This window comes from Phascolarctos cinereus, unplaced genomic scaffold (genome assembly GCF_003287225.1).
Source record: "Phascolarctos cinereus isolate Bilbo 61053 unplaced genomic scaffold, phaCin_HiC Scaffold_2;HRSCAF=192, whole genome shotgun sequence".
NCBI lineage: Eukaryota > Metazoa > Chordata > Mammalia > Diprotodontia > Phascolarctidae > Phascolarctos > Phascolarctos cinereus.
Window position 1 is genome coordinate 287728265 of NW_027555625.1, and position 72089 is coordinate 287800353.

Below are 72089 nucleotides of genomic sequence, written 5' to 3' on the forward strand. Positions count from 1 at the left end.
CCCAGAATTGCACATTTGGAACAGAGCACAGAGTCCATCTAGTCCAGGGTATCTTAATCTTCTTTGTGTCATGGACCCTTTGGCAGATTGGTGAAGCCTATGAACCCCCTTCTCAGAAGAATTTTTTTAAAAATGCATAAAATGAAACACATAGGATCACAAAGGAAATCCATTATATTGAAATATAGTTACCAAAATATTTTTTTTAAGTTCATGGACCCTCAAATTCAGAACTGCTGATGTATAATCCAGATCTTACCAAGAATTCCCTGTACTACATCTATAGGAAGATGTCCTGTGGCCTGCACCTGAAGACCCAAAGGAGGAGGAGCAGCCCATTCCACTTTTCAACTGCTCCAATTATTGGTGTTTACTTACTTCAAAGCGAAATCTGTGTTTCTGTAACTTCCACTCATTTCTCCAGGGCTAAGCAGAGCAAGTATTCTAAGGTAGCTATGTTATTTGTCCTAAATATTCTTGTCTTTAGACCAAAGGTTCCAAGTTCCTCTAACTTGAAACAGCTACATGGCATAGCTGATAATATACTGCTGGACTAGGAATTAGGAAGACTTGAGTTCGAATTCAACTTTAGATGCTTACTAGCTGTGTGACGCTGGATAGGTAACTTGAGCTCTGCCTCCATTTCCTCATCTGTCAAATGGTGATAATTGTAGTACCTATCTCCCAGAAGCATTGTGAGGGTCAGATGAGATACGTGTAAAGTGCTTAGCACAATGCCTGGCACAGAGTAGATTCTTAATAAATGTGTATTTCCTTCCTTCCTATCCTCACACAGCTGTCAAGTCTTCTGGACACTGGAAAGCTTATCAGTGCTTTCACTAAAATATGATGCACAGAAATGAACTTAATACTCCTTGATCCCTCTCCAGGCTGGGGCTGACTCATCCATACAGGACTCTCCCTGCTAGGCCATAGGAACCTCTCCACCCTGGAAGCTCCGTCTACTCATGTCTCACACTGGAAGTCCACTCCACCCTGGTGGACTCTCCCTTTGACTGGGTGATTCCTTCCACTTAAGGAGAAGGCCTAGGCCAAAAATGTCCTCATCCCACTCCAGCCTTCACTCTTCATCTTCACAGAACTCTTTTCATATATAGAGAGAGATATATAGATATATATGTAGATAAATATAGATAGATAGATATCTCACTATCACAACCCCTCCTTTACTCTTTGCAAACACTCTCCGTCTGTCTCTCTCTCGGTGGTCAGTCAATCGTCCTTCATTATTGGTCCTTTTTTTCCTCAACATAGTTTTAAAAAATCTAAGTTAGTTGTTGAGTTCCTTGTGTGTCCATATCAATATCTTTAGCTAGCCCACCCTTTTCCTCCTCAATAAAATTGTTTTCTATTTTTGTCTTCAGAATTTCATTCTGGAGAGTTTTCCATCCCTCCTGGGTTGATTTCCATTACAAAATTTTTAGGCCATAGGAGTCTAGCTATCCTTTCTATGAATGCTTTGAAATCCCATCTCCTAAAATCTATGGTAAATGTCAGACTATGACCAGTTTCTCTTCTCTACCAAAAAAACTAAGAGTGAGCAGTTATTTCTCCACAAATGTCCTTAGCTTCTACTTTAGCAACTGATCCCTCCTCATTAGCTAGAAGCAAGTCCACAAAAGAAATGTACTTCGCTTTCTCCACCTTTTGAGGAATGAAACCATTTTTAAAAGCCAAGAATTTATTAGCTGCTTTCATTTGGCAGACAGTGAGCTCCAGCAAATGTCCCCATAATTAGTATCCCCCATCACTATTATATCATGCCTCTGTGCTCAACATGTGGTATGTTTCCTGAACTCCTCATCTATTTCCTCCTTCTTTCCAGATGGTCCATAGTATACTCCCAAACCAATATTACTCCTGCTTTTCCCGCCATCAATCTTCAACTACATGCTCTCCACCATGTTTCCCCATCTCAGTTCCAATACTTCCTCACACGAGTATACAGTTTAATATACAATGTTATTCTGTAACCCTTTTTAAAAGTCTGTTTCTTTTGAATGTAGAATGCCCTTCCAAGAGCCCCATTCCAGCCACAAAGTCCATCCTACTTGGAATAGGCAGTTCTTGTGAGGGCAAATCCTCGCATTTGGCTTAGTTCATCTTGCTTATACTTTGTATATTGTCATCTGAGACAATGGGTATTATTACTCAACCTTTTCTTGAATTTCCATATATTTTTGTGTGTTTTGTACAAACACATTTTCCCTGATAGAATGTAAGCTCCTTGAAGGTGGGAACTAATTCCATTTTTTTCTTTTTATCATCAGTGCCTAGCACATAAGTAGGAATTTAATAAATACTTGTCAATTGAATGTCTCCTGTAATTACATGTATATGTATATGTGTATGTGTGTACATGCATACATACATATGTGTGTATGTATGTATGTATGTATGTATAGCTATTAACCCGATCGCTACGAAATCTCACTAGGCTCCTTCAATCTCTGTGCAGCCTGGTACCTTTGGCTGGCCCCATGTCAGGGAGAAGCAATGTTAGAGTCAGAATGGCAGAGTCCTAGACTTAGCTGTATTATCTTTCATAGAATTTAGAACTAGGAGATACCTTAGAGATCAGCTAGTCACACACCTTTCATTTTATATTGAAGGAAACTATGAGCCAAAATGGAGAAGTGACTTGCCCAAGTCTACCAAGTTTACCTATACAGGTAGGCAAAGCCAGGACCTGAACCCTATTTACAGGAAGCCAGATGGTACAAGGGATAGAGCTCTTGACCTGGAGTCAGGAAGACCCGAGTCCAAACCCAGCCTCAGATGTTTACTAGCTCTGTGACCCTAGCTCTGTGACCCTCTGCGAGTCACTTAACTTCTATCTGCCTCAGTTTCCTCATCTATAAAATAGCATCTAACTCTCAAATGTATGTGAGGATCGAATGAGATATGGTATTCATAGAAGTGTTTTGCAAACCTTAACGTGTTATATAAATGCTAGCTATGATTGTTTTTCCTCTGGTTCCAAATGCTGTCCTCTTCCCACACTAATATTCAACTAAAAAGGTCTTAATGAGTATTTACTATGTGCCCAATCCTTTTCCAAGGAGCCACAACCTCCTTCCTGAAGGCCACTACTTCTCTGGGCTAAGTTGCTTCCTCTATGAAATGGGGGTGGTTGGTGGTGGGCTAGATGCCCTCCCAGTTTCCACTAACTTTAAATCTGTGGGCTTTTTAGAGTAGAGCAGTGCCATCAGCTCCAAACACTAGAGCTTTGTGCACTGTGAGCATGGGTCCCTGTCCAGACTTTAAAACAGAATGGGGTACCGGAAGAATGATGGAGTCCTCAACACAAACAGGGAGGCAAGACTTCACCAGGATGAAATGCCCAGGAGCTACCATTTGCTGGGCTTATCAACTGTCCTACTCCAGGCAAAAGTCTGAAGCCTTCACCTGACTGCTCCTACTCCTGGTCTGAATCCAGCACTAAGGGACCCATAGAGCAGCAACACCAGAAATTCCAAAGTCAAGTGAAGTTCGGAAGACACACAAATGGCAAGGAAGAAAGAGTAGAGAATGGGGGAGGGTGAGAGAAGGGATACTTTACCAGGCATCCTTAGAGGAAATGTTGGCAAAGACTAAACTCAGTCTTAGTCTACCACTCATATTTGAAGTTAAATGCAATAGGCACTCATGGACCATAAAATCCAATTAAAAATCACTTTAACAATTAGGAGTTAAGAGAGAGAGAGAGAGAGAGAGAGAGAGAGAGAGACAGAGACAGAGAGACAGAGACAGAGACAGAGAGAGACAGAGAGATGCAGAGAGAGAGAAAGAGAGAGAGAGGGGGGAAGGAAGAAAAACTAAACATGTGATTTTATTGGTACAGGGAACTCTCAAGTAATAATAACAATAATAATAACAACCAGCATTTATATAGTACCTGCTATGTGGCAGACACTTTACAAATATCATCTCATTTGATCCTGACAACAGCCTCAGGAGGTAAATGCCATTTAATCTCACTCTCTCTCTCTCTCTCTCTCTCTCTCTCTCTCTCTCTCTCTCTCTCTCTCTCTCTCTCTCTCTCTCTTTTTATCTCTCTGTCTCTCATCTTTCTCTGTCTGCCTCTGCCTCTCCCTCTTTCTTTCTCATGATGATCTATTATCTAGGCAACTAAAGCTGTTTGAAAAGCAAGCTTCACAATTGCCAACACTGACCAAGAAAGAAGGAAGATAAGCCAGAGAAAAAAGTTATAGGATGAAAGTTAGCCCAATAGGCCCCTGGCCCCTGTTGATTCCTGTACTACAGATAATAGCTCAGGTGTTGATGACAAGTGGGAAGGAGTATTTGCCTCAAATTCAGGCTTTGGAGATTCATACCCCAGGATGCTACTTAAGCTCAGCAACTGGATTCATACACTGTAAGGACACCAAAGGAACTCAACAAGAGGGGTCAGTTTGCTCCTCATTATCCACGTGGTCAGGGTAGGCACCTGTGCTCTGGGCATTAAAGAAGAGAGCCAGTCTTTAGTATAACAGAAACCCTGTCCTACACACAGGTAGTAAGAATCAGTGAAGGAGGAAGGGGGACTGGGGCAACAACTCTTCTTGGGCCCATTTCTCCAGAGCTTATAGCACAAGAAGCTGAAGGTGGCCCTTAATAGGCCCTAACGGCTAAGAAAGTAGAAGGTAGAATATGGAGAGCACCAGTAAAGTGGGGAAAAAAGAGATGGACAGATCTCATTAGTTAATTCAGTTTCATCTTGTTTCTTCTTATCTCCAGGCTTGTATATTGTCAGCTTCTGTCTGCTAAATAATTTAAACCTTCCCCCAAAATAGGGACAGAGAGATTAGTTGGCAAAGGAAGTAGAGGGATGCATCTGTCGAAGTACAAGGTGAAATGAGGTTGGTATATCTCATTAGATAATTGGATTGCGTTTTCTGCTTTGTCTACTTATGTATATTAAATAAATTAAGCTTCACCCTCCAAGTGGGGACAGAAAGCCTGGAGTCAGAGGATCATGGAATTAGCACTAAAAGGCGCCTTCCAAAGGTCACCTAAATCTACTCTAATCCCTGCTCCCTTCATTTTACAGATAAGCAAAATGAAGCATGAAGAGGGCAAACAAGTTAGCCAAGGTCATACAAGGGATAAGTACCAGAGCCAGGATTCACTCAGGATATACATTTAGATGAGGCAGCTAGATGGTGCAGTGGATGGAGTGCTAGGCCTGGAGTCAGAAACTCACCTTCATAATCTCAAATCTGGCCTTGATACTTCCTAGCTGTGTGACCCTGGGCAAGTCACTTAACTCTGTTTGCCTCAGTTTCCTCATCTGTAAAATGAGCTGGAGAAGGAAATGGCAAACCTCTCCAGTATTGTGACCCAAATGGGGTTACAAAGAGTTGGACATGACTCAACAACAATAACATGGATTTAGAGGTGGGAAGGACTTTTGACATTATCTAACAATGTTTTCATACAGGACCCAGAGGCTGATAAGGAAATCCTGTGGACAAGTGGAGGAGAACTCTAGTCTGGAGTCATTTCACTTCACCAGGTGGCTTGCAAAAACTTTTCACACTTAATTCAAGGCCCTTGATTGGAGCTGATGGATTGAAAATGTGTTCTCACCTAGTTAAGGCAACATGGCTTAAAAGGATTGGAGTGCTCCTGATCCCACCCTTACACAGAGAAGTAGAGATCCTAATACAAGGCAGCAAGTTTAACCCCACACATGACATTGAGATTTGTTAGGGTGGGAGTCATCACTGAAAGCTTCTGAAAGGTTATAACTTATTCAAAAGGGACAGAATAAGTAAAATAAACATTTGTTATTATTTATAATATTATATTATTATAATAATTTATAATATATTACAATAATATATAATTATATTATAAATATATATTATTTATAGTCAATAAACATTTATTAAACACCTACTATGTGCCAGTCTTTGTGCTAAGTGCTAGGGATACAAAAATGGGCTGCCCTCAAGGAGCTCACAATCTAATGGAGGAGACAACACGCAAATGAATATATACAAAGCAAGCTATCAAAAGAAGGAAGGCACTAGAATTAAGAGGGGTTAGAGAAGACTTCCTGTAGAAGGTGGGATTTTAGTTGAGATGTAAAGGTTGCTGTTTTTATTGTTGTGTCCTTCCTCCTTGAAGAGGACCAATGACTTCATGAAGGTGATATCTTGACTGGTGAGTGAATTGGATACAAGTGGGGCAGAGCTTCACAAAGTCTTCAGCCTCATCATCATCGATGGCCCAGGATGCAGTGGGTAACCTTGGCCTTCCCAAATTAAAGTCTTTCCCAGATCTCAGTTTGTCTGAGGACATGCCCATTCAATGACTACAGGCTGAGTAAGAGTTGAGACAAAAGATGGCTCAATAGTTATTAGCGTTCTAAGCAATGATGGTGATAAGCATGTGACTCGGGGCGTTATTCGCTTTCTATACCTGATTTCAACTCAGTCCTCCTCAGAGGTCAGCCAGGGAGGTCAGTAGTTGGAGTGGAGGAGGGAGAGCATTGCAGCACAGGGGACAGCCAGAGAGAATGCCTGAAGCTAAGAGGCCTTTTCTCTGACTGACCGCAACTACCAGCTGCCAATCGCAGGTAAGATTTGAAAGAAATTCAATGTGTGTTCAAAGGAAAGCCTTACAAATTTGAAGCTGTCATTCCTATACTCCTTTTTTTGGAAGGAAATCAGAGGAACCTGAGCACAACCAGAATGTTGCTCATGGGCACAATTAGAGGGGTTAACATTAGCAAGGAGAAAAACCACCTTTCTCTCCCAGGCTGGAGCAAAGAAGGAAAGATTGGATAAAGTCGGGGAGGACTGTGACACTTAGAATACAGATAATAAGAGAGCTCACCATGGATGGCTTTAATTTTCATAGTAAAGTGGGAGATGACCCTGGACAAGTCACTTATGCTCAGTCTGCCTATTTCTTCATTTGTAAAATGGGCATATTAAAAGTAACTACCTCCCAGGATTATCATGAAAATAAAATGAGATAATATTTGTAAAGAGCTTTGCAAAACTTTAAAGTGCCCTATAAATGCTGTTTGTTATCATCATCTATTAAGATACATTGAGGGGAAGCTAGGTGGTGCAGTGGATAGAGCACTGGCCCTGGATTCAGGAGGACCTGAGTTCAAATCCAGCCTCAGACACATAACACTTACTAGCTGTATGACCCTGGGCAAGTCACTTAACCCCATTGTCTAACCTCCCCCCCCCAAAGAAAATGACAGTAGCACTGGTGGCTTGAGAAGAGATCAAAATGTCTGCAACAGCCAACTGGAACAGCTGGCAATCAGAAAAGAATAAAAGAAATGCCAAGTGGTATTGAGAGCCCATTTGAGATGAGATGAGATGAGATGAATTTTTAGTGGACTCAATCAGCACAGTTGTTGACTTCCTTCAGCTACTGAGGAGTTAGATTGGGGAATGAAGATGATGGGAACAACTTAAGATTGTAAGAGTGTCAAGAGCGAAAAGCAAAAGGAACAAGGGATTCAAGGCTAATCTGGCTAACTATAAGTAAAGAATCCAGAAAAGTAAGGGCAGAACATGGATAATAGAAAGGAAAAAAAAGGTAAGGATAGAGGGACTAGAGTTCATGGAGGAGGAAGAATAGGTTTTAGGAACACTAGGGCAGAGTCTTTTATGAAGCAGAGAGGGAGACAGAAATACAGGGCACTAGGTTCTGGGAGGGGAACTTTCAAGATAGTTGAGGCAGAACAGTTTTGGGGTAGAGTAAGGTCTGATGAATGACTGTGGCTGAGGTAGAATAGAAATGGTTCATAGGAACTAAGGAGACTGATCAACTGGGAGGCCAAGAATGTTCAAAGAGACATCATCAATATAATGATTGAAGTCTTCAAGTATGAGAACAGGAATTGGGATAAAAAGGACTGTGAGTCAGATATTGAAATCTTTGAGAAAAAGTAGAAGAGTAAACTGGAACAGGACTAGTAGATGACAGCAACAAAAATTCTATACTGTTCAAATAAGCGTCTACTGTGTGCCAGTCACTATGTGAGGACCTGAAGATGCAAAGAATAAATCAGCCAATCCCTGCCCTCAGTTGGCTCACATTCTACCAAAGGAACCAGAGATGGTCATATTAACTGAAGGAGCAAATCTCAGTAGAAGAGAGAATTATGAATAATGGAAGTAGACTGAAAAAAATGATAGTGGAGAACAAGGGGTACTGATGATTCCTTCTCCAGATCCAGAGTGTGTTAAGAGGAAGAAAATTGGGTGCAGGAGAAGGAGCAACCATTACTGGAAAAGGTAGTCAAGGTTGAATCATTACCTAGAAAAAGCTAATTTCCTGTAAGCAAAAGATGGAAAGAGGATAAGAGAAAGAGATATAAGTTGAAAAGGAGTTTATCAGCATTACTCAAGACATAGGAAGCACCTCTTTTCCACAAAGATTTCCAGCCCTTTGCAGAGCCAGCCTCAAGCAGACCCAGGTTCAGTCTTGGAATTTTGGCTTTTTAAAAAAGGAAACCATGACATTTTTCTCACTCCTATGCTTATTATACCTGGACCCCAAAGTTCTGGAGAAAAATCTCTTCAAGCTCAGGAATGGCTCATATCTATGGTCTCTCCAAAAGGGATTAGCAGGGCCCTTTTTAAAAGAAGTCACTCAGTGTACAAAATCATAGACATAAGGTAGAGGAAAATGATTTATTTCCTCTACCAAAAAAGAAATGCTTAAAATACAAGACTCATAAATATGCATGAATACATACTTAAAACATAAACTATAACTCATCACTTTTATTCTGCTCTCCTGGGAGGTAGGAAAGTCTCCCAGGAGACTTGTGGGTCTGCTGAACAGATTTCACTTTCCTCTCAGTCTGCACTGTCGGCAAATGTGCAAGTCAGATCTTCTGACTGATGATTCCCTCTACTGATCCAGTGTGTGTTTAGAGGAAGAAAGGGGAATGCAAAAGAAGGAGCAACTATTACTGGAAAACGTAGTCAAAAATATTGTTGTTGTTTGTTTTTCATCCTCGAAGAGTACCATGACATCAGGTTTGGTGATGCCATGACATGCAAGTGAATTGGATTTAAGTGAGGAGGGCTGTGCAATGTCCCCAGCTTCACTTTCTCCTTAAATCCAATTCACTTGCAAGTCATGGCATCACTGCCCTAATGTCATGGTCCTCTTCTAGGACGAAGGACAAACAACTACCTCTGTGAGTAGAAATAGGACTGGGGACCCAACTGGAACTGGCCAGTTTGGCAACACAGCTTGCTTTCTCTTTCTTTCTTTCTTTCTTTCTTTCTTTCTTTCTTTCTTTCTTTCTTTCTTTCTTTCTTTCTTTCTTTTTTCTCTCTCTCTCTCTGTGTCTCTCTCTGTCTCTCTCTCTTTCTTTCTTTCTTTCTTTCTTTCTTTCTTTCTTTCTTTCTTTCTCTTTTTCTTTCTTCCTTTCTTTTTCTTTCTTTCTTTCCTTTCTTTCTTTCTCTCTTCTTTTCTTGTTTTCCCTTCCTTCCACATAGGGCATCATACCCTTACCTGCAGGTGCTTTACCCAAAAGAATATAAATTTTGATCACTGAAACCTTTTTTTTTTTAAACCTCACCTCAAATCCAATTAACTCTGACTCTGGTTGATGGTTAACAATAAGTCCCAGGCCAAACCCCACTTGGTCATTGTTTGGGCCCTGATTGGCTCAGAGTGAATGTAAATAGCAATTGTTTCTGTTTGGGCCAGAAACCCTGAGGGTCTTCCCCTCTCAGATTGATTTTTTTTTTTTGACTAAGATAAAGAGGCCATTCTCTGCCTCATTTCTTACCTAGACTTAATCACTGAATGGTTGTTGCCTCAGTCAAACTGAGACCTGTTAAAGACCTTAGCTTAAAAAGGACAAGGCCTCCCACTGCATCCAGGGCCATCTCTAGTCATCCTGATCTATATCTCGCGAATGGACCTAGTCAAGGATGAATCATTACCTAGAGAAAGTAAATTTCTGTGAGCAGAAGATGAAAAAAGTGTGAGGTGAACAGATCTAAGTTGAAGAGAAGTTTGTCACCTCTCTCCCACAAAGAGTTCTAGCCTTTTGCAGACTCAGCCTCAAGCAGACCCAGATGCCAGCAGTGACACATCTTAGCCTTTGTCAGTACTTCCAGCTGCAAAAAGGATCAGGTCAATGGTTATTACCTTCTATAAAAAGTCTGTAGTTTCAAGAATCACTTTTGACCAGGCAACCATCACCCATCTCTAGAATTCTTGGCCTCCCAAAATCAAAAGGAAGCTTCTGGTCTGGAAACATCCATTTCTCAGGATTGCTTATCATTGACCTGGGCTCAGGGAAAGAAACACAAAGCAGAAGAAACAGTCAAGGACTCGAGGTCCCATCTGTGCCAGGATGCTTGTCTTTCTGAAGGCCCTCCAATAATTAGCATTTTCCATTTTTGTCATCCTTACCAATCTAGTGAGTGTAAGGAAGAATCTGAGTTGTTTTAATTTTCATTTCCCTAATTATTAATGATTCAGCACTACCTTCCCTTTATTTTTTTTTAACTTTTCTTTTATTCTGAACTTAACAAATACCAAAAAAGACAAAGACAGAAAGTGTGAGAGAACATTTCCATATACAAAGTATAACAGAGGATTATCTTGCTTTTTAAAGTATATAATAAATTCAGCATGTTACTTTCAAAGTTGTCTTGCTTATTTGTGTTTCTGTTTGAACTTCTTCCTGTTCTATGAATTTTTAAAAAATGCTTCAATTACTCTTTTTTCTTTTTCTTTCTTCTTTTTTTTTTGGCAACTCTACCACTAGCTCCTCTCTCCTTCCCAAATCCCCTCCAAATTAAAAGAAAAAGAAAAACACAATTCTTATAACAAATTAGTCAACCAAAACCAATTCACACATTTTCCATGTCTAAATATATGTATCTCATTCTCTACCTTGAGTCCATCAACTCTGTTGGGAAAATTGGAAAGCAATATGGCAGAAATAGGGCATAGACCAATATCTTACACCGTTTACCAAGATAAGGTCAAAATGGATACATGACCTAGATATAAAGGGAGATATTATAAGAAAATTTTAAGAACATGGAACATATTGCTTATCAGACTTATGGGTAGGTAAGCAATTTATGAATAAACAAGAGCTAGAGAGCATTGTGAGGCGTAAAATGGATAATTTAGATTACATCAAGTTAAAAAGGTTTTATACAAACAAAACCAATGTAGCCAAGATCAGGAGGAAAGCAGAAGATTGGGGGTGGGGGATTTTATAAACAGTATCTCAGATAAAGGTCTCATATCTCAAATATATAAAGAATTTTTTCAAATCTATAAGAATACAAGTCATTCACCAATTGATAAATGGTCAAAGGATACAAACAGGCAGTTTTCCGATAGAATCAAAACAATTTATAGTCATATAAAAATGTTCTAAATCATTAAATGCAAATCAAAACAACCTTGAGATATCATTTTACATTTATCAGATTTGGCTAAAAATAATAGAAGGGCAAAGCAACAAATGTTTGAAGGGATATGAAAGAAGTGGGACACATTCATTGTTGATGGAACTATGAACTAATCCAACCATTTTGGAAAGCAATCTGGAATTATACTCAAAGAGTTATTAAATTGCCTTTGACCCAGCAATACCACTGCTTGGTCTATTTCTGAAGATAATTAGGGAAAAAGGAAAAGAACCTATATGTTCTAAAACATTTATAATAGAATTCCTTGAGGTAGCAAAGAACTGGAAATTGCAGGAATGCCTGTCAATTGGGAAATGACTGAACACAATGTGGTGATGGAATATTACTGTGCTATAAGAAATGATGAGCTCATTGATTTTAGAAAAACATGCAAAGACTTGCACTAAAAGAAGAGTGAAATGAGCAGAACCAAGAGGACATTGCATACAGTAACAGCAATGTTGTTTTAAGAACAACTTTGAATGACTAAGTCATTTTGACTATTACAAACACCCAAATTTAACTTCAAAAGACCTATGAAGGAAGATACTATCTGCATCCAGAAGAAGAAATGATAAATAGAAGTATGTATGGTATGATCATAGTATAGTATGTATAGTATGGTTTCATATGGTAGCCATATGTAGGGCAAAGGGGGAAAGATGGGAAAAAAAGAAAGTTACATGGTAACTTTATTATATATTTAAAAGAAAAAGCAAATTGTACATAATAGATTTGCAGTTTCATGTAAAATCCTCTTTTTTTCTATTCTATTTTGTTATGGAAAGGCTTGTTTTTATTTCTTAAGTTCGAATTTTTAAAAAGGGGGGAAAAGTATCAGACCCAGATAAAAACATGTAACATAAGGGCACTCCAGAAGTGCAAAATAAGTATTCTTCAAGTTAAAAAAAATAGTATGAAGCTAAAAATGAAAAAAAGAAAAAGGCAAGTAGCATACTTCATCATTGGTCCTCTGGAGTGGTGGTTCATCATTGCACTGGTGTAAATTCTTAAGTGTTTCAAAGTTTGTGTTTACAATGTTTCTGTTACTATATAAATTATTCTCTTGGATCTGCTCACTTCACTTTCCATCAGTTCATACTAGTCTTCCCAGGTTTCTCTAAAACCGTTCCCTTATTATTTATAATATTCCATTATATCATTAGTCTATCATAATTTATTCAGCCATCCCCCAATTAATGGGCATCCCCTTAGTTCTTAGTTCTTTGCTACAACAAAAGTAATTATTATGATTTTTTATGTATGAATCTTTTTCCTCTTTCTTTGATCTTTTTAAGGTACAGGCCTAGAAGTATAGTTGGGCCAAAGGGTATATGCAGTTTAGTGACTTTTGGGGTATGGTTCCAAATTGCTTTCCAGAATGGTTAAAACCATTCACATCCCCACCAATAGTGTACAAGGGTACTTGTCTTCCTGAAGTCCTTCCAACAACTGGCATTTTCCTTTTTTGTCATCTATACCAATCTGATAAATGTGAGGTAGAACCTCAGTTGTTTTAATTTGCATTTCCCTAATTATTAATGATTTGGAGTATTTTAATTGCTATTGATAGATTTGATTTCTTCCTTTGAAAACTGCCAGCTTATATCCTTATTTATTAGGGAATAACTGTCATTTTGTATATACACATGCATACATACACATGCATACATATATACATATATATATATATATATATATATATACGTATATATATGAAAGAATTAGTTCCTCATCTGTCTTTGATATTGTACCTTTATCAGAGAAACTTGCTACAAAGATTTTTCCCCAGTCAACTGCTTCCCTGCTTATTAACTGCATTGACTTTGTGTAAAACCTTTTCAATTTTATGTATTCAAAAATTTCCACTTTGTCTTCTATGATTTTCTTTCTCTATTGTCTGATCATGAACTCACTCTAGCCACAGTTTCAAAAGGTATTTTATTCCTTGCTCCTCTAATTTGCTTACCTTTCTAGTCTCCTTACACATCAGTCCTCTCCTCTTACTCTTCCATCTAGCCATTCTGGACTAGCACCTGTTCTACATAAATGACACTACACCTCACTTCCCTCTCTCTTGCATAGACTGTACTCCTTCCCCACCTCTGCCACTTGGAATTCTGAGGAATGGATGTTTCCAGACCAGAAGCTCCCTCATGATTTTGGGAGGTCAGAAAATACAGAGGTGGGTGAAGGTTGCCCATCCAGAGGTGATTCTTAAAGCTTTACAGCTTTTTAGAGGAGGTGATGACCATTGACCTGATCCTTTTTATAACTGGAAGGACTGAGAAAGCCCAAGATACTGTCTGACTGGCCAGAAGAGCTGACTTAGAATCATTGTTTAGACAGTGCAGACGGAGAGGAAAGTGAAATCTGTTCAACAGTCCCACAAGTCTCCTGGGAGTCTTTCCTATCTCCCTAGAGAATAGAGTAAAAGTATGGGTTTAGTTTATGTTTTAAGGATGTGCTTAAGGATGCTTTTATTAAGACTCAGCACAAATGCCACCCTCTACAAAAACCCTTTCTTGATCCCTCCCTGTACTTTCTCTCAAAATCAACTTGTATTTATTTATATTATATTATTATTCTTACATATGTTCATGTTGTTTCCCCCATTAGAATGTTAGCTCCTTGAGGGCAGCACCTATTTCATTTATGTCTTTGTATTTCTAGTGCCTAGCACAGTGCCAAGTCAAACCCCTCTACATGCACAAGTGATCCCATTCTACCCTGTCTCTTCCAACAGATTGGCCCCTTTGTCATTCCCATTCCCTCACTTATTTTCGATCTCTATCTACTAGCTTCTCCTCTCCTGTTTCCAAATATACCTGTTTCTCCTTCATCATAAAAAAAAAAAAACCTTGACCCATACATCCCCACTATCATCCCATATCTCTCCTTTCTTTTGTGGCTAAACTACTTGAGAAGACCATCTACAGCTAGTGTCTCCACTTCCTTTCTTCCCATTCTCCTCTTAATATTCTACAGCCTAGCTTACAACCTCATCATTCAACCAAAACTACTTTTTCCAAACTTACCAAATGACTTCTTAATTGCCAAATCTTTTTCAATCCTCATCCTTCTTGGCTTCTCTGCAGCCTTTGACACTTTAAGCACCTTCTCCTTGATACTTTATACTAGTTCCTAATGTTTCCATGACACTAATCTATCCTGATTCTCTTACTTATATGATTGCCCCCTCCCAGTCTCCTTTGTTGAATTTTTGTCCAGGTTATGCTAGCTAAAGATGATTGCCTGTCTGGTACCTCTTCTCTTTTTCCTCTATACTTTTTCATTAGGTGATTATATCAGCTTTCACAAATTTAATCATCATCTCTATGCTGATGGTTGTTAAATCTATTTATCTAGCCCTAACCTCTCTCCAACCTTCAGACTTGCATCTCCAACTGCCTATTAGACAAAACTGAATTCATTTCACCCTGAAACCTTTCCCGTTTTTCCAATTTCCCTATTATTGTTAAGAATACCACCATCTTCTTAAGTTAGAAGTTAGATGTGATCCTCGACTCCTCACTCTATCTCACCCAAATGGATACGGGATCCATATTCAATGTCCTCCATGAAGTCCATTCTTCTCGAGGCTAAACATCCCAGGTTTCTTCAAACATCCAAATATGGCAAGCTCTCCAGGCCCCTCTCCCTGCTTTTCCACTTCCTATGAGTGTTCACCACCTTAACAATACCTCTCCCGAATGTGGTGTCCAAAGCTAAAGAGAACACTCAAGGTGTGGCCTCATCAAGGGAGACTGGGATAGCTTTCAGCTGCTCTGTTCTGGGCACTGGGCCCCTCTTAATGCAAGCTGGATTGCACTAGATTTATTTGGCTGCCACATCACATTGTTGACCCACATTAATCCATTGATTAATTAACTCATTGAACAAACATTTATTAATACCCTACTACATGCAGATATTGGGCTAGGTGCTCTTGGGCTTAGAATCCACTAAACCCCAAGATCTTTTTCAGACACGTTATTATCTAGCCCAGGTCACATGGTGAAGGAAACCATGGCATTCAAGCAGCCACATCAATCTTCTTTCTCCATCAGAGTCCTCTATAGAGGTTGGTGTCAGCACTGTGAGGATAGATAGTAACGATGACAACAGAGATTCTATTGTGAAAGAGGCCCCTCTAATCCACTGCAGCCTAAATCTACTTCATTCCACTGTCCATCTCTTATCACAGTCTCAGTGAGATGCCTGGGCTATAGCCAAGCCAGGGAAGTGTTACTGATGAGAGTGGGAAGAGTATTTTCTCTAGAAAGCAATGGTGGCCTCCCTCTTTCTGGACCCTTGGTGGTGAAGAAGGGTTAAAGGCACTGGAGTAGCTAGGTGGCACAGTGGTCATCACAGACCATGGGATCATGATGTGAGTTCAAATTCTGCCTTAGATACTTAATCTCTCTCAGTTTCTTCATCTGCAAAATGGGGATAATAATAGTACCTACTTCCCAGTGTTGTGGTAAAGATCAAATGAATTAAGATATGTAAAGTGACTTGCAAACTTTTTAATTGTTCAGTCATTTCAGTCACATCTGACCCTTTGTGACCTTATTTGGGGTTTTCTTGGCAAAGATATTGGGGTAGTTTACCATTTCCTTCTCCAGCTTACTCTACAGATAAGGAAACTGAGTGAAATAGAGTTAAGTGATAGAGTGGCTTGCCTGTGGTCATATGGCTAGTAAGTATCTAAAGCCAGATTTGAAATCAGGAAGATGAGTCTTCCTGACTCCAGGCCTGGCAGTCAATATCCACTGTACCACCTAGCTGCCCCTTGCAAATCTTAAAGTGGTATGTTAATGCTAGTGATGATGATGATGGTAGTGGTGGTGGTGGTGGTGGTGGTGATCAGCACATAGGGATGGATGAAGGATGGTCAAATGAGTAGGTGCTGATCTGCAAAGGGCATTAGAAAAGCATTTGATAGAGGAGGCCTTTCTGAGACTCCAGCCTCAGACACTCCAAGTTAGAGTGATAGTCTTAGGCACAGTGGATGCCAACCACAGAAACCAGTGTGAATGGTGAGTAATCAGATAAGTGATTGACCTCGGTGGAATTAAGAACTATAGACCCATGCCTTTCCAATTACATGGAAATCCTTAGCCGCAACTGTGCCATATTAAATATGGTGATATAAGCCATGGTCAATGATTGATACTCTACACTCACAAGGACCAGACTCATTCTGGGGATCTTCTTCCTAGGGCATCTCTTTGGCTCATTCCTCCTACTAGAAAGTCCCTACAAAATGCTCAAATTTGTGGTTTTTTTCTGCCTCTAGGGTCTCCCCTGGGAACTTCAGAATTTGATTCATTTTGACTCTAACCAATCAGTCAGCAAATATTTGTTAGGCATTATGTACTGGTTCTCCCCTGAGAATGTCAAAATTTATCTTATGTCATAGAGTCATCAGATCATAGGTTTAGAGCTGAAAGGACTTTAGAGGTCATTTAGTCCAATCCCTTTATTTTACAGATAAGGAAACTGAAACCTAGAAAGTTTAAGTAACTTATCCAAAGTCACAAAGGTAGTAAATGGCAAGTCAGGATTTAAACTCAGGTCCTCTGGCTCGAAATCCTTTCTACTACATATACCAAGCTTCAATTCTAGAATACTATAAAAAAAAAAAGTAGGGAATGGATCCCTAACTCCCATGTAAATACTCAGGAAAATTAGGCAGGGTTACACCAGAAAAATGCAGAGGTTTGATACTCCAGTCCATAAATAGTCAAGACCCTTTTTCCATCAGATAGGTCCCCTGCCATTACCTACTACATAATCTAGAGAGGGCAGCTAGGTGGTTCAGTGGATGGAGCACTGGGCCTTGAGCCAAGAAGACTCATCTCCCTGAGTTCAAATCTAGCCTCAGATACCTACTAGCTGTGTGACCCTGGGCAAGTTACTTAGTTTGCCTGTTTGTCTCAGTTTCCTCATCTGTTTTTCTCAATTTCCTTGTCTGTTAAAAAACATGTTCCAGAGAGGAAAATGCAAACTACTGCAATATCTTTGCCAAGAAACCTCCCAATAGGTTCACAAAGAGTCAGACACAACTGAGAGGACTGAATAACAACAAAAATCTAAACAAGCATGACCACTATATCACGCAAATGAGAGACTGGTTGAAAAAAGCTTTACCAGGAAGATGGTGGGAGTAGGCAGAAAATACCAAGCTCTCCAGATATCCTCCACAAATAAGACAAAATAGCGTCTCAGGGTGAAAGTATAGCTGCAAAAATAAACAAAAGGTGGGGCAAAGCAGTGGTCCTCCTGGGACAACTGGAGAAGACTTGAGGAAAGACCCCGGATGGAGGTTCCCTGTGAAGTGCAAACACCTCCAGGCTATCTCCCCTGAAACAACAAACAATAGGCCCTGGGGGCAGCTGGGAGGTAGCCTCAGCCTCAGCCACAGGAATTCTCACCTCTCACGGAGCAGAGGAAGATTGAAAGACCCTCTGCTGCTGAGGGATGCCACGCCCAGCTGTACTGCCAAGATGTGTCCCAGAGCTGCAGCTGAAGACAAGAAGGAACCAGAACATGCCTGGTGAGTGGAGAAGCAGTGGGCCAGGGTGGCTGCTGGCTGTGGGCACCTACAGAAAATCTGAGTTCTTGGTTTCTGTTACAGCCACTGGAGGGTCTTCAGGGAGCCAAGAGCATTTCCAGCATAGTGTAGCTGAGAGCCCCAGCTGTGGCTTGGAGGGGGAAAAGAGTGCTGAGGTTGGGCCCGGGAAAAAGCTCAGAAAATAACAGTAAGAAAGACCTGAAGCCAGAGAGGCACCATTTCTCCACACCCCAGGATTAGAGATTTTCTAAAAATTTTAAAAATATAAAAAATAAAAACAAAAATGAGCAAGCAAAGGAGAAAGAGCCCAACCATAGACACCTACTATGGGAATAGAAAAGACTGGAGTTTGTTTTCAAAGGAGGATACTAAAGCAAAAAAGCCTCAACTACCCCCAAAAGTAACATCATATGGTCATCTGCCCAAAAAGAGATCTTGGAAGAACTTAAAAAGGCCTTAAAAATCAAAGAGGAGAGACTGAGGAAAAATGAGGAAAAAAATGAGAACAATCCAAGAAAACCAAGAAAATTATAAAAAGAAAGTCAACCAACTGGAAAAGGAGATCCAGAATCTTAAGGAAGAGAACAATTCTTTGAAAACTAGAATTGGGCAAGGGGAAGCAAATGATATTATAAGATATCAAGAAACAACAAAACAAAATTAAAAGAATTTTAAAAAATCAAAGAGAATGTGAAACATCTCATAAGAAAAACAAGTGACCTGGAGAACAGATTAAGAAGAGAAAACATAAGAATAATCAGACAACCTGCTACAAACAACAACAACAACAAAAGAATCTTGTTTCAATAATACAAGAAATAATTAAAGAAAAATGCCCTAAAGTTTTCAAACAAGAGAGAAAAGCAGAAAGGGGGGGGGAGGGAATCCACTAATTGCCACCTGAAAGAAATCCCAGAATGAAAATGTACAGGAATATCCTAGTCAAATTCCAAAACCCCCGGGTTAAGGAGAAAATACTACAAGCAACAAGAAAAAAAAAAAACAATTAACATACTGCAGAGCCACAATTAGAATTACACAAGACTCAGCAGCTTCTATATTAAAAGACCACAGGTCTTGGAACACCATATATCAAAGAGCAAAAGAACTGGAGCTGCAGCCAAAAATAACTTACCCAGCAAATTTTAATGAATGAAAAAAAAATGGACATTCAATGAATCAACAGATTTTCAGGATTTTGTTGCAAAAAAATCAGAACTTAATAGAAAAGTTGACATATAAGATCCAGGAGAAATATAAGGTAAACATCAAAGATCAATTACAAGGGATTCAATGAGGACAAACTGCTTACTTTTTATACATGGAAGTGTAAACTGTATGCTTAAGATTGTCATTAGTAATCAGGTAACTCAAAAGAAAGACTGGGGAAGAACTGAGTATGATCTGGTGATCCTGAAAAGCAGAATTGTGTAGGAAAAGATAAAAAGAGCAATTATCTCATATAAATGAGGCATGAGAGGAAGAACTGATACAGAGGAATCAGGTGGGGATGAAGGGCTAGTAGTGCTGGAACCTAGTCTAATCAGATCTAGGTTAAAGAGGGAACAAGATATACCTTTAGATGCATATAAAAGTCTTCTAAATTTATAAAGAAATAAGAGTGAGGGAACAGAATGGGGACAGGGGTCATAGAAGGGTACATAGATTAAGATTTAGGAGGTTGGGGGAAGAAGAAAAGGGAGGGATCTTTAAAGGAGAGAATCTTTAGAGAGTAGAACAAGGAAAAGGAGGGTAATGGGGAGAGAATAACGGAGGGATTCTTTAAAAGGGTATGGAATAGGAAAGTACTGGTTAGAAGTAAACTAGAGGAGGGATAGGGTGAAAAGGGAAGCTGAGAAGGACAATAGTGGAAAAAAATAGGATGAAGGGAAATACACAATTAGTAATTAAAACTTTGAATATGAACAGGATGAATTCATCCATAAAGTGGAAATGGATAGCAGAATGGATTAAAAATCAGAATCCAACAATATGTTGCTTACAAAAAACACATTTAAAAATGAGAGATACACACAGAATCAAAATAAAGGGTTGGAGTAGAATGTATTATGCCTCAGCCAATGCAAAAAAGGCAGGGGTAGCACTCATGATATCAGACCAAATCAAAGCTGAAATAGATTTAATTAAAATAGACAAAGAAACTACATTATGATAAAAGGTACCATAGATAATGAAGCAATATCAATACTAAGCTTATACGCACCAAATATCTAATTTTTAAAACGTTAAATGAATTATAGATGGAATGGATAGTAGCACCATAATAACAGGGGACTTAAATCTTCCCCTCTCAGAACTAGACAAATCTAATCAAAAAAATAAATAAGAAAAGTTAAGGAAGTAAATAGAATTTTAGATAAGCTAGATATGACAGATATCTGGAGAGAATTGAATGGAAGTAGAATAGAATACACCTTTTTCTTAGTGGTACATGGTACTTTTACAAAGATTAACCATATATTAGGACACAAAAATTTTATTGCTAAAAGCAGAAAAGCAGAAATATTAAATGCTTCCTTTACAGATCACAATGCAATAAAAATTATATTTAATAGTGAACCATGGAAATACAGAGAAAAAACTAAATTGGAGACTAAACAACCTAATCTTAAAGAATGTTAAAGAACAAATAATAGAAACAATTAGTAATTTCATTAAAGAAAATGACAATAATGAAACAACATATCAAAACCTATGGGATACGGCAAAAGCAATAATCAGAGGAAAAATCATATCTCTAAGTGCTTATATCAATAAAAAAAGAGAAAGAGCAGATCAATGAACTGGATATGGAATTTTAAAAACTAGAAAAAGAACAAATTAAAAATCTCCAATTAAACACTAAATTAGAAATCCTAAAAATTAAAGGTGAAATGAATAAAATTGAGGGTAAGAAAACCATTGAATTAACAGATAAAAGTAGGAGTTGGTATTATTAAAAACATCAGTAAAATAGATAAATAATTGGTTAACATGGTTTAAAAAAACAAATTACTAGTATAAAAATGAAAATAGTGGATATAATACTAAAGAAGATAAAATCAAAGCAATTAGGAGGAGTTATTTTGCCCAATTAATTTAACAACTTAAGCAAAATGGAAGAATATTTACAAAAATACAAACTGCCCAGATTAATAGAAGAGGAAAACAGAATATCTAAATAGACTTATTTTAGAAAAAGAAGTTGAACAGGCCACAAATGAGCACCAGGACCAGATGGATTTACAAGTGAATTTTATCAAACATTTAAAGATCAACTAATTCCAATATTACATAAATTATTTGGAATAATAGGCAAAGAAGGAGACCTATCAAACTCTTTTTATAATACTGATATCTAACCCAGGAAAAGTAAAAACAGAGAAAGAAAATTATAGACCAATTTCATTAATGAATATGGAAGCAAAAGTCCTAAATAAAATACTAGCTAAAAGATTACAACAATATATTACAAAGATTACACATTACAACCAAGTGGGGTTCATATCAGGAAGGCAAGCGTAGTTTAACATAAGGAAAACTTTTAACATAATTGATTATATCAATAATAAAACTCATATGATAATATCAATAGACATAGAAAAAGCATCTGACAAAGTACAGCACTTATTTTTATTTAAAAAAAAAACTTGGAAATATAGGCATATAGGACTTTTCCTTAACTGATAAGAAGCATTTGCTTAAAACCATTAGCAAGCATTATTTGTAAGGGGGATAAGCTAGAAGTCTTCCTAGAAGATCAGATGTGAAACAAGGATGCCCACTGTCACCAATATTATTTAATATTGTACTGGAAATCCTAGCAACAGCAATTAGAGAAGAAAAAGAAATAGAAGGAATCAGAATAGGGAATAAGGCAATAAAACTATCTCTTTTTGCAGATAGACTCAACTAAAAAGTTAACTGAAATAATAATTTCAGCAAAGTAGCAGGATATAAAATAAACCCACATAAATCATCAGCATTCCTATATATTACCAACAGGATCCTGCAGGAAGAGATAGTTAGAGGTACCCCATTTTAAAAACTCTACACAGTATAAAATACCTGGGAATATACCTGCCAAAACAAACCCAGGATCTATATGAACAAAACCATAAAAAAAACTTTGTACACAAATAAAATCAGATTTAAATAAATGGAGAAATATTAATTGTTCATGGGTGGGCAGAGCCAATATAATAAAAATAACTATTTTACCAAAATTAATCTATATATTCAATGCCATCCCAATCAAATTATTTAAAAAAATATCTTACAGAGCTAGAAAAAATAACAGAATTTATTTGGAAGAACAGAAGGTCAAGAAAGCAAAGGAACTAAAAATGCAAAGGAAGGAGGTTTAGCAGTACCAGCTCTTAAACTATATTATAAGGCAATAATTATCAAAACTACCTGGTTTTGGCTAAGAAATAGAAAGGTAGATTAGTGGAACAGAGTAGACATACAATCTACAGCAGTAAATGAATATGTTACCCAGTGCTTGATAAGTGTAAAGACTTAAGTTTTTGGGATAAGAATTCATTATTTGGTAAAAATTGTTGGGAAAGCTGGAAAGCAGTCTGGCAGAAATTGGACATAGACCAATATCTTAACACCATTACCAAGATAAGGTCAAAATGGATACATGACCTAGATATAAAGGGAGATATTACAAGAAAAATTGAAGAATATGGAACACATTACTTATCAGACTTATGGATAGGTGAACAATTTACGAACTAACAAGAGATAATGAGTGATATAAAATGGACAATTTTGATTACATTAAATTTTAAAAGGCTTTATACAAATAAAACAAATGTAGCCAAAATCAGAAGAATAGCAGAAAACTGGGGGAAAATTTTATAGACAGTTCCTCAGATAAAGGTCTCATATCTCAAATATATAAGAATGAGAGTCATTCCCCAATTGATAAATGGTCAAAGGATATGAACAGGCAGTTTTCTGATAAAAAAAAAAAGACAATTTATATTCATATGAAAAATTCTCTAAATCATTATTTATTAGAGAAATGCAAATTAAAACAACATTGAGATATCATTTTACACCTCTCAGACTGCTAAAACAATAGAAGGGGAAAGTGATAAATATTGGAGGGAATATGGAAAATTGAGAGCTTAATTCATTGTTGGTGGATCTGTGAGCTGATTCAATCATTTTTGGAGAGAGATTTGGAATTATGTGAAGAGTTATTAAACTGCCTATACCCTTTGACCCAGCAATACAACTATTAGGTCTGTTTCTCAAGATGATTAGGGAAAATAGAAAAGAACCTACATTTTCTAAAATATTTATAGCAGCTCTCTTTGTGGTGGGAAAGAACTAGAAATTGTGGGGATGCCTGTCAGTTAGGGAATGCCTGAACAATTGTGATATGTGTTCATGATAGAATACTACTCTGCTATAAGAAATGATGAGCTCAATGATTTTAGAAAAGCATGGAGAGACCTCCATGAAATAATGAAGAGCAAAATGAGCAGAAAATTGTATACAGTAACAGCAGTATTGTTTTAAAAGCAATTGTTTTAAGAACTGCAAGCAACCAAGTCATTCTGACTATTCCCTAAATTAACCTCAAAGATCTTGTGAAGGAAAATGCTGTTTCAATCCAGAAAGGAATATTGCTGTGGTATAGGAAATGATGAGCTGGTTGATTTAGAAAAACATGGAAAGACTTGGACTTATGAAGGAAGATGCTATCCACCCTCAGAGAAATATTTGATAGGAGGAAATAATCATAGTACGGTCTTACATAGATGTGTATGTATGTGTGTGTGTGTGTGTGTGTGTGTATGTATGTGTCTGTGTATCCACACTAATTATAATTTCCTTTAGGGTGAGGAGGAGGGAAAGAGAGGGGGAAAAAATTAAGTAAAAAGTGCACAGCAGAGAACAAGAGAAAACCAACAAGTAAGCAAAGAAAAGCTGGACAGCTTTGAAAACAATATGTAGTGTTTATTATATAGGTTTTCTTGAAATAGAAATTTTTTATTTTATACCAGATCTTCTCTATGGTCTGCTGTGTACATGGCAATGTTTTTTTTTCTTTTTTCATTTTGTATTTAAGTGTAAAATTTAAAAATTTACCAAAGAAAGAAGCTTTATCACCTGACTAAATTTGACACAGTACAACACTGAAAAGAATAAGCAACATTGTGCACTCAAATTTGTTGTCAGGAACTCCAAGAGTGTCCTGCTACAAAATATTAATGCCACTAGAAAACATATGCTAAATGACCAATGGAAAGCCACACCATATCAAGTAACTGAGAAAACAAGAAGCCTACCAGTTGACAAAATAGCATGGGGAAGTGGCCAGGGCTCTAGAAAGATGATGATTTTGAAACCACTCGCTGCCCATAAGAAAGTCAGCTAATCTATCAGTGAATAGCAATAGAGTCAAGGATTGGTCCTAGGAAGGTCCAACCACAGGTTGCAGCTAGAGAGCTTCCTTGGGAGGTGAATCAAGGTGGAGCTGGCTTGGGTAAGCATCCTGCTGAAAATGAGCATTTGGGTATATCACTAGGACATGAGGAATGTGACCTTGACCTGTAGGAAATCATTGCCTTGCCAGAAGAAAGATGTGATATGTAGAGGTAGTGTCTTTTCTACCTGTTAAGCCTCCACTAGAGGCTACCTATATGACACATATCCATGTAGGAGCAGCAGAAAGTGCTTTTGTCCTCAGGTTTCATGAGCCAAGAGCTTGGGCCACTGGTCAGTCAATGCACTTAAAAGCCACTCCACCACAACAAATAATGAGGGGACCAAGTGACAGCAGATCACAGAAGTGCCCAAACTTACCTAACATATAATTCCCCAAGCATAATTATTAGGGTTATTATCCATATAACACACAGGTTCCCAATGACACAGGTGACATAGTATATTCTGAAAAGAATGACAATTGAATGTTGAAGAACATGTATACTTATGGGAATATACTATTCACATACAGCTAGGTGGCAAAGTGGATAAAGTGCTAGATTGGTAACAGGAAAACCTGAGTTCAAATCCTGCCTCAGACACTAATTAGTTATTTGAAGCTGGGCAAGTCATTAAATCTATATGCTTCAGTTTTCTCATTTGTAAAATGGGCATAATAATAGCATCTAACACTCCCCCCAGTTTGTTAAAAGGATTAAATGAGGTCACATTTGCAAACCTTAAATGCTATTTAAATGCTTGCCATTATTATTATTATTATTATTATTATTATTATTATTATTGTATTAATATGGTATATTGTTGTTCCATCATTTCAGTTTCAGTTGTGCCCAACTTTTTGTGACCTTATTTGGGATTTTCTTTGCAAAGACAATGGAGTGGCTTGTCATTTCCTTCTCCAGCTCATTTTAGAGGTAAGGAAACTGAGGCAAATAGAGTGAAGTGACTTGGCCAAGGTCACACAGCTAGTGAGTATCTGAGGCTACATTTGAACTCAGGAAGATGAGTCTTCCTGACTCTAGCTAGCCCAGCACTCTAGTCACTGTGCCACCTAGCTATACTATGTTGTATACAAACTCTTCACAGAACCTGGAATAATTCCAAGGTCCGGCAGATTTTTTGATTTGAGGTAGAAATGTAGTGTGTCCAAGAATCTCTAACATTTTCCCCTCCATTTTCTCATTTGAATAACTAGGTAAAATAAAATGAATTTGCCTCAAAGAATATTCACAGAAATCAATGAGAAAGCTGGAGGGAGGGGAAATGGGAATGTGATGAGAGAAGAAAAGACCAGCAAAGGCAGGGGAAAAGGGCCTTTGGGAGAGATCTGCAATAAGCTGAAGAAATAAGGATCGAGAGAGATCTCTGCCCTTACATTTCACTGGAGAGATGTCAGTTAAAGATGAAAGCATTCTGTCAAGAATAGCCAGAGTTGGCCTGTGGAAACTGGGGATATAGTGGCCATTCTATGAGACCAAGAAGAGCAGAAAGAAGAAAGAATGAGAAATGGGGACAGCTAGGTGGCACACTGGATAGGGCATCTGCCCTGGAGTCAGGAAGACCTGAGTTCAAATCCGGCCTCAGACATATAACACTCATAAGCTGTGTGACCCTGGGCAAGTCACTTAACCCCAACTGCCTCACAAAAAAAAAAGGCAGGAAGGAAGAAAGAAAGAATTAGAAACCACATCTAACATTTCCTTCAGCACTAAGAAGTAGGAATTCAGGATAGAACTTTTAGGGAAGAAACTCTCCCAGAGGAACTTCATAATAATAGCTAATGTTTATATAGCACCTACTATATGTCAGGCACTTTACAATTATTATCTCATTTGATCTTCACAAAAATTCTAGGAAATAGGTGCTATTATTATCCCCATTTTACAGCTGAGGAAACTGAGGCAAAAAATGGTTAAGTGCCCAGGGTCACATGGATAGAAAGTTTCTGAGGTCAGATTTGAACTCAGGTCCTCTTGACACCAGGCCCAAGCTCTATCCGCTATGTCACCTACCTACCTACATGCTCAAGACTACAAACAACTATAGGTTTACTCACATTTGGGAATTAATGTTTGCTCATTGTCTAATTTCTGTTTTCTTCCCCCTAAGAAAATATTTCTCCATAATTTCATGAACTGTATGCTTGTAAGTGCGGAGCTGATCTCAGCACTCCGCATCCTTTCCTGAGTTGGGTCCCTGAGCCATAAGAACATGAAAATCCCCCAAAGGGCACTTAGGCCCTCAGTACTTTGTACCATAAGAGAGTCCCTGACTCAAGCATGATAGCAGAGAGGAAGTGGAATTAAAGCAGAGATTTGAAGAATGGGTCTCATTTAGCTAGAATAGGAAGGAGACAGAAATAGCATCACAGGCAGGAAAAATAATAGAACCAAAAACTTGAGTTCAAAAAATGGACCTGACATGGTTTATCCAGTCCATTTATAGTACCTGGAATGATTTCAAAGTCCTGCATATATTTTGATTTGATGGAGAAAGGTAGCATACACTAGACTCTTTGACCCTTCACCCTCCATGTTTTCATTTGAATAACTGGCAGGTAATCTTGTTACCTACCTACTACCCACTACCCCTTCCCCTTCCCCTCACCTGGAATATAACCCACAGAGAGCATGCCCTCTTCCCTGGGGTGGGGGTGGGGTGGGGGAGGATGGATTTAATCTGTTCAATTTTGGAACTGGGGCTGAACTGTTTTGATTGGTGAATGAGGGTAGACTCACCTAACCCACTGTATCTAGCTGCTCCCCTTACCCCAGGCTTCATATCTCCCTTAGCCAACCATCCTGACATTCTATCATCTGATTCTGTGCCCATACCAAACACTGCCCCTTTCTACCCCCACCACCACTTTTCACCTCTTGTTCTGGGAACAGTAATCAAATAAAACTATCATTACTTCTGGAAAGGGCAATTGACCTACAGCAGCTCCACTCATCATCACCTTGATTCCCATGACCAAAACTCCTTTCTCTAGACATCATAGGTAATGTCTCTACTCCATCCCCCATTAGAATTTGATCTTCATCAAAATAAGAACTGTCATGCTTTTGCATTTATATCTCTAGCACTTACCTTACTGTTTAGTACATAGTAAGCACACAAATGTTTTTCCCCCCCAACCATTTAGAATATTGCCTCCATTTTGGACATAATTTCCAGCCAGCAGAAACAAGGCAAGGAGTAGATGTGGTGATTCCTCTGTCTTTATAGACCAGACCAGAAAAGTTTCCTTGTACTCCTAAGGGAATATGAAAAGTCAAGAGAAAATGTTTTTTGTCACACCATTTTGCTTCCTAGGGATGTGGGACTATCGTACAATCACTTGTCAAATATTTTGAAACTCGTATTTGTTCTGTAAATAAAGGTCTACTACTGTAATTTGCAGGGACTACAAATTTTTTGACTGGAAGGGAGGCAGAAATGTCATGAATGTTGGAATAGTTGCCCCCTTTCTCTTCTTTCTCATTTGATTAACTAGGGAAAATGAAGTCCATACCAAAAGATATGCATAGTGATAAGTGGAGTTGATTTATTTTATTGTCACAGGTATATGAATCATGAGAGACTGCCTCATTTTTGTTCATGGAAAGACTATGCTTATCTCATTTACCTATCTCATTTTACATTTAATATCTGCCACTATTTTTCCAGTTTGGGGAACATCTTCCCCAATAATAACCTGATTATTTTGGTTTCCTTAAATTCTGGTAAGGACAACATGTAGAAAGGAGACATGTTGGTGTCAACAAACATGGAACAGTGAATGATAAACATGTTGGTTTTCAGTCATTTTTTAAGCTATGTCCAACTCTTTGTGACCCCATTTGGAGTTTTCTTGGCAAAGATACTGGAGTGGTCTGCCCTGTCCTTCTCCAGAACGATAAACTTAGTACCCTCAGTGACAGAAAAGAGTTAATATTGAAGCTGTAAAAATAGTAATAGTTTACTTGAATATAGTCCTTGGACCAATGAGTGAGTTAATACAAGTATTATACCTAAGAGATGAAGAAATTGAAGCTTGAAAGATGAAGTGATTTGTCACATAGCTATTAAGAGCTGAAGCTAGGATCCTGAACCTAGGTCTCCAGGATTATTTCCACCACAGTATGATGTAGTAGAAAGACAATAAAAAGAGAATTTAGCAGTGGAGGAGGGGAAAGAAGGAAGGAAGAAATTGTTGCAGTTTCGGTGTTAGGCAGAGTGGAGTTAGGGGGGGAAAGATTTCCAAATTGGGTAAAACTGTAGCTACCTGGAAATAGTGCTTTCACTTCATCTAGCCCTGTCTGACAATTTACCTAGAAATGGTCTTAGCACATCGTAGTGACCTGGGATTCACAAAATCGTAGAATATTGCAACTGGAAGGGGCCTTTGAAATCATCTAGTTCAGCACCTTCATTTTACAGATGGGAATACTGAATCCCAACAAAGCACTCTATTCAAGGTCATTGGGGTAGAGTTTCCAGAAGCCTTATAAAGCTGTAATTTTTACTCTTTGGGGGAAGGACAGAGGAAGAATAGTCATAGCCTGCCTTCCCTTATTCCTAATCAGGGGTCCTGTCATCTATTACCCCCAAATTACTGACTGTTGGGGGTTTCTGAGCTGGTTCTCAGTTTGCATTCTCAGGATTAATTTTACACCTTTTTTTTTTTTTGGACCTATCTGGAAGGATTTTCTTTGGCCTCTAGGTCCTTGGGAAATTTTCCTAGATAAAGGTTTTCTCACATTAAGGGGTAAAAGAAGACTGGAAGACTTCACTTTTTCCATAGCTTGTGGTTGAAGTTGACTCATCCCCTGTCTTTTCTGGAGTCATGGGGTTTTGCTCCTTAATTTGGAACTAAGGCCAGCCTCTACACCCAGGTCTGCTCCCAACCTACACACTATCCTTTCCTGGTAAGAATTGAGGATAACATTCTTGGGAACATCCTGAGTGTATATTGCAAGCCTCCAAGCAAAACTTTATCAAACCCTAACACCCTTTAAAAAAAGTCCTGTCTATTTCCCTTAAGGGGTTCCATCATTTTGTGAAAGCCCAAACACTGCAGAGGTTGCTCGGGCAGAAATTATACTTATACTTCTTGGTGAATCTACAGATGAGATCTGTCTAGCTTTAGTTATCCAAATCTAGTTGAAGCAGCTTCAACTCATTGGCCCCCCCACACACTCCTAATACAGAGGAAGAGCAACATAAAATCACCAACATACAATACCCCCTACACAAGTAGTCAGAGAATTTATATGGCACTGTATTATCTCACATTATGCATCATTCAAGACTACTGGTCCTGCTTCCTTGCAGCAATCACATGAGGGGGTGGCTCCCATGATGAAGTGACCAGCCATCCCCACCAACTGCCAGTTTGACGGAAGCGACAGGGCACCCTAAATAGGTGATGGGAGACAGCACGTGCCAGGCAGGTTAAACCACCACCATCTTGACCACCATCTCCTCTCAGACCTTGATGAAGACAGCATAGTACCTTGAACTCATGAGCCTTCAGAACAGAGGTGCTTCCAGCCTCGTGCCTTGAGCTATCACCCCAGGAAGCAGCCCCTGTGGGGATGCAACCTGGCAACTGCTCCTGCAGGTACTGCAGCTGCAGCTTTGGAAGGCCCACAGTACTTGGCACTGTCAAATGATTCCACATCAGAAACCGAAATAATTTAAACCATGGAAATGACATTAAAGAAGGGATGTTACCATCTGCTTTGCCGCTGCACCCTAAGGACCATGGAACTTTTCCATCTGACTTACAGCTGAAGCCTTCAATGTGTGTTGTTTCCTCCATTAGAATGTGAGCTCCTTAACAGCAGGAACTTTCTTAGAGCTTAGCTCAATGCTTTGTATATGGTAAGCACTTAATAAATGCTTCATTCATTCATTCATTCAAGGCTCACCTCAAATCCTAACTCCTCTTTGAAGCCATCTCTGACTACCCAGAACTGAATGAATTCTCTGCCTCCCCAAACTCCTATAGCACTTACTGGCTATACCACCATTTGGCACTTAGCATTGGCACTGCCTAGTATTTTAGATGTGCTTTCATACATAACTAAAATGTATGTCCTGATCTCCCGAACAGACCATGGGTTCCCTCCTGAGGGATGGTGCCTTGGTTATCTTTCCTACCCCATGGCCCTGATCACAGGGAGGGCTCTATACATATTAAATCAGAAACAAAGAATTGTTGTTCATGATGATGGTGGCCATCCTTCTTTCTATATCTCCCCATCAAGTACATATCTTTTGATTTTTTTATTCACTCATTTATTTTTTATAATTTATTATAATTTATCACATTCAACATATGTATTACATGTCTATTATATACTCATGTCCTATGGATGGACAGTGTGGCAACAGTGCTAGTTTTAAAGCCAAGGTTAGTTGGGTTCATATCCCTCCACAGACACTAGCTATGTGGCCCTGAGTAAGTCACTTGACTCTTCTGTGCCTCAGTTTCCTCATCTGAAAAATTAGGCAGTTGCCTAAATGGTGTGTAAGGTCCTTCACAGATCTAAATCTATGATCCTATGATACAAAGATACAGAGAACTTGCTCTCAAGGATTTTATCATCTAATGTGGTAGGAGAACATTTGTTAAGTCATTTTTCAGTTGTGTCCAACTCTTTGTGACCCCATTTGGGGTTTTCTTGGCAGAAGTATTGAAATGGTTTGCCATTTCTTCTCCAACTCATTTTACTGATGAGGAAACAAGGCAAACAGGGTTAAGTGACTTGCCCAGGGTTACACAGCTAGAGGCTGTATCTGAGGCCAGATTGGAACTCAGGAAGATGAGTCTTTCTGACTCTAGGCACAGTACCCTATCCATTGTGCTATCTAGCTGCCCTAGGAAAGCATCACACAAGTGCAAAAGAAGTTCTAAATATTCTGGGTTCTATGAAGGAGAAATTTGAAGGGAGTAAGAGGTGAAATTCCTTTTCTTTTTTCCCCCTTTACTCTGACTCTTTTTTCCCCTGTGCCCTGTCTATGACAAAAGACCATGGGGACCTAAGGCATCGCAGGATGGCAGAAAGAGAATCTAGAGGGCTTAAGCTCTAATTAGGCCTTTCCTAGGATCTTGGGCCAGTCACTCAATTTCCTGGACCTCAGTTTTCTCATCCAATAAAAAGGTGTGGGGGATTGACAAGAGGCAATGAAACACAATAGAGGGGATTTGGAGACAGAAGGCAGAATTAAATCCTGCCTCTTCCATTCACAGTATGTACTTACAAGAAACCTAACTTCTCTAGGCCTCAGTTTCCTCATCTGTAAGAATGGGGTAGAACTATATCACTTCGGAGGTCTCTTTCAACTTTAAAGTCTGACCATGTGACCAGGTGATTCCCTAAGTCCTCTTAATCCTATGTCCTGTCCCTTCTGGGGCCTGAAAGGGTTGCCTGAATTTGGCTCTACACTATGCCAGATACTTTATCATCAAGGGAGAGAATTTCCCTTATTTATGGTGACAGGACAGGTTTCCACAGGGCTTACTCACGAATCATTCCTGCAGGGGGAAATCAGGAAATGGCTCAGAAAGCCTTGGGGACACTTTGCTGTTCCTGCAAGTTTCTGTTCAGAGCAGAATTACTGGGGGTGTTGGGAGTGGGGAAGGTATGTGGTGTGGAGGGGAGAGGTGAAGTGGGAGGAGGCAAGGGCTGAAAAGTGCTATTTCGAAGCCTAAAAGTGACTTATTTCTACTTTGGCCAAACAATCCGCATGCATCACTCAACTATTGAAATACTTACACTTGCTCCGCCTCCTTTCTCTGGTCTCCCAGCCCCTCCCCCTGGGGGGATGGATGAAGGAAAGCTAAGGGGGATGTTATAGGAGGTGCATACCTATAAATAAAAACTACCCGGCCTGCAAAAACTCCAGGGTGGACTCAGCTTGGGCGCCTGCCCTTGGAGTTTTGAAGGCAATAGAAAGGAAATTGGGGTTGTGTGATTGAGGAACTGTGAGCCTAGACGAGGGGAGAGAGCCAGTCAGTTACCCGAGACTGCAGCCCCGAACCCTAAACAGCCCAAATTTCCTCTGCATTATCAAGGACCCACGGTCCTTTTGGCCCCGCCCCCTCAGGGTCCTGGCAGGCCTGTGCGCACCGATTGGCCGATACTCCCTGAAGGGGGCGTGGCTAGAGAGGGTGGGGCGCAGACTTACCACGGAGGGAAGCTCTGATTGGCTAGGACGCGAGGGCGAAGCCTGGGTGGGTGGAATGTTGGGGAGTCTGAATGTTCCACCCTGGGACGGTCCGGCCCAGAGTTGGGACTGTTCCTGACGCCGCGCTTCCCTGTCTCCCTCCCGGCCCAGCCCAGCCCGGGGCCAGCACTGGTCAATTGCAATCCAACCAGGACCCTGAAGGGATAAGGTAAAAAGCCCCTGTCTGTGCCCTGGGCTCAGGAAACTTCCAATCCTCCCCTAGAGAGTTACCCCAAGTCAACCTTTTTGCCCCCCTTCGTATCCCAGAGATGCTCTGCCACCCTGCATTTGGAGCTGCTGAACTCAGATCTAGTTCTGTATCTCTGCTGGGGAAACACCCCTGGTGTACCCCCCTGAACCCTGTTCTCTGACTCCCCTAGATGCCTGTCCCCACTCTGCTCCCTCTTCCCTGCCCTCTTGACCTCTAACTTTAGTCCCATGCTCCCCACCTTGTGCCCCCTAAACTTTGCTCTCTAGCCTCTCCCCAGGCTGAGCTATCCCCCTCTTAATCGGTCTGCCCCCTAACTTCTCCATTTCTGTTGATGGCACCACCATCCTTCCATCCTCATGATGTTAGAGTCATCTTCGATGCTTCCCTTTCCTTTACCCCCATATACAATTTCTACTTCCATAATAGCTCTCCCATTAGCTCTTCCTCTCTGGGGTCATGGCAGCCATCCTAGTTCAGACCTTCATCCCTTCTTTTCTTTACTATTCTAATAGTCGCCACCTTCATCTTCCTATCTCCAGTCTGTCTCCACTCCAGTTCATCCATCACACACTGTCAGGTTAATCTTCTTAATGCACTATCATGATCATGGCGCTTTCCTTCTGTGAAACATTCAGTGGCTCCCTATTGTCCATGTAATAGAGATATTATATAAATATAAACACCTGACATTTAAGGCCACCCACAAGCAGACTCCAGTCTACTTGCCCAGACTTGTCTCATACTAGTACCCTTTCACACATTCCATGTTCCAGCCAGCCTGGGCTGTCTTTGTTTCTGTTCTTGTCCTGATTCATGCCAGGGGCCTCGAGGCTCACACCATCCTAATTCCTGGAACAGATTTCGCTGACCTCTGTCAGATTCTCATCACAATTAATCTAAACTTCTCCTTTACGATTATCTTGCTTCTTGTATCATACTTATTTGTGTACTTGTCTTCCCTCATACACATACATTAGATTGTAAACTCCTTGAAAGCAGTCTGTGTTATAATTATTGTACTATAGTATCTAGCACAGGGAAATATGGTATAGTGGAGAAAACACAGTATTTGGAATCAGAGGACCTGGATCTATACCTTACTAAGCATGGTCACATGAGAACTGGGAAAAGCTGGTAGAGTGGAGTCCCCAAAACTACAACCCTAGGCAAGGGGAGGCTAGGTCATGTGAAAACAAGGCCACCTTCACAGTTGGAGGCAGAAAAGATGAATCAGGTTTCAGATAAAGAAACTCACCCCTATGGGTCTAGTAATGGCCCTTTTGGGGGAAAGTTGTAGGCTTTGAGGCAAAAACATCTGAAAAGAATAGCCTTACCTTGGCCTTGGATGAGTAATCCATTTGGTGGGGATGTAGTTTTGGTCAGTGAGGGGTGTAGAGGGGGCTTTTGAATCCCATGTATTCTGGTCATAGAGTAGTTAAATGCAAATTCTATCTAGACTTCAGAGTCATGGAAGTCTAGGGTCAAGGGAAGACCACTGGGGCCTTTTCTTTAATCCTCCTCACCTCCAGGGTAATACCAAAAAGTGACTCCCACTCAGGTAGTGAGTGGAAGGTTACAGCATCAATAATTTGTAGCATAGTCCTTGGCCACTGAGATCTCAAAGCACTTTGTAAAATCAATTGTAGTCCTTCCTTCCCCCATGAGTCAGTGATGCTATAAACTCTCCAGTGAATCAAATGATTTGCTGACAGCATAATAAGGCTCCTGTCTACCCCCAGGCTCAGTCTTTCTTTACTCATCTGTCAAAAGCCAAATGTGTCGATTTTAGAGCCTTGTCATTTTAGATTACCTTGTCATACAGCATGTCATAGGACAGGCCCACTTTGCAGACTATAACGTCTTTGAAGGTAGGGACCATTTCATTGTTGTCCTGGTATTTCCAGCTCCTAGCACGGTGCCTGGTACATCCTAATAAATGCTTGTTGACTGATGGATGACCATGCTCAATGACAGAGCAGAAGAGATAGTACAGAGGAGGTTAGGGGTTTTTCCAGAGGACTAAAACCCAGGGCCTTTATGGGGTAAATCCACACCTGTTAACACTGAGCGCAAGGTCACAGGGGACATGATAGCTATCTTCAGATTTCTGAAGAGCTGTCATTTGAGGACAGAGCTAAGAGCAATATATGGAAGTTACATAGGAGCAAACTGAGGCTTGATGGGAGGAAAACCTCCCGACAATTGAAACCCTGCAGAAATACAGGAAGCAGCCTCCAGAAGTACTGGGTTACCCCTAGGGGTCATCAGGCAAAAGCCAGGTGTCCTCTTGTCATGTATGTTGTAGAAGGGATTCTCAATTGAACTGGACGATTCAGGATGATCTGAAGTTCTAACATTTTGAGGTCCTGTGATATGGCAGGCTGACCACCATCACGTGGAGGATGAAAGAGAGTTCTTACCAGATTAAGGCCCTACCTCTGTGTCCTGGCCTCCCAGGAGGGATAGAGGGAAAAGATGTGGTCATCTCAATGTGGGGCAGTGGAAAGCCCCTGAGGTTGGATATCCAAAGACTTGGATTCTAGTTTCTGTCCAATTCACTGTAATTCACTATGACTTTGGGCAAGTTACCAATTACCTCAATTTCCTTATTTGTAAAATGAGATTGTTGAGCTACATGATCTCAAAAAGCCCTCCCAGTTCTATAAAACTCTGTAATGATCATTGGACAAATAGAGGACCTGAGATGGAGAGGTGAGGAACTCTGTGTTCATCGAGATCTGCTCGTCCTCCAGGCCACTGACTCGCTTCTCAGGCTGGGTCCATGGGGCAGAAGAGAGTTATTCATTGATGGTCATAATTTACATTTGATTCACCCTTTTCAGATGCAATCTACCATCCTAGGATCACAGATTTGTAATTGGAAGGGACCATAAAGACAAGCTAGTCTAATCCCTTTATTTTTTTAAACAAAGAAACTGGCACTTAGAGAGGACACAGAAGTCACCGAAGTCCCACTCTATGGTGAGTGCCAGATTCAGAATCTGAACCCAGCTCCTCTGACTCCAAACCCAGAACTCTTTCCACTGCACCATGTTACTTCCTCTGGATCCAGATTGTTGGTGATTTGAGTTGGGGTATCCTGAATTAACTCTGCCCCTACTTTTCTTGTTTAGATATAAACAAAAGCTGCTTTTCCCTCCTCTCACCCCAGGTGTCTTTCCCAAAAGAGCAAAGTCCCAGCTGCTTCTTTCCCAGTGACTACTGCTCATCAGCCACACCCAAAATTCAGGCCCAAGCGGGGTGTTTGTGAGCAGGCTTGGCTCTAGCTGATCCCACTGGTTAGCTAACTAAGGGCTTGTGATTTCCATCTGGGTTCAAATAGCCAGGGAAGTTAGTTGTATCCTGCTGGCCCCTGGAATTGCATTGTATTGTACACGTCAGCCCTGTGGGACTGCCAAGACCTTGCAATTTGGGTCCTGTTCTGCTGAGAAAATATGACCTGACCTGCCAAATGCCCTCCATGAGCTGGTCCTGGCATTGGGTAGAAAGTATACTGAGGGAAAGAAGCTGGGATGGAGCCATGTCAGGGGCTTATTGACAAGCCAAAGGGAAAGAGGAACAGTGTCCTAGTACTAGAGGATTTGTTCATTCAGAACCACAAGGTCCAAGTGGAGATTAGTTTTGAATGTGCCCTGGCCCTAGGAAAGGACTTAAGGATTGAACTCGGAGCCCAGGGCAGGGGTTCCAAACTTTTCTTCATGGACCTCTGGCTGTCTGATGAAGGCTGTAGACTCTCTTCTGAGAATAATGTTCTTAAATGCATAAAATAAAACAGACAAGATTACAAAGGAAACGAATCATAGTAAAAACATAAAGATGTAGCCTTTGTTTGTTTGTTTTTCCCAACCAAGTTCACAGGACCCCTGAAATCTGTCCAAGGACTTCAGGTTTAATAATGCCTCTCTAGAGAAAGAGGAGACTTGTCATCTTACTAATACAGAGAATTCCCTCTTCCAATACAGATCGGCCCCTACTCTGCAACTTAAGAGTCTTACAATGCTGCTTGGGGTGCTAGGACCATAAGTGGCTTGCCCAGGGTCACACAGCCAGTATGTATCAGAGGCACGAACTGATCCCAGGCCTTCTTAACTCAGAGACCAGGTCTCTACCCACAAGGCCACAATGCCTCTGCACAAGTATTATTATCCCTGTTTTCCAGACGAAGAAACCAAGGCTGAGAAAGGCTTATGATGTTAGAGACAGCACTTGAACAGGAGGTATGATATAGTGGTAGTGTGCTTTAGACCTCAGGTAAGTTACTCTCTGAGGTTCAATTTCCTTCATATATAAAAATTAAGTATTTGGTGATCTTTATGGTTCTTCTTCAGCCTACCTGCATGTACTGTTTAGTGTACCACACATTGCCTCTTTTGAGAAAACAAAAAATGAAAGATCTATTTCCTGCCCTCAAGGAGCTTACAGTCCAGTAAGGGGAGTAAGATACATACAGAGGTAACTAATCCTAGCAGAAGGTGGTAAGTGCAGTTGATTGTGGAAAGAATGCTAGATTTCAAGTCAGAGGACCTGAGATCTGTTGCCTCATCTGACTTTGGACAAGTTTTTCCCTACGTCTGGTTAAGATGATCTCTAAATCCTATGATTCTCTGATTTTGTAAAATGCTTGAAGCAGTAATTAAGTGCCCAGCCCTAAGTGGTGTGGTTGATACAAGAGAAGTGTAGGGCATGGTTCCTGTCCCCTTGGAGTTTACAATTTAGTGACAGAGATAAGATCTGTATATGTGAAACAATAAGGAACAACCCAAGATGGATTAGAATGGAATCTTAAATGGTATGGCATACAAATGTTTCATGGATTAGATTGAGTTGAGCTTTGCAGGATGAGTGGAATTCGGCTAAGTGAAGGGGACCAAGCAGGAAAAGCAATATGAGCAAAGGTCCAAAGGTAGGAACAAAGGAGGCGTAATTTTGTGAGTCAATGGGGAGACTGGCCTAGGTAGTCAGTCTGTCAAGAAGCATTTATTAAGCACACATTATGCTTACTGTATGCCAGGTACACAGTGCCAAGTGCTAGGGATAAAAAGAAAGGCAAAAATAAGGTCCTGGCTCTCCAAGAGTTCACTTGCTAATGGGAAAAACAACATACAAGTGAATTATGTGCATTTAAGATATGTATCATTCAAATGGAAAATAATCTCAGAAAGAAGGGAGCAGCAGCTGGGCATACTGGAATGGTCCCCTAAAGAAAGCTACCTTCGCAATCAGAGAAGGCATGTGAAATAGTAAGCTAGACACATAAGGTATCCCAGATTAGAGAGGGCCTTGAAACTCAAGGCTGAAGAGTTCCAACTAAATTTCATTCCTTCAATAGTTGTCATCATATTTGGAGCCAGGGAAGGTTAATTTAGGCCATTTGGAGACACCACGTGGCATAGTGGATGCGAGCTTGACTTGGAGTTAAAAAAGTCTTGCATTTGAGTCCTGTCTCAGTACTTCCTAGCTATGTGGTTCTAGGCAAGTTACCCTCTGGACCTCAGTTTCTTCTGTAAAATGGGATAATAATAACACCTACCTCACTTCATTACTATGACAATCAAATTGGTTAATAATGTAAAGCACTTATGAGATAATAATGTAAAGTACTTTACAAAACGTAAAGAACTATATAAATGTCAGCTATTATTATAAAAGGGTAGCTAGTGGTGTAGTGGATAGAGCACTGGGCTTGGAATCAGGATGACTCCTCTTTATGAGTTCAAATCTGGCCTCAGACACTTACTAGCTGAGTGATCCCAGGCAAGTCACTTAACTCTGTTTGCCTCAGTTCATCATCTGTAAAATAAGCTAGAGAAGGAAATGGTAAACCATTCCAGTAATCTTACCAAGAAAATCCCAAAATGGGGTCACAAAGAGTCAGATGCAACTGAATAACAACAATTATTTTTAAAATGGGGAATTAGAGATGGAAATAGCATTTTCTTTTTTTTTTTTTTCCAAAAAGGAGCAAAGCACAAGTCCTGAGTGAGAAACAGAGACAGAGAGAGAAATGACTAGTTTACAAAGAGTAAGCTGTAAAAACTGCCCTAGGTCTATAGGTCTATATCAGCTTTGGGGAGGGCCTGTTATATGCTTCAGCACATATTTGATGACCCAGATTGATGTGAGAATTAATATTAGGTGTAGTAGAAAGAACATAGAATTTGTATTCAGAGGACCATGGGTTCAAATCCCAATAAGGGCTCTGCTGCTCTATTTATGTGATGCCAAACATGTCAATTAATCTCTCTCAGCCTCAGTTTCCTCATCTATAAACAAAATGAAAGAATTTTACTTAATGTTCACTCAATTTCCTGCTATCTCTAAGCCCTTTCTGATCATAAAAAGGAGCTGTCTTTTTTATGGACAGAAAGGGAATGGGCATTTATTAAGCCCCTATTATGTGCTAAGCACTTTACAAATATTATTCCTGTAAAATTCTTTTTGGCTGCTCCCTGGGGAGGCTGGTCCTTGATGATGACTATTGGTCTTACTAAGCCACCCTTCCTGTGGGGAGTCGATTTAATGGATGAAAGCAACAGAGGCACCTAATTTCCCTGAGAAATTCCCATCCCCCTTCCTGCTCACTTTGCCTTTCTCTTGCTCACTCACCTTTGGGCCTAGACAGGCTATGGCTACACCTTGCTCCATCAACTTTGGCTCCATATTAAAATGCAATTGAAAATTAATTACCGAATTGTTATAGTTGTTTTTAATGGCACTTATTTAATATTCGTATGGGAATTTTTTTTCTCCACTCCAAAGATTTTCACTGGTAGGAAAGGAAGATTAGATAAGGCCCAGATGTTGCCATCTCAGCAGATGGCCTCTTTCCCCCTTGAAGTCTAAGAAACAGTGATATGAAGAGAGTCTAGAAAGAGCAATTATTATTATTTTCTGTCCCGCGGCAATCAGACCCCAAATTAAGTGGTGACTTTTTAATTTGCTCTTTGCTTTTCCATCCCTAAATGATAGCGTTTTACTTCACTGGTAAGGAAAAATGAGAACTTTCCACTTTTCCAGACTGTGCTGTATTTACCAGGAAGAAAAATCTTCAAAACACACTGAGACCCACTGAGAAGCAGAGCCAGGCTTTAAGTGAGAGTAATCATGACATTGTGGGTGTGAAATTGGATTCTGACCTAGGGAACAGAATTGGTAGTTTCCTCCAAGGGAGCTGTAGGTCTCCTGAACGATTCCCAGACGAGTTCCTTCTCCTTCAGAGAAACAGAGTAAGCACTGGGTCTGGAAGGGTCACTCAAGACTAGGGGAGGACTTCACTTCTGTCTCTGGCAGTCTTCTGGCTGATGGTGTTGTTTTCTCTTCCTGGAATTTCTTTTCTTACTTTAAGGGAAGAACATAGCTATTCTAGGTATCATGTATATAAGAGAACCACTCAGACTTGAAGGAAAAGGAAACTTCATGTCACACATAGCTTGCCTTAGAATCATAGAATGCCAGGGTTAGAAGGGGGCCCTCAGAGTCTAACATATACATGAACAGGAATTACATCTATGGCTTCCCTGTTGTCTCCACTTGAACACCTGTAGTGACAGGATACTCACTACCTCTTGACACAACTCATTCACTTTATACAAGATAGGAGAATCTGTAACATAAAGCCTTTTAGCAGACTGGGTTTACCTTGAGTTGGGCCAACAGAAGGAAAATGGCATTTTTTGGTGCAAACTAAAGCCATTGAAAACAAGAAAGAAAGGCCTGTGGGGTGAACCCTGTATCTGCCTCCTGATGTACTCAAACAGGCATACATGAGGCATGAAGTGTGTACAAATGACTGAACTAGAAGGCAGTGGAAAAGATTAGCATCTTGCTAATTAGCATGGTGCCTTACACAGAGGGCATGATGCATTGATGTTTCTTGTTAAATTGTTAGCTCTAAATTTGAAATCTCCCTGACTTTCTACAATGAATTGTCATGTCTTTCCCAACATTGGGAACTCTTAAACTCAGTTACGTCACTGCCTCTCAGAATACACTTGGCCAATGTTTAAAATGGGCACTCGGCAATGAACAGCACTGGGGGCGCATGGTTCCATTGAGTGGGATATTTACTTGGTGCCTTTTGTCTCCACATAGACACTAGAACCTCCTCCTCAGTCCCCTTCTCTCTCCATGCACCCCTAACTCTAAATGCTTTCTCCTTTCCTATAGCAGCAGGGGCATCACAGTACTAACACCCCCACCCTTGCTTTCAGAACCCCTATTGTGTGGCCTTCCCCCATTAGAAGGTGAACTCCTTGAGGTGCCATTTTGTTGGATTGCATTTGTACTCCTGAGTGTTTGTTACAGTGTCTGGCACATATTGCTTACTAAATGCCCTAGCTGGCTGGCAATTTACTGATGGATTTGAAATCTCTATCTAGTGTGTACTAGAATAAAATGGAACAGCATACAGGTCAAGAATGTAGTGTGGTGCAGGGGCCAGCCTTGGTGACAGGAAGACTTGGGCTCTAGTCATGATGGCCCTATAACTTTGGGCAAGTCATTTAAAACCTCTCAGTGCCCCAGGTAACTGTCTAAGACTATAAATTGCTGAGCAGTTCCTGATTTGAATTGAAAAAAAGGGAATTTCCTTTTTGGGGAGTTCTCTATTCCAGTGAAATTACAGGGTCCAGCAGGATTGGATCATCACAGGATGCTTAGCTCTAGGAGTCTTTTGTGTGTACTGGAATTTGGTTTTATCCAGTACTGTTCAGATAAGTAGGTATTACCTGGGGCTTTTGAAATCCGTATACTGAGACTTCTTTTGTAATGGTATTTGACCCATATAATCAGCTATGTCTCTCCCCCTCACCCCCTCCCTTCATTGTTTTGGCCCTGGAGTTGTAGCCCTTTGGTCAGTGATTTAAAAAAAATTATACAGTATCTACATGGTCCTTCCTGGCTGCTGTTCTGTGGAGCTCAAGGAGACTTCAGAACCTTTTCAGAAGGGCTGACAAAGAATTAGACTGAATGTTATGATGCTCTCACCCTTTCCCTCCACCCTAGACCTAGTCAGCTCCTCCATGCACATTTTCTTCTGTCTCATTGTTTGCTCTGAGTCATTATCTCCTCCCCAGTCTTGTTTTTCAGCCCTTTGCCTCATAATTTTATGCCTCTTCCTCTCCCCTTCTCAATAACATCCAGAGGCCATTGCTGAGAATAGTACCCACCCAGTTTAACTATTGACAGCATCTGCTTTGGGCATGAGGTCAGTGGGAAGTCGTGGAGAAAGGTGTGGGGTCTTGCCCCTCACCAAGAACTCTATAGCCATCCTTGGAAAGTCAAACATTCTATCACAGCTGTCAGACATGTTTGGTCTCAGGCTGGATCAGAACTAGATTTCTGCATGAGTCTGATTCACCCTATCTCAAATTCTGAAGGCTTAAGCAGATTTGAGCCAAGGCACATGAAAGCACTTTGAAAAGTATAAGGTGAAATATTATTTTAAGGAGTATTAATATTCTCATCATTGTTAATGGGAGAAAAGGAGGGTTATAGATTATAAAATTTAAAAAAAAGCTTTCCACTACTTTCAATCAACCAATCAATCAGTATTTTTTAAGCATCTGCTATGTGCCAGTCACCGCTAAGCACTCCTCTGTAGCATAATAAGATACACATAAGTTTATAGATTTATAACTGGGACCTTAGAGTTTATTTAATCCAATTCCCTCATTTTACAGTTGAGGATACTAAGACCCACAGAGAGTAAAGGGTGGCACAGGTAGAAAGTAGCAGTTGTGGTTTGAACTTAGAGACTCCTGACTCCAAATCCCGGGCTCTTGACCCAAATCTATACTGCCTCTTCATATGTTAGCCTCTTCTGACTCAGTAGCAGCCTGGGATCCAAATGGCCAGTAATAGGTAGCCCCAGGCCCTCACAGATTAACCAATTGTCATTGCTTAGGGGATATCTGTATTTTTGGTATTTGTGGACATTTGAAAACCAGCAACTTCTAGAAACAATAGTAGAAATAATATTAGCATGAACTCCATATGCGGGTAGGAAGTGGAGCCTTCTTCATCAGGGAGCGGATCTATCCCCCTTCCTCAGAACCTTGACGTAAGTGACTGTTCAATGGCCAGAAAAAAGCTCGTGTCTTGTGCCAGGCTAGAGATTGTATATATGTATGCTTGAGAAGGGGAGTGGGAAGTTCACCTGCTTCCTCTTCAGAGATCGGAACTGAGTCATGCATGGTGGGTAAAGCTTGAGTAAAACACATTTCTCTTCATTTCCTCCCATGCCTTCCTCTAGCACTGGATTCTGAGAATGCAGAAGCCAGAAGCCATGTCTGTTCTCACCCAAATTAGGCAAGTGGGCCAGTGACAATAAAGTTTCTTTCTATTCTTCCTCCCTCCCTCCCTCCCTCTCTCTCCCTCCCTCCCTCTCTCTCTCTCTCTCTCTCTCTCTCTCTCTCTCTCTCTCTCTCTCTCTCTCTCTCTCTCTCTCTCTCTCTCTTCTCCCCTTCCATTCCCCCCTTCTCTCTCTTCCCCCGGCCCAACCTCAAGCCTCAAAAATTCTACATCCTCCCTCCTCCAAGTCGTCTACTACACTGACTTATCTGACTTCCATAAGATTTACGTAAGTCAACAAAAATTTAGGTTTGTAGTATCTGGGGGCACACCAGGGGCCAAAACTTACAACCAACAAGGTTACCCCAGGTTTAAGATAGTCTGTAAGTCTGTATCCACTTAAAACCACATCTCATGAACCCCCATGGATGTGTTTACATTTATTAGTTAACTGGAGTACATAATTCAAATCAAAGGCCTTCAAGAAAGTAATCAGTCAGCCAAACATTTTATTAAGTGCCTGCTTGGCTAAGTGCAGGCAGGTAGGTGGCTCAGTAGATAGAGCACCAGGCCCAAAGTCAGGAAGACTCATCTTTCTGAGTTCAAATCCTACCACAGACAGTAGCTATGTGAGCCTAGGCAAATCACTTAACCCTGTTTGCCTTAGTTCTCATCTGTAAAATGAGATGAAGAAGGAAATGGCAAACTAGTATCTTTGCCAAGAAAACTCCAAATGGGGTCACAAAGAGTCAGACACAGCTGAAAAATGACTGAACAGATGCTAAGTGCTGAGGATACTAAGGAAGGTGAAGGGCAGTCCCTGTTCTCAAGAAGCTCAGTCTAATGAGGGAGGCAACATGTAAACAACTATGTAGAAACAAGCTACCAACAGGATAATTTGGAAATAATCAACAGAGGGAAGGCACTAGAATTTAGGGGGGAATGGGAAAGGCTCCTGTAGAGGGTGGATTTTAGCTGGGGCATGAAAAAAATAAGGAAAATCAGAGGGAGAGCATTCCAGGCATGAGGGACAACCAGTGAAAATACCTGGAGTCAAGAGATGGAGTAAGAAAAGTAACAATAAAACTATTCTCCCATTGACCTGGGGCACTTTCTTCTACAAATACAAATACCAGAAGTGGGAAGAGTGGCCACACACCTGTAGGGAATGTGTGTGACCTGACATACCCATGAGGAGATCTATATAGAGAATACATGTGACCAAGACACACAAGTGGAAAAGCAAGTCATGCTTCTGACATACTGGCCTGGAAGAAGAACCGATGGTGTCTTTTGGTGATATTATCTTGCCAATCCCACTATGTCTTTCGTAGTTGGAGGTTTTTGCCAGATGTGCAGAATCTACATGGTACATGTGGGTACAGCATGCAGTCTATGCCTGGCATTGCTCCCTGCTGCCCCATGATCCCTGCCAGGCTTAGGGCCATAGAAGGCTACTGGAGCTACTCTCTTCCTCTGCTTTCTATTCTTTTCACTTCAAGCACAGAGGCCTTTGGGGAAAAAAAACCATTTTATTTATTTATTGCTAATACTCTTTTAGAAAACAAAACCTTAACACACCCATTTATTGGACTAAACAAGAATTCTCCACCACTTTTCTCCCATAGCCAAGGGTGTGTCACTTTTAGCGTTGGCTAAAATAGTCATTTCCTTTCCTTTGACCCAGTCACTAAGTTCTTTAGAAAGCTAGTCCATTGCTTTCACATTCCATTTTTTCCTCTCCAAGAGTAGATTAACCCCTATCAAAGTCCTCACTCTGACTTAGGGTTAGAAATACTTTGAGGGATCCCTCCTTAATTTCTTATTTGCCCCCAAACCTAGCTAGGATGAGCAGTGGATAGAGCTCAGTGCCTGGTTTCGGGAATTCACATCCTGTCTCAAGACACTAGCTATGTGACCCTGGGCAAGTCACTTAACCTTTGTCTCAGTTTCCTCAACTATAAAATGGGGACGATACTAGTACCTAACGCCCAGGGTTATTGTGCCTGCTTAATAAATGCTTGTTTCCTTCCTTCCTTTCAAACTCATTTCAGGGAACTGTGCCATGGGAATGCCGCAGAACTTTATGGGTATCACCCCATGCAGTTTTTTGGGAGGACCCAAAAAGTATTTTAGATGTATAAATAAAGCTGAGCAAGCACTTAAAAGCTAGGGCCAGAGAGCCAGGTCATTATCTTCCTAGCTGCATTCTAACCTTTTAATATGTATATGTAGCCCATCAAAAATAAATTAATTTAATTTAATTTAATTTAAAAAAAACTTTTCCAGGTGTTAAGCCCACTCTATGTATTGACAAGTTGGAAACCCATTGCCTAGTAGAATAAGCTGTCAGTATGGGTAAGAAAGCATTTGCTGCTGCCCCCAGGGAGCTCACCTCACACTTTCAAAGGAAGTCTCTAAGAAAGTGAGGTTTGCTATACAGAATTTTGTTTTACAGCCAACTAGTTTCAAATTCATCTGTTCTGTATGTCACAGGATAGCTGAGGTGTAAATTAGTTCTTTCTAGCACATAACTGGTTCCCAAAGATCATTCCCCAGATTGAAATGTTGGCGAACTGGTTGTGGCTGACAGTCTTGGCAAGAAAAATCCAAATGGGGAGATTTTGCAGAGCCTTAGGTACTTGAGGGTGGGGGTGGGGTAAGGAGTGGGATACAAACAGAAAAAGAACCCATTGGTAGAATGTAAATTCCTTGACAGTAGGGATCCTTTCACTTTTTTTTGTCTTTGTGTGTCACCCCAGCTTCTAGCACATTGGCCGGCACAGAGTAATTGTTTAATGAATGCTTGTTAATTGACTGATTGATTGATATAATATAGTGGAGAAAGCCTAGAGTTGGAATCAAGATACAGTAGGTTAAAATCTTGGCTCATATTACATGTTTACATATTAGCTAATATGGCCATGGACAAATCACTTTTCCTCTCTGAATGTCAGTCTCTTAGTATGAAACTACCAACCTCACTGAGCTGTTATGAGTAAAATACTTTGTAAACTTTAAAGTGCTATATAAATGTGTTGTGATACTTTTTATTATGAATTTAACAAATATCATCAACCTTTCATTATACAAAGAACAGAAAGAGAAACTGTGAAACTGAATTGCTATTATATACAGTTTTTAATTAATTATATACAGGACAAGTCCTGTATATAAGTTTTAAGTTACATCCTTTCATTTAACATTATGGTAGTAAAACTGCTCTGCTTCTCTGTATCCCCTTCTGAACTTCATTCTACTCTTTGTATTTTTAAATGTTTTATTGATCTTTTTCTTTCTTTTTCTTCCTTTTTTTTTGCATTCTCCCACTCCTTCCACAGTCTTTCCTCTACCCCTCCAAAAGGTTTCCTGTACTTAATTAAGTATATTCTAGAAAAACAAATTTGCACATTGACAGTGCATGAAAATGTATATCATGCTTCATTTCAAGTCCATCAGATCTTTGTCAAGAAGTAGGAAGCATGCCTTATTATTGAGCCATTATTGGTCATTGTATTGATCACAGTCCTTAAGTCTTTCAAAGTTATTTTCTTTTTCATTCTCGAAATCATTGTATAAATTGTTGTCCTGGTTCTGCATACTTCATTCTTCATCAATTCATGCAAATTTTGCCAGTCCAAATCAGTCCCTTTGGTCATTTCTTACGGTACAATGTATTACTTTCATGGACCATAATGTGCTTAGCCATTCCCACTTTGTTTCCATTTCTTTGCTATACTGAGAAGTGCTGCTGTAGATACTTTGGTACATGTTGGCCCTTTCCTTCTGTCTTTGATCCCTTTGGTGCATATGCTTGGTAGTGCTATTATTGGATCAAAGGGTATACACAGTTTCGTGATTGGGAGGGGGAAGAATTTAATCTCAAATTGATTTCCAGAACAGTTGGACCAATTCACAGCTCCATCACCAGTAAAGCCAGTCCTCCTGACAGACTGGTGTGCCTGTCCTCCCACTTTACTCCCACAATCAACATTTTCCTTTTTTATCTTCTTTGCCAATAATGCTACTTCTTATTTCAGTCATTTAATGGTTCTACGATCTCATCCATGTGGGTCCATCCTCCAACTGTGCTCATTACAATCCATCCCTAGCCCTTCCTCCTTCATAATGCTTGACCATATCTGCTCATAAATCCTTCATGGTTGGGGCAGGAGAGAGGGAAAGGAGCCATCCAATGTGCAGAAGGCCCTTCTCCAGGACTTTTAACATCATGTGAGTGCTATCTGTACTGGACTATCTCTCCGTCAGCCCTTGTGCTTGTTAAGTGGCCAGCCTGCACCCTTATCCAATCATATGTATTCCGTATGCTATCTTTTACATAACTTCTTGCACACAGATCATCACTGGCAACAGGCTGCAGTCTATTTACACCCACCATATGACTCTCTATTACACTCTGCATCTCCAGCATTTTTTTAATCTTTCAGTGACAGCGGCATTCTATGACTCATATCCATCATTGGAAAAAATATTATGCTTAAAAAGTTGGTTTTGTTTCAAGGAACAGCTTGGGATCATTGAAAGCACTGTGTAATTTCTAGCCTCCTTTCTTCTGTTCAGTTCTGGTCCCAGCTAATTATCTTTCTGTAGTGTCTGTCCAAGATATGTATCCTGATAGACCAACACTATGGTCAATCCATCCAATTACATATCATGATGTGGACAGTAGGCATTCTTCACCCACTTGGTTTTTCCTGTGTGAATTACTGAGCTGAATCCTTTAAAGAGGTACTAGAGTGTAGTGGAGCCTGGTGCAATCAGCACAATGCCAGCTCCAATTACCTCCTCTAGGCAAATGACTCCCAGACGTGCATATCCAACCCTGTTCTCTCTCCTGAGCTCTAAGCCCACTCCACCAACTGCTTGCTATATATCTCCAACCAGAAGTCTTGTTTGCAGCTAAAACTCTATGTGTCCAAGATCATAAAGGCTGTATTATTATCATCTTTCCCACGCCTAACCCCACCCCTTCTACTCATCTGGTTCATAAACTTGGAGTGATTCCCAAGGTGTTTCTTCTATCTCGCCTACCATATGCAATCATTAGCTTTCCTCTCAAACCCTCCTCTCTTCCAAGCCTCTCCATTTCTGTTGAGGTACATTCTTTCACTCTCCCAGGTTTCTAACCTTGGCATTATCATCAACTCCTCACTCTCCCTCATACTATATATTCAAATCCTTTCAGATGTTACCATTTCTACTCCACAGCATCTCTTGCATCTGACCCCTTCTGTCCACACAGCTGCCACCTTAGTTCAGGACCTTCTCACCACTCACCTAGATTACTGCAGTGGCCTCCTGATTGGTCTCCATGCCTCAAGTTTCTCATCACTCCAATCCGTCTTACACAATGCTGTCAAAATAATTTTCCTTATGCACAAATCTGACTATATGACCCGATCAACTCTAATGGCTCCCCATTGCCTCTAGATACTCCTCTGTTTACCTTTTAAAGCCATACCCAACGTGGCCCCAACCTATCTTTCCATCCTCACTAGATAGTGTTCTCCTTCCTTTACTCTGGGATGTAGCCAAACTGGCCTTCTCTCTCTGTTCCTCATGCATAACATTCCATCTCTCATATCTGGTCCTTTGCTCTGCCCATCCCATGTTCCTGGGATGTACTATCTCCTCATGTCTGCTTCACAGAGTCCGTTTTTTTCCTTTCAGGTGCAGGTCAAACACCATCTTCTGCATGAAAGCTTTCCCTGATCCATTCAATTGCTAGTGCCCCACCTCAACTACCTCATATTTTTAACTACTACAAAATGCTATCCATGTTTATTCACTTTATATTTATGCTGTGTTTATGAATGTATCCAACAAAGAAGTCTAAGAAGGGGCAGGCATATGGAAGAACCAGGAGAGAGCAGTGCCATGAAAACAAAGAGAAGAGAGAATATCCAAGAAAAGTGACAGCTTTAGAGAGGTTAAGGAGATTAGGACTGGACTAAAAAAAAATGAGCCACTGGATTTAGCACTTAAGAGAGAATGGGCAGTTTTAGTTGAGTGGCTAGGTCAGAAACTAAGTTGCAAGGCATTGGGAGGTGAGAACATTGAGGTAATGAGGTTGCTTTTATTAAGAGTTTGGCTATGAAAGGGAGGAGAAAGATAAAATGATAGCTGGAGTGGGGTGGGGCATGTAGCATCAAGTGAAGGGCTTTTTTTTTCAAGGATGGAAGAGATTTGGGTATGTTTATAAGCAACAGAGATGGAACCATTGAATAAAGGGAAACTGAATATTAGAGAAAGTAATGATCAAGATGGACAAGATGGGAGGGGATGGAACCAAGGGACTAAGTAAAAGGTTGACTTTGGGAAGGGAAAAGGCCACATCTTCCTCTGAGACTGGTGCAAAGCAGTAGAAAATAGGGAACAATGTTGAGAGAGTTTGAGGAATAGAATTGAAGAGAAGAGAAAGTTCATGACTACTTCAAGCTTCTCATTAAAGTAGGGATAAAGTCCTCTGAAAGGAAGGGGTTGAAGTAGAGCAGATGGTGAAGAGAAAAGAGAGGGTTTGAAACAGATACTATGAGAAGTGAGATAATCAAGCAAGCAAGAGTTAGAGGATAGGATGTATCTGGACATTAAGTCACATCAGTTGGTAGTGGACTCAGTCAGCACAGTTCTGTGACTTTTTTTTTGTTTTTGAGACTAGGTCTCCTTTTCTCTTCCATGTGGAAAGTGAAGTGGCTACTCACAGGCCTGACCTCAGTACTAATTGGCTGAGAAGTTTTAACTAGGATGCTCTGTTTCCAGCCTGGTCTGGTTCCCCCCCTACTTAGAAGGGCTGGTAGCCTCTGCTTCCAGAGGTTCACCATATTGGTTCCAGACTTAGTGAGGAAACCTGTTTAGCTTTGGCCCCACTGTAGCTCAGAACTTTCCAACTCAAGCAGTCCACCAGCCTCAGCCTCCCTGGTGTCAGGGATTACAGGCATGTGTTACAATGCCTGGCAGTTCTGTGACTTCTTCCAGCCATATGATGTTGAGTAGTATGTGACTGGGATTAGAGAAACTGGATAGTAGATGTAATCCAGGCTTGGGGTTTAGAAAGGCATGAATGGTGATAAGAATCCCCCATGCTTGGAAAGCTCTTCTCTGCTCTTATTACTGATCTTCCCCAGCTTCTTTTAAGTCCCAACTAAAATCTTACCCTCTTACCTTACAGGAAGCCTTTCCTAACCCCTCTTAATTTTAGTGCCTTTCATCTGTTCATAATTTTTATGTATATAGCTTATGTTGTATGTATGTGCTTTTATGTTTTCTCTCCCTTTAGATTCTAAGCTCCTTGAGGTCAAGGACTATCTTTTGCCTCCTTTTGTATCCCTGGCACTTAGTATAGTGTCTGGCACATAGTAGGTGATTAATAAATGTTTATTGATTGATTGATTATGAATCAAGGACTCTAAGGGTAGACAAGAGTGTAAGGTTAAAATGGTTAACTGTAATGTTAATATTGGAAAAGGGAAAAAGTGAGACTAGAACAGGGGTGATGGACAGGGAAAACTAGGACGAATAGAGTGACTGGAGGTTGAAGAGAGGGCAAGGAATAGGTTTAGGAGAGGTTCTGGATGGTGGAGGCGTAGCATTTGTGTTTGCTGAGATCAAGAATATGCCTTGCCACCCCCGAGAGGGGAGTTAGGGAGGATGATGAACTGGGAAATCAGGATGTTTGGAGGGACATCGACAAGATATTGAAAACCCTAAGCATGAGGTCAGGGGTCGGAATGTAAGTAAAGACTGTGAGCTAGGAACTAAATTCCTTGGAACTGAGAAGGAATGACCTAGGGGCCAATAGATAACCCCCACCTGGATATTGCCAGGGTGATTTAGCTAGAAAGAATGAACCTCCAATGAGGAGAGGTGGTTGAGCAGTGGCTGAAGGGGATGAGTCTGGAAGTCACTGGAGGAGCAAGGAGTTTGTCTGCTTTTCCATGTGACTCAGAGTGTTGTGGAGGAGGAGAATCAGAGAAGTTGAATCCAGTATTGGGAGACAGTGGCCAGAGATGCAGTGTTCCTGGGAGGAGCCAGCTTTCTGTGACAGCAAAATGATGAAAGGAGCTAGAAGGAAGAAGTCTGATCTGAAGGGAGGTTTGTTAATAAGGAAATGGATTTCAGAGAGTATGATGGAAGGGGATGGAAGGGACAAAGGGGGAGGGGAAGATAGATGAGGTTGAGGAATCAGAATAAGCAGTCAAGGAAAGAAGGTGAGTTTTTCAACTCGCCCCCCCCCCCAGCAGCAAGAGAGGGTATGCTCTGATGGGTGGGGAATTGAGGAAGGAGGTTTACCATCTGAGCCAGTCCCAAGTGATCTCGTGGCAAGGCCTGGTCTGGGTGGCCAAATGGCAAGATTTTTGTATCTGGATCTGAAGGGGTGGAGGAAATATCCATATCATCAAGGCCATAGATCTCATTGAAATACTGATTATATTACTATTGCTATTTAGAGAACTGTTGAATAGTTACTTCTTTGGCTACATCAGTCAAGAAATCTTGTATTAGCTTAACTTACACAGGGAAGACATCATGTTGGAGGGGTGCCTATAAGATTGGATTTTTTCTGCCAAGTTAGATGCTTTTTCAAGACTAGCAAAAAAAAAACACAGTAGAATTTTGTTTTCTCTGCACCTTTCAGTCAACAGTATAAATCTTTCTTCAAAAGGGTTCTTCTTCACAACTGTAAAGATGTGGTCTGCTGGAGAAAATGGTGTGAAAGCTTTCTTGTTTCCTTCTCATAGTTTCATCATTGATACCTTCAATATGTGTGTATATTATTCTCATAAAGATTTTATAGAGATGAGGAGTAGGCATACTTTAACAATTTACTTTATTCTCTTGGCACACTTTTAAAAGAGAGAATACAGCCATCTATAATTTTTCTTCCAATCATTTATCATTTTCTCCTCTCTTAGCTATCTTGAGATTTCTTCAGTCCCCCTCAAACATGGTGCCTCCAACACAGATTTTTTCCAGGTACGACTGGTCTAGCTGCTTTTCTTTGGTGCCATTTCCACCTCGTGGCACGTTGGGGCCTGGAATGTTACCATCCCAAAAATTAATTGTTCCATTTCCTTCAATGAAGAGAACAATTTCTTAGTTTCTTATAGAAATGTTGACACATATTCCATTTTTCATCCATCTGTTCTCCTTCCAGTTATATCTTTAAATGCTCTTATGATAATCTGGCCTAATTGGGTCTCATAACAAGCTTTCTGCAAATTTGTTTTTCTGTCCACCATTACTTGATGTTTTATGAGGTAATACAATGAATAATGAGTAAGGTACAAGACATTCATGCCTCGAAGTGTACTAGGGAGAGAGCTGAGATGAACTGGAGTAAGGCAGCCTTCTACTTGCTATGTTGTTATTTTTGAACCCAAGTACAAGACAGAGGAGGCAACATCAGAAATTCATCTGAGAAACAAAACAGGGTTTTTGAGTGGGTTGAAAGCTCAGCATAAGTCAATGCTGTGCCTGGCCACCAAAAAAAAAAAAATGCTTGTGCAATCTTAGGCTACATGAAGGGAAACATTGTATCCAGGACTGGGGAGATTCTATTCACTCTGTACCCTGTGTCAGTCAGATCCCTGATTAGAGCATTGCGTTCAGTTCTGGGTACCACATCCTAGGAAGGGAGGAAGTTGTTAACAGTGGCATCCCCCACCTCTCCTCTCCTTTTTCCACCTCCTTGTCTCAGTGCTCGCATCTGCTCCCATGCATTCAATGCCCATCTCCATGAAGATGACTCCCAACTTTGTATAGAGAGCCCTAATCTTTCTCCTCCTGGTCCTGCATTACCCAATTGTATGTGTCATAGGTATTTGAAACTCACCATATCCAAAAAAGAATTTAGCATATTCTCCCTCAGCTCCACTCCCCTCCTCCAAACTTCCCATTTCTGTAGAAAGCATCACTATTCATCACCTGGGTTTGGAAAGCTTAGCCTGTTCCTCAGCTCTCTCTTTCCCACACTAATAATGACAGCAACAATGACAACACTTTAAAGTTTGTTTTATCTTCATAATAGCTTTGTGACGTAAGTGCTATTATTTATCTCTATTTTACAGATGTAGAAACTGTGGCTGAGAGAGGTTAAGTGACTTGCCCAGAGTCATATAGCTTATAATTGTCAGAGGCAGGATTTGAACTCATGGTCCTGACTCAAAGTCCAGATCTCTTCACTGCACCCTCTAGCTAATTCATATCCAATAAGCTGGCAAGTTTATTATTTATTGTGTTTATATAGCTATTATCTGTTGATTTTTTTTAAAAAAGCATTTGATTTAGAGTATCAAAACGTAGACTTGAAGGCCCTCTAACAAGCCATCTCCCGTGTCAAGTTTCTGCTTCCATAACATCTTTACTACTGTCCATCTCCTCCCCATTCTCACAACCACCATCGAAGTTCAGTCCCTAATCACCTCTCACCTGAACTGTTTCCACAGACACCTGATTGATGTCCAGTTTCCAATCTCTCGCATTTCAAATCCATCCTTCACACAGCTGCCAAAGTAATTTTCCTAAAATTTCTATCAGACTGTGTCACAGACCTGCTCAAGTCATGCTCAATGGCTTCCCATTGCCTCCAGGATAAAACACAAATTCCTCAGCTTGACATTGAAATCCCTCCCAGTCTGGCTTCAGCCTACCTTTCCAGGCTTATCATACACAACTCCCTTCCAGACGTTCTACATTCCAGCCAGTCTGGCCTATGCTGTTCCCCAACCCGACATGCCATTTTCCACCTCCATGCCATTTCACAGACTGCTTTCCCCTCTCCCTGTGCCCAGAATGTACTCCCTCACCTCTGTCTCTTGGAATCCCTGTAGGAAGGCAATACTGATCCCTTTCTTCTCACTCCCTCTTCAGATTTTTAAGTGTATACTTAGTTGTTCACACATTGTCCCCTCTCCCTCTACAAACTTATACAACTAGGAGAATTCAGCACTTAGCACAGTGCCTTGCACACAGTAGGTACTTAATAAATGCTTGTCAAATTGGATGAACTGGTGTCTCCAGATGAGGGCAGCCAGGATGGTGGAGGGGTTCAAGATTAGGGCATTAAAGGATCAGCTGGAGGAACTGGGGATATTTAGCTTGGAGAAAAGAAGAATGGGGTGGGGGGGGAAGAAGGGGAAGGGAGTATGTTGCTTGCCTTCAAGTAATAGAAGGACTACCCTTGTTGAAGAGGATTAGCTTTGTTCTGCTTGGCCTCGAGGGCCTGTACTTAATTTCATCTCCAGTATCTCCCCAGGACACTTCAAGGGCTGGTACTCTGTGTGTCTTCTACTTATTATTAATTGTATTAACCTCATAAAACAACAAATAAAGGTGAAGGGGAAATGAGTTTGCAGAAAGCTTGTCATGAGACCCAATTCGGCCAGATCACCCTAAGAACAGACACATGAAAAACAGAAAAGTGGATTTAGGCTTGACAGAAGGAAAAGCTTCCTAACAATGAGGACTATCCAAATGCTTAATGAACTGTCTCCGAAGGTAGTGGATCCCTTCTCATGCAAAAGCTAGATAACTACTTCTTATAGATAGGACCCTTTTTCAGATATGTATTAGACTAGATGGCCTTTTTTTAAAAAAATCATTATTTATTTATTTTTAGCACCCTTTTTTAAAATTTCCTTCACCCATTGAGAAGGCAAGCAATAGGATACATGTGAGGTCATGGAAAATGTATTTACATATTAGCTATGTTGCAAAAAGAAAAGCAAGCAAAATAAAGTGAAAAAAATTATGCTTCAATCTGCAATCAGACTTCAGTTTTCTGTCTAGAGGTGAATAGCATTATTCATCAAGAATCCTATGGAATTGTCTTAGATCATGGTATTTATCAATCAGAGAAGCTAAGTCTTTCACAGCTGATCATCATTATAATATTGCTGTTACTATGTGCAATGTTCTCCTGGTTATGCTCACTTCACTTTGCATCAGTTCATATAAGTCTTCTCAGGTTTTTCTAAAACCATCCAAAAACATAATAACAAAATTCATCTGGAAGAATAAAAGGTCAAGAATATCAAGGACATCAATGAAAAAAAAATGTGAAGAAAGGTCATTTCTTAGAGCACAATAGTATTCAATCACAGTTATACACCACAACTTGTTCAGCCATTCCCTAATTAATGGGCATCCCCTCAATTTCCATTTTTTTGCCACCACAAGAAAGCTGCTATAAATATTTTTGTACATACAGGTCCTTTTTCCTTTATCTCTTTGTGAAACAGACCTGGTAGTAATATTGCTGAGTCAAAGGGTATGCACAGTTTTATAGCCCTTTGGGTATAGTTCCAAATTGTTTTCCAGAATAGTCAAATTCATTCACAACTCCACCAATAGTGCATTAGCGATCTAATTTTTCCATATCCCTCCAACATTTGTCTTTTTCCTTTTCTATCATGTTAGCCAATTTGATAGGTGTGAAGTAGTACCTCAGAGTTGTCTTAATTTGCATTTCTCTAATTAATATCGATTTAAAGCAACTTTTTTCACATGACTATCAATAGCTTTGATTTCTTCTTCTGAAAACTGCCTGTTCATATCCTATGACCATTTACCAATCGGGAAATGGTTCTTATTTTTATAAATTTGACCCAGTTCCCTATATATTTGAGAAATGAGGCCTCCATCAGAGAAACTTGCTGAAAACATATTTTCCCAATTTCCTACTTTCCTTTTAATCTTGGCTTAGATCTGACAGGTACACTTTTCCATGTTTCCTACATTTACTTGTGATATCACCCCTTATGTCTAAATCATTTATCTCTTTTGACCTTATCTTGGTATTCAGCATGAGATGTTGTTCTATGCCTCATTTCTGCCAAATTGCTTTCCAGTGTTCCCAGCAATTTTTGTCACATGTTGAGTTCTTACCCCGAAAGCTTGGATCTTTGGGTTTAAAAACACTAGATTGACTATGATCATTTACTCCTGTGTACCGTATACCTAATTTATTCCACTGATCCAAACTCTATTTCTTAGCCAGTACCAAATTGTAGTGATGATTACCACTTTGTAATATAATTTGAAATCTTCCTTCTTTCACAGTTTTTTTTTCATTGATTCCCTTGATATTCTTGATCTTTTTTGCTTCCAGATGAATTTTGTCATTATTTTTCCTAGGTGTATAAAATAATTCTTTGATAGTTTGATTGTTATGGCACTAAAGAAGTAAATTAATTTAGATAGAATTATCATTTTATTATATTGGTTTGGCCTATCCACAAGCAGTTAATATTTCTCCAGTTGTTTAAAACTCTTTATTTGTGTAGTAAGTGTTTTGTAATTGTGTCCATGAAGTTCCTGGATTTGCCTTGGCATGTAGACTCCCAAGGATTTTATGTTGTCTATGGTTATTTTAAATGGTATTTCTCTTTGTATCTCTTCCTGCTGGACTTTGTTGGTAATGTATAGAAATGCTGATGATTTATGTGAGTTTATATCCTGCAACTATCTCCAGTGTTGAAGGGGATACACTCAGTCAACAAGCATTTATTAAATGTTTACTATGGGCCAAGCATTATGCTAAGTGCAGGGGATACAAAAAAAAAGGTGAAAAAATATGATCTCTTCCTTTGAGGAACTCACATTCTAATGGGAAAGACAATATATAAATAACTATGTATATTCCACTACATATATAAAGTGTATAGAGAAGAAGAGGGCATAGATACTACTCTCAGAGGATTTTCAGTCAAGGTCAAAAGACAAACCTAACTCATATAAAATAGTTAAATATATTGAATGTGTGAGTGGATGAATGAATGGACTTGGGTACCAGCAGTCCTACTCAGCTTTTACATCATTGTGTCCTCTACCTTGCATATGGCTTTGTAAGTTGTAGGTGCTAACTAAATGACTGTTAAATGAATGACGTGCCCCTTAGAGAGTCATATGGTACCATCATGCTCAAATGAGCTAAACATTGCATGCATCCTGGAAGTGGTATCCTATACCCAGTGAGCACTCATTCAGCATTCATACTGGTACCTGGGACTGTACCTGACACATTATAGGTATTCAGTAAATGCTTGTGGCCTGATTGTTTGTTGACATTGACCCTGACATGGTACCTGGGCTATTGCTACAATACTGACTAGTTGTTTTGGTTTTTTCCCCTATTTTCTTCACCTATGCCTAGGGAAGATTGAGAAGATGGTGGATCACCTGGTGAACACTGAGATCAACAGCCAGAGAATCGCGGCCGTGGAGAGTTGCTTTGGCGCATCAGGGCAGCCTCTGGCATTACCAGGTCGGGTGCTCCTTGGCGAGGGCATCCTGACTAAAGAGTGCCGCAAGAAGGCCAAGCCACGAATCTTCTTCCTCTTTAATGACATTCTGGTCTACGGCAGCATCGTGATCAACAGACGCAAGTATAGCAGCCAGCACATCATCCCTCTGGAGGAGGTGACCCTGGAGAGCCTCCCCGACACCTGGAATGCCAAGAACCGCTGGATGATCAAGACTTCCAAGAAATCGTTTGTGGTGTCAGCTGCCTCCGACACCGAGCGGGAGGAGTGGATCAGGCACATCGAGGAGTGTGTGAGGCGCCAGCTGAGGGCCACAGGCCGCCCCCCCACCATGGAGCACGCTGCCCCCTGGATACCGGACAAAGCTACGGACATATGCATGCGCTGCACCCAGACCAAGTTCTCCGCCCTCACCCGGCGGCATCACTGCCGCAAATGTGGCTTTGTAGTCTGTGGGGACTGCTCCCGGGAGCGCTTTCTCATGCCCCGCCTCTCATCCAAGCCTCTTCGAGTCTGTGGCCTCTGCTATCGGGAGCTGGTGGCAGAGAAGCGCAAAGAAGAGGAGCGGGAACCAGAGGAGGAAGGGCGGAGGCAACCCCAGCAGGACCTTGCTCACTCACGGGGGACAACCTACGGGGCGTCCAGTGGTGAGGATGAAAGCGATAAGTCAGATGAGGAGAAGGACGGGGGCTCAGCTGGTTCCTGGCCTACGGGGGTGGAGTTCTATGCCTCTGGGGTTAAATGGTCATCCTTCCACAGCTAACCTTTGTCCAAAAATCATTTGGGGGTCTGGTTTGAAGGAAACCGAGCTCCCTGAAACAGTTTCTTTTCTCTACAAAAGTATGTGGTCCCATTGTCCCTGTTTGTTCAGACTTCTTTGGTGAGGGCTTGGAAATTGAACACTACAGGACAGGTCAGAATAGATTCTGAATTCTGTTCACAGAGCCCCACTGTGCTGCTTTATAGGGGAGGAGTGAGCAGTGAGAAAAAAAAAAAAGCCCTCCCAGTGCCCATCCTCCAAGAGACCTGCTCCCTTTGGTCAAGCTCTTCCAATTTAGCTGGATAGAGAAACCAGGGTGTATTAGGAGCTTCCCACCCCCATAGGCTCAGGCTACAGCCTCTGCCTGTCATCCAGCTGAGCCAGGGGAGCATGATGCAAAAGACTTTCAGAACCTGAGGCAGGGAAAGGCCCAGAGAAGACTGAAGAAGAGCAGTCACCTTCTATTTTTGGAGCTCCAGCCCATGGTCATCTACATCCAAAAGAACCAGCTGTCCCAAGGACACCCACTTCTCTGTTTAGTCTCCCACTCCCACTTCTCAGCATTGGCTATATGGCCCCTAACTCCTCCGGTCTCAGTTCTCTGCCCTCCCCCAGCAACACCACTGCTACATGTGTAGCTTCCTAGTGTGTAGGACCTGATCAGAAACATTTCCTCATGTCCAGGCACCATGCTTGGAAGGACCTAAGAACCAGTGTGGGTCCCAAGAACCCTGGTGACACCCGAAGCCAAATGCCCAGAGATTGCCGAGGTGCCACTTGATTAGAAAAACTGCAACCCAGAGAGACCAGAAGTGTCTTGGTCTATCCTATCCCCTGGGTGTACATCTGGACACGATGGTGACCTCTCTAGGCCAAAGGGCATTACAACGCTGAAAAAGCCACATTTCTATAGTCTAGAAAAGAGTAGGAGCAGCCCTATAGCATCCTGAAGGAGCTGAGAGGGAAGCTGGATCAATGTTGACATGACTGTGGTACTTCCTATATGTTGTATCAGCCCAAATGTTCAAAGTTCACAATAATCACAGTGCATCTTATACCTCCTCCACGTCTCATCCTTTCTTTTCATGCCACCAGTCTGGAAGGGTGGAGTGGGGGGAGGGGAAAGAAGGGGGAGTGAGGAGGAAAGGGCCAAGATTGGGGGCCATGTTTACCAAGAAAGGCATGATTGGGAGGGAGATGCTTATAAGGCATTGACGCAGATGTAGAGACATACTTGTCTGTTGAACCAGAAATCTGTTTTCCTTGGCTTGTCTCCTTTGAAGGAAAGCTCTCCATCCTTGTCCTAAGCTCAGCGAGGTCTGCTCTCTCCTGGCTGGATTCAGTGAATCTGTCTTATTTGGTTTAAACTGTTTAATTGATGAGTTGAAAGAAGGAAAATTTTTCAGCATCCCTTTCAGCTGAATGCTATTTTATTTTAAAACCATACTTTGATATATTCTCTTGGCTTAGAGGGAACAGTCTCAGAGGGCCTGGGATGGATGTTTCTGGCCATTTAGTTTTGGGAATCTTACCCCTGCTTTTTCCCTCCTGTCTACATTGGCTCAGCCATAGAACTCATCTTGGCCAAGGGTGGAGAAGGCACAAGGAGGACAACCCTATCTCACCACCACCACTACAAATCACCCTTTCTGTAAGTGGGACTAAGTCCCCACGGTGAGTGAAGAAATGATGGAACTTCACCTTTAAAGATTCATTCCTTTGGGTTAACCGTTGCCTTCTTCCTCTTAAAAACCCAGCTATCCTTGGGAGAAATGAAATATTTAGCCCCAACAGCTCAGTGTGAATGAGTTTTTAAGATTGCTTTTTCCCCTTGGCCGCAGGGGGAATGGAACTTAATAAAAGAAATGGGCCCTCAGAGGAAGGGCAAAGACAAACCAGCAGAAAATGGAGGCTGTGTTTGCTTTAGTATTCCTCAGACCCTCAGACCATTTTGGAGCCTTATTGGGAACAATCATTGTTAAGGAGCCCTTTCCTGCTCCACCCTGGGCCTCTGCTTCTTTTAACATGGGGGCTTTCTCTTGTCCAGACTAATATCTCTAATTGGCTCAAATGGTTTGCTGTTGGGCCAATGAGCTGTGACCCCTGGGGAGTCAGTCCTCTGGGATTCAGAGGAAGATAGGGAGGAGAGAAGACAGAAAGTGGGGAATTGGGCAGACGTGACATAGCCCAGGAGTTGACTCATTACCTTTAATTTTTTTTTTTGGTGGCATTCAGAACTTGACAAGCAGCGGTTCTCAAAGCCTTTGTTTCCTTCCTTCCCTTAGAAATCCAGTAATAAAGCCCTTTTCCTTATGGACTGGGGTCAAAGTGGAATTTGCCCCCAACCTCCAGCATCTGGCTTATGAGGAAATATCTTGCCCTGGGAACCCCAATGTCCCTTTTCTTTAGAACCGAGTCCAAGCTTTCCCCAGAGGAACTAGGGCCCCAAGGGTGAGTGGGAAGTTTCTGTGGTAACAGCTGCCTCAGCAACTTCTTTCAGGAGCCAGATTCCATTTGGGACTCAGAAACCTCCAAATGGGGATAAGGGTTTCAGGGTTTGGGAAACTCACAAGATACAGGGCCTGGTTTGGCAGCCAAATGAGGCCTGTGGGTTGGAGGGCATTCCACATGGCTCCACATGTAGTCGTTTGGCCTCCCCACCTAGCTATATTTCATTCTCTCCTTCCTCCTTTTCTTTCCATCTCTCTCTTTTTCTTTCCTATCCCCCCTCCCCACCTCTCTTCCTTTCTCCTCTCTGGTCCCAAAAACTGCTGACCACCCTCACTGCTCTGGGCCTTCCTGACACTGCTCTCTCTTGGTTCTCTCTCTCTCTCTCTCTCTCTCTCTCTCTCTCTCTCTCTCTCTCTCTCTCTCTCTCTCTCTCTCTCTCTCTCTCTCTCTCTCTCTCTCTCTTTCAGGCTGCTCCTCCATCTCTTTTGGTAAATCTTTCTTCATGTCCTGCCCTCTAAGACTCTACCCTGGGCCCTTTCTCTCCCCTCTCTCTTGGTGATCTCTTCTGGTCTCACAGACTCATTCATTATCTCTATGTAGATAATGCCCAAATCTATAGAGCGAGGCTTGGTGTTTCTCCTGAACTCCTATAAACATCTAAAACTCAATCTGTCCAAAACAGAACTCATTTTCTTTTCCTCTAAAATCATCCCTTTTCCTAAATTCTCTAGTTTCCTTAACAGCAGAACCATCCTTCCAGACAATGGAGTTATCCCGGAATCTTCACTCTCCCTCATCAATCAACCATCAATCAAAAGGCATTTATTAAGTATCTACCATGTGCTAAGGTGCTGGGTATACAGAGACAATGATAAAAACAGCTCCTTCCCTCAAAGAACTTCTTTGGGAGGAAAAAACCCACACACATGTATCAGTATATAGAGAAAACATACAAAATAAATACAAAGTAATTTAGTGGGAGAAGCACAGGTGGCTGGGTGGATGAAGAAAGGCCTCATGTCCGAGATTGCACTAAAATGATCCTTTTAAGGAAATTAGGGATTCTAAGAGATAGAGTTAAGGAGGAAGTGAATTCCAGGCATGAGGAACAGCCTAGGCAAAGGCACAGAGATGGGAAGTGGACTGTTATGTGTCAGGAACAGCAGGGCCAGTGTGCCTACACTGTACAGCGTGCAAAGGGGAGTAATATAATAAACCTGAAAAAGTAGATTAGACACAGGCTAAAAGGCTTTAAATGCCAAGGAGGGAAGTTTGTATATTAAATCCTAGAAATAATAGGGAGACACTGGAGTTTATTGACCAAGGGAGTGACCCGTGAGACATGCTCTAGGTACATGTCACTTTGGAAGCTGTGTGAAGGATGGGTTGGAAAGGCTCCCACAGTGGAGACCAATCAGGCAAGAAAACCAATCAGGAGGTTACTGAAATCATCCAGAGAAGAGGTGCTGAGGGGCTATATGAATGAGGGGAGGGGCAATGGGAGTGAGAGATATTTTACAGGTAGAATTGACAACGCCTGACAACTAACTGGATGTATGGGATGAACAAGAATGAGGAATCAGGAATAATGTTGAAACTGGGAACGAAATTAGAATGTTAGGAAGAGGGAAAGATGGAAAATGAGTTCTCCTGGATATGATGACTTTGAATCCTTGTGGCACATCCAGTTGTAAATGTCTACTAGGTAGTGGGTAATAAAGAGACTGGAGCTCACAAGAGAGACTAGGGCTGGATATGTAGATGTGGGGGTCATCTTTGTGGAGATGATATTTAAACCCTATGGAAGCTGATGAAATAACCTAAAGCAGGAGTTCTTGGTCTGGAGTCTGTGAACTTTTTTTTTTTAATATTAGGATAACTGAGTTTCAATGTAATTGGGATCCTTTGTAATCATGTGTATTTTGTGCGTTTTAAAACATTCTAAGAAGGGATGCATAGGCTTTGCAAGACTGCCAACAGGGTCACAAAGGAGGTTAAGAAACCCTGTCCTAAAGATAGAAGAGGGGACACAGCTAGGCGATGCAGCTAGGTGGCACAGTGGATAGAGCACCAGCTCTCAAGTCAGGAGGACCAGAGTTCAAATCTGACCTCAGACCAAACATTTGACACTAGCTGTGTGATCCTGGGCAAGTCCTAAAAATAAATAAATAATAAAGATACGAGAGGACCCTGCATAGAGTCTTGGACTGCCCTCATTTTTGGAGAACAGGCTGTAGGAGCCAGAGAACCAAGAGAAACCTGTACCATTAAAAACTCAAGAGAAAGCATTCAGGAGGAGGAGCTCCTCAGCTGTCAAATATTTCAGTTTCTACATCTTGTTCATTCTACCTCCATTCACTAATCCTCTCCATTCATACAGCCACCATCCTTGTTAAGGCCCTAATCACCTCATCGCCCCTCACCTGGACTACTGCCATAGCCTTCTAATTGGTCTTTCTGTCTTGACAACCCCCTCCCCCAATGCGAACTCCACTCAGCCGCCAAAGGGCTATTCCTGAAGTATCCATCGGACCATGTCGTAACTCTGCTCCAAGTGCCCAGAGAGGGGCTTCCTATTGCCTCCAGGATAACATACAAACTCCTATGCTTGGCAACGAAAGCCCTTTGGAGTGTGACTCTGGGCTACCTTTCCAACTTTATTACACATTACTCCCATTCGTGAACTTCACCTTCCAGCCAACTGTCTTCTGGTTGTTCCTTACACATTTCCCTCCTCCATGCCTTTGTATATGCTGTTCCCATGCTCCAGTCTACTCCACCTATAAGGATCCCTAGCCTTCTTAAAAGCTCTACTCAAGTGTGAACATAAGGCCTTTCCAAATTCCCAACCCCTAGTACCTCTTTCCTACCAAATTCCCTAAGATATACTTGGTGTATATTTTATATTTATAAATGATTCCACCTCTGTATTATAAATATAATTATAATATTGTATTATAAACATATTTTGCATTTATATATATACACACATATATACATATATATACATATATACATATATATATACACATATATACATATATACATATATATATATTTGTGTTGTTTGCCCCAACAGCCAAGCCTTCCTTTGAGGGCAAGGGACTGTTTGGGTTTTATACTATATGCCCAGTTCTTGGCACATGGTAGATCCTGAATAAATGGCTGTGGATCTCACTCTCTTCCCTCTTCTTGGGTTTCTTCTCCCTTTCCCTCTATTACTTTCTCTCACTCTTCTCTCCTCTTTCCTCTTCTCTCATCTCTCTTCTTCCTTCCTCCACCTCCTCCTAGGAGGAAATGGATGGGTATGGTGACACTCACCACTCAGCTACCCCTCATAATAGGGTACTGTGGTTAATAAAGTCATTCCTTCCCCTCCCAGGGTTGGGAATAGCTTTGAGGAATTATGGTGTACTGACCCCCGTTCTGAAGGATGACCAGTAATCCTCCTGGAGAGAGATACTGTATAATTCAGGGAGGCTGATGTAGGCAGGCTTTTCTTTATGTAGTAAGCATATGCAAAGGTATGTTTGAATGTTGTTGAACTTGGACTCTGATTCTTTGACAAATCACTATAGGGCATACACTAGTAAAACAAAGGCTTCCCCACCCCAAACTCATTTATCTTAAAATAAACTCCACAAGAAGAAGTCTATTTATGAATTAAATGAGGCCCACCTCTACTTTCTTTTCTGCCCGAGACAGGGAGAAAGGCCTGCATTTATTGCACGTCTCCTAAGTCATGGTCCCAGGGTCCCTGGGGTTGAGCAGCAGGTCTTATTGCCACTCCCAAAGCTGACCTGCTCTGCCCCAGAGCTCATGGGACCGACCTTAACATTTGCCACTTAAAGCTGTCCAAGGTCACAAAGGGCATCTGGGAGACAAGGGAAGAAGGATCAGAGATCTGAAGCTGGATGGGACCTCGAGGGCCAACTAGTATAACAGCCTCTCATTTTTACAGTTAAAGAAACTGAGGCCAAGGGATGTAAAGTGACTTGCCCAAGATGACACAGGTGACAAATATCACTGATAAGATTTGAATTCAGGTCCTCTGACTTGAAGACTAGTGCTATTTGCACTGTGCCAGGTTGGTGGCTGAGATAATGTGTGAGGAGGTAGAAGGAGACTGCAGAACACTGAAATTGGGTTCAGAGGATCTGGGTTCAAATCTTAGTTCTGCCACCTATTAGCTCTTTGTGTGTGTTGGGGATGGGGGTAAGTAGTCAGTTCTCTTCGGTCCTCAGTTTCCTCCTCTGTAGGGTGAGGGGGTTAGACTAAATGATCTATAAAGTCTTATTCCAGTCCTAAATCTTTTGATCCCCTGATCATAAGTTGCCAAGCCAAAGGGGCATGCAAGCCAGCAGTCTTGCCTGGCCTCATTGGGAACATGGAATGGGAACAACTAATTCCTGGGCCTCTGTTTCTCGAAGATCCCTTTCCACTGAAGTCTGCGGTCGTCGCTTCTCGAGGAATCTTGCGGATGGAACTTGGAGGGATAATTTGGGAAACATCTGCAACCGTTTCTGCCTGATGGTGCATGGGGCGTCTGGAGGACAGCAAGCATTAAAGTCCCTGCTTTCAGGGATAGGCTCCCCTCAGAGCCTCTTGCCCCCGTGCCCCAGGAAGCTTTGGGTGATGGCAAACTGTACCCCTTTTTCTAAATGTGAAGGCAGCAATAGAAAAACACCACCCATATTGGGAACAGCTGGAGGATTCTGTTGGGGTTGGGGATTTCTTCAGGTTAAACTTTGCTTTCCTCTCCCTTCTCCTTCCCTCTTCTTCCCCCATGTCAGGAGAGAGTAATATTTTTTTTTTTAAAGAGAGTGCTTGAGGTTTGGAAAAAATAGTCTTTTTATGTGGGGGTGGGAAGCCGCCAACTGTAATTTCCATGTGCAGCTCCATTGGTTGTGGCTGCTTCAGGTTTCCAAAACCACTGGCCCCTGTGCAGAGAACAGTAGGAACTGTCTCATCTGTGGATGTTTCCAGCCACAGGACTTTGTTCCCTCCGCAAAACACGAGGGAAGCAAAGGCTGGTGATGATTCTGCCAGGAGCTGATTTGACTTGCAGACTTTAGGTCCCCAAAGAAATAAGCTCCTGTCTCCACGGGAATGTCCTGGCTGGGTTTTCAAAGAAAAATGAGTGATTCTTAAACTACCTCACAGAATCCTAGAATGTTAGAGTTGGAAGGGACTGTTGGTGCCCTCAACACCAATCCTCTAGTTTTTATGGAAAAAGAAGCTAAGTCCTGAAAAAAGAAAGTGGTACGTTTAAGGTAGAATGCTAGGATCATGGTTTTTTTAATTAGAAGGCACTTCACAGGCCATCTATTCCACCCCCTCCTTTGACAGATGAGGAAACTGAGGCCCAGAGAGGTTACATTATTTGCCCAAAGTCACACAAGTAATAAGCATCAAAGATGAGATTTCAACCAAGATCCTCACACTCCAGAGCTAGTGTTCTTTCCTTTATTCTCTCCCATGAAGATAGGTTCATAGCGCTTTTCAACTGGAATGGAGCTTTGAGGTCATCTGGTCCCACCCCTTCAGTTTCAGAGGAAGAAATTGAGGGTCAGTAAAGTCAGATGTCTCACTCAGAATTACACACACACAGCTAGTTAACAGGAGGGGCAAGAACCTTGGAGTAGGAATCAGAAAATCATGGCTCCTAACTAAGAATTCTCTTGAATATTAGCAATCAATCTCAGATTCATCCATTTTGAAAATCTGAACTTTTCATATGTCAAGTCCTTATGAAACAAGGCCCATGACAATTATTTATAAAGTTTAGGTAACTTCTTGTTTGTGCCAAGCCTGGTGTTGTTGGCTTTCAGGCACTATTTTGGGAATACTATAACATAATTCACTGGATCAGCCATAGGACCAGGCATCCTTGGGTCCAAGGTCCAAAAAAAAACAGGTGATGGGTCCAAGAGCATTTGACTGACTGTCTCCATAGGACCATAGCATCTAGGGCTGGAAGGGATCTGAGAACATTGTTTCTGTCTTGATCCTACTCACAGTAAACACACTAAACCATCCCCCAACTATTTCAATGGGACCTGTGTTTTCTGGTCTTCCTAAATGGCATTGAGGATTCTGGATCAGGTTGTGGGGACAGGCAGCCTGGATGGATGTCCATGGGCCTATCTGTAATCTCCAGGGCTATTTTATGTTCCCAGAGCAATCATGCAAATAGCATTTCTGGGCCCAATGCCGTCAATTCCTAGAGCTGCATGGAAACAGTTCACTCACCGCTCTCTTCCCAGTGCCGCAGGGAGTTGTGTGGGAGATCTGAAGCGAGGCCCCCAAACAGGGGTGTCATTGTTACTAAACAGCCCTCCCTGCTGTCTCCCCGCTGAGTGATCCCCTCCAGCAGAGAGACACAAAGGCCCCAGACACTGGCCAGCCCTTCCAGGAAAGATTATCTAGACACATGTTTCCTGTTCTAGGAAACAATCCGGCCTGGCCTCCATTTGTAGAGGAGAGGGCTTGCTGTCACGAGATGAGCAGCCCTGGGTAATGAAATCCCTGTGCCTGGTGCTTCCCAGCACCTCAGGGACTCCCAATCACAGAATCACAGCTTCTCCAAGTTCCAAGGGAAGACAGAGACCATGTAGACCAACCCATACCTGAACAAACATTCCCTATGCACCAACTCCAGCAAGTAGCTAGAACTTTCCCTGAAGACCTCCAGGGAGAGAAAAGCCACTTACCCCTTTGATTCCAAACGAGATGCCTGGTTTTATACAAGCCCCACAGGATGGGACTAAGTCCACCAACCAATTTGAATGGACTTCTTGTTGCACCTAGTTGAAATCCCTTGATTGAACTAACTGAATAGAGATACAGATGTCTTGTTCACATCTAGTTCAGAACTCCAACTGATCAATTCAACTGAAATACTGCCAAAGATATCAAGGTATAGTCTTGTCAGTTTCTTTAAGTGGGGTGGAATGGAGTGATTTAATTGTCATCCCTCACCCTTCCACTAGCATTGTCTGTTTTTTGTTTGTTTGTTTGTTTTTAGGCAATTGGGGTTAAGTGACTTGCCCAGGGTCACACAACTAGTAAGTGTCAAGTGTTTGGTTTGAGGCCGGATTTGAACTCAGGTCCTCCTGACTTCAGGGCCGGTGCTCTATCCACCCGCCACCTAGCTGCCCCCTAACATTGTCTCTAAAAACAGTGTGTTAATGGACTCCTCTACAATTCCACTCATATCCTAGTGACTTCTCAGATCATAACTCCTTTCCTTGGCCACCATTCCCTACATGTGTGCGTGCGTGTGTGTGTGTGTGTGTGTGTGTGTGTGTGTGTGTGTGTGTGTGTATGTATATTTCTTTCCAGGAGAATATAAGCTCCTTTAGGTCATGGAATGTCTCCCTCCTGTATCTGTATCCCCAGTGCATAACACAGACTTGGCATAATAGTAAACACTTAAAATGCCTTGAAATTAATTAATTTAGTTATTCATTCCTCTCTCTTTATCCCATCCTCAGCCAACTTCATAGTGAGCATGGGGTGGTTGGCGGTGGTAAAGGTGGCTGATATATGTATGTGTGCTGGAATATGGGAATGGGATAGATGGATAAATGGCAGGGTTCAGTCGAATCCTATCAGGTCCCAGCTGTGCTAGGAACAGAGTAGGAACCCAGAAACTAAAAAGAGTGGAAGACAATGGAATTTTGGGACCTTGGGAGCCATCAGGCTAAGTAACTAATGGAGGGAAGTGCTAAAGTAATGTCTTCAACGTCAGCCTCGAGGCATTAGCCAAAGTCCTTCTTTCTGGGTCACATTCACAAAGTAGGTTACTTTCTACCTCACTTCCCTTCCCCACCTCACTAACCCACCCCAGCACTCACATGGTGACCCCAAGCCTGTCTTCCACCACACAGCTCACTACAGGATGTGTGTTTCTGGCTGCTAGGGTCATCGCAGCTTCTGCTGTTCACAGGGGAAGGAGACAGCAATATACCAGTGAGGAAGTGGCTTCTCTGGGTCAGATTGAGATTGGGTCATGAAAGAACTCTCAAATTGCATGCAAGCCTGTCACCTTGGCCACTAGTCCTCCCCTTTAACCTTCCCTCACTGTCCCACTACATGCAAAGAAATTATTTCCCTTTGCAGACATGGGCAAGTCTCTAGATCTTATTAGATTACACCTCAAAAAAAATGGGGCTAATAATTTCTCCTGACCTCTCTTACGCTATGGGCTGCAAGAACTGTAGGTGCATAGATTTAGAACAGGAAGGTATCTTATGCATCAGCTTAGCCAATTCACTCATTTTACAGATGAGGAAACTGAGACCCATAAAGGAGATAGGATTTGCTTATGGTCAGAAAGGGAGTAAGTGGCTGAGCTGGGATTTGAACTCAAGTCTTAACTACAAATCTAATGCTCTTTCTCCCCATAGTGCAAAAGCCCTTTATAAAGTTCAAAAGCAATTCAACACACATTTTGGAAGCACCTGCTATAGTAGGATCTGTGGGGGATAGCGTTCAGATGAGTCACGGCCCCTACCTCATAAAACTTGCAGCATGAAATTAGTATTATTGGAACTCCCTATCTCCAATAAGCAAGCTTCCACCTGAGCCTACACAACAGACATAGTGGCAACACGGAGTTTTATGCAAAGGATCGAAGCTCCCTTTCCTTGGAGGGTGGTGTCCTGATTCTGCTGATAGTGGCAGCCGGAGCAGGCACAAGAGGAGAAAGAGGAAACGTGCCCCTTCCTTCAGCTCCGGCACATGTGGGCAACAGATTTCCACCACATCCGATCAGAGCCTCTCTACTTGGACAGAGTGCCCCAGCCGATGCTGAGGCATGTGTTGCTCAAAGAGCTATTTCTGCTGAAGTTTGCTGTCTTCACTCCTCACTTGCAGAATATCACAGATGTTTACCAAATTATCCACAGGTTATATCTACAGCCATTTCTGAGAGGGACAGAAGAGCAAGCAGGATGTCATATATCCCACTTCTTCCTTTGACTTGAAGTTCTTCCTTAAAGAGACAGGCTGCCTCTTTACCCCTCTATTTAAAAAAAGAAAAGTATATATATGTGTGTATATGTGTGTGTGTATATATATAAATATATATTTAAGTGTATATGTATATATATACACATATATACATATATGCATACACACATGGTATAGTGCAAGGGTGGGGAACTTGTGACCTCAAGGCCATGTGTGATCCTCTAGGTCCTCAAGTGTGGCCCTCTGACTGAATCCAAACTTCATAGAACAAATCCCCTTAATAAAAGGCCATAGGTTCCCCACCCCTGGAGCATGAAGAATATGAACCAGGAGGCAGAAAGCCTAGGTTCTAGTGTTGGCTCTGCCACTAACTCTGTTATGACCTCAGAGAAGTCATTTTCCCCTTTCTGGACCTCAGTTTCCCTATATACAAAATAAAAGAGTTGGGCTGAATGATCTAAGGTCCCTTCTAGATCAACTGTTCTATGTTCTCCCTTGATACAAAGACATTGAGAGGGGATAATATTGTCCCCTCTTTCCAAATGTGAGCACAGAAAGCTGGAATAAGCAACTTCTTGGTGATAAAGTCTTTTGGGAGCAATCTTGCCCATTTTATTATCATTATCATTATTATTATTATTGGTCAATTTTTTAATGGTGCCCTTGGGATAAGAATATCTGAGCCAGGGTAGATTACTTTAACCTTTCTTTTCTAGAATCTCAATAAATTTTTGAAAGAGCTAGAAGCTTAGGTGACCAGAGTTGCAAAGCAGGAAAGGAACAAGGTTCTTGAATTAGCCTGACTCGCTGGGGCTTCTCTTGCAAAAGCTCGCAGATCTTCCTCAAGGGCTATTCTACAGTCCTGACATCTGCTGATCTGAAGGTCAGGTCTCAATTTCTTTCAATTCAACAAACTACTGCCTTATCATTGAAAGCAATAGTACCTATTCTCAAGGACTGTACATTCTGCTGAGGAGAGGAGGGAGAAGAACACCACAAAGGTAAGTAAAGACAAAATAATTTGAAGAGAGAGAGAGAACACTGATAGCTGGAGGTCAAGATGAGAGAAGGAGATCAGGAAAATCTTTGCATAAAAGGCATCTCAGTTGAGTATCAAGGGGAGCTAAGAGTTCCATTTTCTCCTATGTCCTCTAGGAACTTACCCCGTTCAGTCATTTTCTCTCTTTCTAATTTTCAATTTCTCCACATCCCTTGACTCCTTACTTATTAAATATCTCTTCTATTCTAAAAACAAATGAAGACCAAAAAACATTTGATCCCATCATACCTTCAAACTTTCATTCTATGGCTCCCTTCCGTTTCACAACCAAACTCCTAGAAAGACTTAGCTGTGGTCATAGCCTCCATTTTGCCTCTTTTATTCATTGCCTCACACTCACTGTCCAACCCCTTGTAATCTGGTTGCAACTCCATTACTCAACTAAACCTCCTCTCCATAAAGTTACCAATTATCTCTCTTTTCCCCTTATAACAAATATATACATTTATATGGACATATATATGTAGATATAGATTATCAATCTATCCATCTGTCTATCTACTTATCATCAAGCAAAACAAAATTCCTACATTGCCTATGTCTCGATTTGTACTCTGAGTGCATCAGCTCTCTGTCGGGGTGAGGTAACATGTTTCATCGTGATTCCTCTGGAACCACAGTTAGTCATTGCTTTGATCAGAATTCTTAAGTCTCTCAAAGTTGTTTGTCTATCCAATACTGTTTTCATTGTATAAATTGTTCTCCTGGTTTTTCTCAGATCACTGAATCAATTCATATATGTCTTTTCAGGTTTCTTTTAAACTTTGCCCTTTAAAATTTCTTACTGTGCAACAGTATTCCATCATATTCATAAACCATAAGTTGTTCAACCATTTCCCAGTTGATGGGTACCCCTTTAGTTTCCAGTTCTATGACGCTACAAAAAGGGACACTATAAATTTTTTTATACATGGGTCATTTTCCTCCTTTGATATCTTTACCAAAAATCTCTTAATTGCCATACATTTTGGTCTTTTTTCAGTCCTTGTCCTTCTTGGCTTCTCTGCAGCGGTTGACACCATCACCACCATCACCTTCTCTGAGACAATGTCTCTTCCCTGGATTTTCTTGATACTTTTCCCTCCTATTTCTCCTATATTTTTGGCTGCTCCTTCTCAGTCACCTTTTGCAACATCATCATACTTATTACCACCAGCACCACCACCACAACCACCTTGAACCTCCCAAACCCCAGCCCAACCCTTTTATACTGAGTTATGCACTCTCTCAGTGATCTCATTAATACCCATAGGTTCAAACTCTGTGCAAACAACTTCCAGATCCATCTACCTAATCCCAGTCTTTCCTAAG

General features: G+C 41.2%; 1 protein-coding gene across 1 annotated transcript; it reads left to right on the plus strand.

Annotated features, from left to right (window-relative positions):
- Positions 1–32723: 32723 nt before the first annotated feature.
- Positions 32724–59353, plus strand: PLEKHF1 (pleckstrin homology and FYVE domain containing 1). The gene is made up of 2 exons (XM_020985080.1): positions 32724–32896; positions 57423–59353. Exon 2 carries the CDS (start codon positions 57437–57439, stop codon positions 58292–58294), a length of 858 nt encoding a protein of 285 aa, XP_020840739.1. The 5' UTR covers positions 32724–32896; positions 57423–57436; the 3' UTR covers positions 58295–59353.
- Positions 59354–72089: the final 12736 nt, after the last annotated feature.

Bases quoted from the DNA above. Each gene is read 5' to 3' on its own strand.
- PLEKHF1 (XM_020985080.1), top strand. From the start codon at position 57,437: ATGGTGGATCACCTGGTGAACACTGAGATCAACAGCCAGAGAATCGCG.